Raw genomic sequence first — 69,436 nt, 5'->3', positions numbered from 1 at the left:
CCCGACCGGGCTGCTTCGGCCGCCGCGTCGCCGGCCGGCAGGACAGCGGGCGGTTTGCTTAAGGCCGCGCTGCCCGTGTTTCCCTTCTTTGGGCGGTACCGGCACTGGGGCAATTGGGGTTGTTCAGCCTGGAGAAGGGAAGGCTCCGGGGAGACCTTATAGCAGCCTTCCAGTACCTAAAGGGGGCCTACAGGAGAGCTGGGGAAGGACTTTTTACAACGGTGTGTAGTGATAGGATGAGGGGAAATGGCTTCAAACTGGAAGAAGATAAATTTAGATTAGATATTGGGAAGAAATGTTTCACTCTGAGGGTGGTGAGGCACTGGCACAGGTTGCCCAGAGAAGCTGTGGATGCCTCATCCCTGGAGGGGTTCAAGGCCAGACTGGATGGGGCTTTGAGCAACCTGGTCTAGTGGGAGGCGTCCCTGCCCATGGCAGGGCGGTTGGAAGCAGGTGATCTTTAAGGTCCCTTCCAACCTAAACCATTCTGTGATTCCATGATTCTATGGGGGGAGAAGGTTGCCTTCAGAAGGAGGACAGCTGGGTGTGCTGGAGCGTGAGGTGTCATAGCTCCTCCTACACAGGGAACATTTCATAAAGGTGGTGCCCAGAAGTGTTGTTGACCCATAGTCTTAGTATTTGCACTTCTGCTTTCCTCACGTAGCTTCACGCTAAGGCCAATAGACAGTGTCACAGAGAAACTGCTTCGTGTCCTGGTTACTTCAGGAGCTGCCCAGTTGGTTTTCAGCTGCAGATACAAAAGGTAATTGAGTTTGTGGCTGATGACCACCTTCAGGTTGAGAACAGGCCCACCAAGCACTTGGTGAAGACGGAGGCAGTGCTGCTACTGATGGTTGCAAAAATGATTCTTGTGTTCCCCTACAATATTTCGGCGTCGGTCTTGCATTGCTGTAGCCCTGGTGCGGTATCTAGTTTTCTGTCTCTCTTGATACTGAATGCTTATGAAGACTGTAAATGACAGTTATGAAAGAAACTTACTGCTGCCAAGATAATAGATTTCTTAATATGTATACCAACAGAATAGATTATGGCTGCATGTAATGAAACGTGGGTAGTGTCACAATTGAGAGAATGGTGAAATCCCTCTGGAACACTTGGACTAATTTAACATAATTTTCTATTTGCTTAGTTGCAACTTTGTGGTTTTCATCAATAGTTTCCAGGTTAGTTTCACTTTTCTTTTTGGATGGCTTGTATGAATTATTGTGATGCACTGGTAGAAGTTTATTGGTTGTCTGTGGGATGTCCTAAGAACTCTGATATCTAGTTCCCAAACTTACCATTAAGGACTTCAGTATTGTACAACTCAAAAGGTAACTGTTACACACAAAAGAGTGAAAATTAAATGTCAGTCTTCTCTATACTAAATTCTCATCTTGACGTCAAGAAAAGAAATAAAAAATCAGTGTTTCAAGTACAGACAGCAGATGTATTTCTGTGAATGGATTAAGTAGCAAAAGAGATTTAGGGCAATAATAGTTTAGTCACCTGGTCTGCCAGCTCTTGGGCACTTAAGGTTCACTGCTGTTGAAATGAAGGAGGTGTATTTGGTTCTGTGTGAGACACCTCTCCCGCCTTTTCTTCCTGTCTTGTGATGAACTAGAAGAGAACTGTAAAGAAAGCAGCAGAGTAATGCACTAAAGAGCATTACTCCGCAAGCTTTTCTTGTGGTTTCTTCAGCCCACAGGATGCATGTGCTGCTTCTAACTGATCTATCTCTTTTCCTCCTCCTGTTTCTGTTCCCTGACAAGTGATACACTGTCATGATTTCGTAGATGGGTAAATGGTGGCCATATGGAGGGGTGAAGAATACAATGGTCTGCCCAGATTCCTTCTCCATTGTTTGCTAATTTGTACTATAAGTATATATGAATGTACAGTTCTACATATAAGGAGGGAGTAACATATCTGTAGGGTTTTATTTCTCTTACTTAAAATGTAGATTTTATCAGTTTAAGTTAAACCTGATGTAAAAACATAATTGATTCCACTGTCCATGACTTATGTGTGTAGAAGCACTGGGATGCCTGTGTCAAGAAACTGACTGAAACTCAGTTACAGACTTCTGAGCTCTTTCCAGACAAAGATCTAACCAGGTCAGGCCTAGAGTTTTCAGTCTAAATCTCATTTGTTTTTTGTCCTAAGAGAAAACAAAAAAATGGTGATAAATATTTGCCTGCATTTCTAGGCACCAGTGCCCTTTTCTGGGGTAGTTCTTCCCCACGTTTAGTTAGTTGAATCACCACAGGGTCAGGTAAGCAAGGTATAGGATAGCTTACTGGGAGTCTTGTCCAATCTGCTCATTAGTCACTGTCAGATTTGTTGCGTGTCATGTCTCAGTGTAATTTTACTTCCTTCTCACGCGGTCCTTCTGCTGTACCTCTGTATCACATGTTTGTTCTGTTGTGTCCCAGACTGGCCCTTGCTCTGATACTGTCATTTTGCCAGACAGAAATCACAAAGTAGCCATACCTGCTGCAGTGGTGGGAGGTCACCACATTGCTGAGCTGTGGCCAGGATATGTGCCCCTTTGAAGAACCTATGACCTCCAGAGAGCCACACCAGAAGATATTTGCTCTATCTGCAGTATCATGCAATAGCCCCTTTTTCCTCTCGTGACTCAACTTATCTCTCACAGAGGGGGTTGTCAAGAAAGGTGAAGGGTCTTGCTGGGGAACTTCGTTAGAGAGCACTCTAAATGGAAGCAGGGATCCTGCACAGTTGCAAGAATAACTTTTTGACTAGTTGACTCAGAGTGAATTTGGAAGTGGTATTTGCACTTGAAAGCAGGGGTGAATTAAAATCAAATTAAGACTCTGTCATGATGCATTTTCAATTCTTTGTGTGGCTAGAGTTTTTTGTAGAACCGAACAGGATGAGGTACACCAAGCCTACTAATCAAATATAGATAAGTGGATTTGTTTATATGTGTTTCCCAGACCTTGGAAGTGAGCCATGCAGAAGAGATAGCATGAAAGTTATCTTGTACTGCATATAGGAAAATATGACTCTTATTGCATCATATTTTACCATTACTTCTTGCAATGGAAAAACAGTGGACTAGAAAATTACAGAATCACAGAATGGTCAGGGTTGGAAGGGACCTCTGGAGGTCATCTAGTCCAACCCCCCCGCCAGAGCAGGGTCACCTACAGCAGGTTGCACAGGACGGCGTCCAGGTGGGTTTTGAATGTCTCCAGAGTGGGAGACTCTACAACCTCTCTGGGCAGCCTGTGCCAGTGCTCTGCCACCCTCACAGTAAAGAAGTTCCTCCTCATGTTAAGATGGAACTTCCTATGTTCAAGTTTGTGCCTGTTACCTCTTGTCCTATTGCTGAGCATCACTGAAAAAAGACTGTTTCCATCCCCCTGGCACCCTCCCTTTAGGTATTTATAATCATTAATAAGATCCCCCCTCAGTCTTCTTTTCTGTAGACTAAAGAGACCCAAGTCCCTCAGCCTTTCCTCATATGAGAGATGTTCCAATCCCCTTTGCTGGACCTTCTCCAGTAGTACCCTGTCCTTCCTGAACCGGGGAGCCCAGAACTGGACACAATACTCCAGGTGTGGCCTCACCAGGGCAGAGTAGAGGGGAAGGATGACCTCCCTCGACCCACGAACCACACTTCTTGATGCACTCCAGGATGCCATTGGGTGCCTTGGCTACAAGGGCACATTGCTGGCTCATGGTCCTCCTCTTGTTCCCCAGGACTCCCATGTCCCTTTCCACAGAGCTGCTCTCCAGGAGGTCAGCGTCCAACCTGTACTGATGCATGGGGTTATTCCTCCCCAGATGCAGTACCCTACGCTTACCCTTGTTGAATTTCATCAGGTTAAATATTATTTAACCTTATTTCATAAGTTTAGATATCTCCGTGCCTCACTCACATGGTCTTGTCTCATACAAACGGTTCCGTTGACTCAGGTGAAGGTGGTTTGCAAGAGCAAGTTTATAGTTTTAGAAATTCTGAAAATTTTGTAAACAAGAATTCTTGCAAACTCAGCTGCAACCCAGGGGCCAGATAAGTAAGGAGACACTTGGAACATGCCTCTTGGGTCTTCTAGTGCAATCTGCATTTGCTTGGGTCCACTAAGGTCAGTGGCAGAGTAGACTGAAATTTTCCACTCACATTTTTTCCATTAAAAATGAATTTTTGTTTGAAGAGAATATTTAATTTGCATCTCAGAATCCTTTAATTTAGCTTATAGATGTAACATTCATTGACAAACTAGAAATAGAGAGTATATTTTAGATTTCAACCCAAATTTCTGGTGGTTTTCAGGCAGATAAAAAGGTTTTGATTTTTTTTTTTTTTTCAGAAGTTACATTTTTAGCGAGGACTTTTGGAGGAGGGAGAATATTTCAAGTTTTTTTTTTTTTTTGTGAAAATGGCATACTTTAAAGATGTTCTTGTCAACCAGATTTCACCAGCTGAAAGTAGCTCCATTTAGCAGTGAGTCATTAGGAAACCCTGAAAGATAAGACAATTAAAGCGAACATATACTGCTTTACTTAAACTTTTTCCATGCCTTTAATTCAGGAAGGGGGTCTGTTTCTGATGCAAATTTGTCCAGAACACGTTACAGGTTATATCTTTTACTAATATAATGCTGTTATTAATATAGTTATTGCATTTAATTTCAGTGTTTGGGACAATGCAACACAATAAATTATGGAGTCAGCTTGGTTTTGACTTCACCATGCTTGGAATGTGTTGCATGTCTTGTAAGGTGCTCTTTCTTAACAACAGGTTTTACTTCTCTGAACTAACATTTTATGTTTTGGAAAGAGGTCAAAATAATGGTAAAATAGTTCTATGATAGTTCTGATACAAGTTCTATAATTGCTACTGCCACTACTGTTTACATGCAGACATTTAAAAGAACTAATGCTGCAGCCACAAATGTTAGCCAGAGTTGTTGCACCAAATACCTAACTGGACAAATTGTATTTGTATGCAATAAGGGTTTATTGATGAGATAGAGACAGAATTTGTGGGGGAAACACACAGTCGGATACACATACACACTTCTACCACCATCCTGCTCAGGTGCTGAGTAGGTCAACAGTTTCTCGAAGACTCAAGGTTTTGCAACCAGCAGACAGGCAAGGAACAAGAGGGAGGGAGGACAGGACTTATTGGAGATGGTGTCCTTGAATAAGGCAGGAGGAGCAGGTGGAGAGAAAGAAGGGTCGTGCAGTTTCTTGAAGCATGCAGAGACGGCAGGCAGGCTGCTCTCACAGCTTTAATGGTCCTGTGATTATTCTGCAACAGTGATTTCCGTGATGATTGTTGCCCCTAAATTCAGTGTCCTTTTATAAGAAGTTTGCATTTCCAGACAGTCCTTAGCTTTTCATTTCTGAAGTACATTAAAAAGTAAGCATCCAAAGCAATGAAGCAAGAGGAAAAGACGCATTTCCACTAAAATCTTAACTGTTAGAGCAGCTTTACTTCTTAAGGAGCGTAGCAGCACTAAGCGGGTCCGTTTAACTTCACCCTACCTTTTCAGTGTGGATCCCTAAGAACTGCTAATATTTAGGCAATAAAAATCAGAGAAGATAGTGCTGGAAGGAAAGTGAGAGGTTTTGTGACTATTGTTGGCTGCACATTAGTTGTTTTTCATTAGTATTTCCATATTGAAGGAGGAGGATGGGGAATAAATGAATCTGCCTGCTTCCTTTGCTTATCTTTGTTACCTTTGGACATATGAATTTTAATACATGGATAGTTTGGTTTGCTACTTCAATAGGGGCCATCAAGAAGCCAAGCAGGCAACTTCCTTCCTCATCTGTGTGGGAAGCTAGCCTTTGGGAGATGCAAATTTTCTTACAAACCCGTTGAAAACTAGTTGCTTGGATGGAGATGTTAAAAAATAAAAAAGGTTAATGAGGGCATGATCACCAGAGTGGGGATCCTGCATCATTGTGCACAGAAGTGACATAGTTTGGGTTTTTTCCAATGTTTGGATTTGTGGATTCATCTAGGGACAAGTGCTGAGCACGGAGTGAGTTTTCTCTCTCCAAAATCTTCAGTAGCCTGTTTTGGATTCGTTAATGCTGTCACTTTGAGCATCTTTTCTGTTTTTCTCCTGTTTCCCAGTTATATTGTGGAATCTGTGCTTCTGATATATGACCTGCCTTTTTTCCCCCCTTATTCTTTAGTTTTAGGAACATTTTTTTCCTTAACCAGTCATCTTCTGGAAATGAGGAATTTCATTTATATGATTACAATGTATTTATAACCCACAACATCTTCTCCCAGGTCTTTTTCCTCTTTGATTTTTGTTCATCCCCCTTGCCTTGAAATAAATTGGAGGTACTTTTATGGAAATCTGAAAACTTGTTGTGGTATAAATAAAGCTTTGAGGTTATGTTGTGCAGACTATCAAAGTAGGTGATCCTAATGGTTCTGTTAACCTTTAAAACCTACAGTCAGGGCTGGTTGGGGAGTTTCTCTTAAGACTGATTGTAAACAGTATTTGGTTCTCCCACACAAATTTACTCACAGGAAACGAATTTCTGCATAATTTAAAGTTTTTCCTTTTTTAGGCCAGGGGATGCAGAATTCCTTTGTTGTCTGCCTTTGCTGCACCCCTGAAATTATTTTGATGACACATTTCTTTCAGACTATCCTGCTGTGGTCCCTCATAGGAACTCCAGCCTGCCTCAGATCTCTCCCTCCACAGTTAAACTCCCCACAGCCGCTCCATGATGTACTGTCTCCTAAGATGAAGAATCGTGAGAGATAACTTCCCTCATGATGCACGTGATCTAGTGAGTGAATTCAGGCTGTGTGGAAGAAAAGAGTCTTTGACAAATTTCAGCACCTTTCTGAAGCAAAAGCATGAGACTTGCGTGTTTCTACTTGAAAAGTCAAAACTAAAGGAGTGAAAGTCCCATTTTTTCATCTAATTCAGTCTGGGTGTTCATGTGGTTTATAATGCTTCCATGAGAGCTTAAAAGGCAATTGCCTTAGTCATAGTAGAGGAAAAAAATACAGATTTTTTTTGGGGGTGCACAACTTTGTATTTCTATTACTTGTTTTAAGCATGGGACCTGCATTTTTAACTTGAAATGTTGCAAAATCCTTAAAAAATGGCTAAAAGTGACACTAAGGCCCGCTGATCTATTCATCTTTCACAGGTTTGTGTTTGGTCTGTTCTTCCATGATGGAATTTGCACTGCCTTTGCAGTCAGTGGTTCAGTGCTCTACGTTTTTTATCATTGGATGTTTTTTTCCTGTCTAGCTTATCTGCCATGTTACAGCACAAGAGTGTTACTTCTTGTGTATCACATCATGTGCATAGGGAGCATTTTTCTCCAATGCTGTATCTAGCAAACTTCTATGTACTTGAGGATGGTTACTGTGCTCTCTTTGGGCTTAGCAGTCCCATTCCTCTATCATTCTATGTAGGTCCTGCTTTTTTGGTTCTTGCTTTTTTTCTTTGATGTGTTTCCTTGATGGGTCACTTGGCCATAATTGGGCTAAATAAACTACAACTTTCCAGATTAAATTGAAAGGATTCTACAACAGGGTTCACTGTCTAACTGGATGAACACTTGTCCAAGGGCAGGGCACAGTAACAGGGAACAGCATGACTTCTTTCAGCAGGCTTGTGCAAACTTAAAATACTTGTGGTGGTATATTTTAGCAGATTTAGCTGCTTTTCAGCACAATGCTAGAAGACAACTCTGACACTAATTTAGTTCTAAAGAGGTCCCTGTTCATGTGTCATGTGAACAACTGCAGGTTATTTTAACAATGTGTAATTTTGCTTCAAGAAATATATTTTCCTACAACTAAATTATCAATCTAATTTTTATTCTCCAATGTTTGTAAAACATACATGTTATCTCTCAAAGAGTATTTCGTATAAATCCATGGTGACCTCAATATTAAGTAAGCTTACTACATTTTTCTGCTGATGATTTGTGTTTTGAAGTGTGCTGCAGAAAGTTTGTAACTATAGACAGATGCTAAAAAAATATTTTACTGAAACCTGGAAACACAGAGACATGAGTGCAGGTAAAACAGCTCTGTAAGTTTTCATAATTACGGAGAATGGGATTGTCACAAGTAATGACTTATGAAATTTGTGGATCAGCAGTGCTCTGTACCTCTAGAGTTTGGTGATCTGTAGCACACCTGACAGGAAAATAATGATGAAGATGTCATTTGAAATGCTAACAGTGACCTGTCTTTTGCAGACCAGTCCAAAAATACCCCATGATTTATCATCTGTAAGAACTGTATAAAGCCTATGTCCTTGTTTAGTATTATTTGGAGCTATGCTTGTTTGTATCAGCTCATAATATGACATATTTTGCATAGTGAAGTGTTTGTTTGTAGTTAAAGAATAGAAATCAAAGGTCTTAATAGAATAGGATAGTCTTTTGAATTTGTAAGCCATTTGATTTCTAAAGGAGATGCATGAGTGAATGGAACTACCTACGTTACTTAAAACCGGCCTTGGAGTAATTACGTTGCTGATTCAGTAACATGGGGCAAATTGAAGTTCTAATCTTTCGTGTTATTACCAGCATTTGCAAAGTATCAGGACACTCTAGGAACTAAGATGAAAGCTGCCGTAAGGATTAAGAATTTTAGTGTACGCTCTAATTTAATTTTCTGCTGTATTCAAGACACTTGCTGTGTAGCAAGTTTTTATGGTGTGTATGAAAGGTGGGGCAACTTGTAAGAAGGTGAGGCTCCTGTGATGCACATAATTTCATTTTGTGGTATGCAAGTATTTAGAAAGCCTGGTGACATTTTCTGAATTGTATCTGTACTGTTTGCTAAATGTAAACAACTTTATCAAACTGCATATAGTGCCTTTTTGTTCCACTATTTTTAATCTGTTTTCACATTTCTATTCTTTCACATGCAATTTACTATTACTTGCACAATTTTTCTTTTTGCTTTTTCTTAAGGAAGTCTAATGAACTGTACAGAAATCACAGGGACTAGCAGCACTATCATGTTGAGTTTGGCCTGTTCCTGCAGTTGTGGCCTTTTGAGAAATCGTTGAGGTGTGGGGGGTAAAAAAAAAAAAAAAAAATTACATCCAATGCACACGGAGTCTGGGTCAGATCTTGTCAAGACTGTCTGTAGGCTGAGCTTGTCCCACTGATTTGTGGTATTTTAAAATCTGTTTTTAAGTTAGTGTTAATGCAAAATTGAAACTGATGGCCTGGTTTGGATTACCTCATACACTGGTGTCAATCAAGAATGAGCTGTATTGAAGTAAGTGAAGGTTAGGTGTGTAAAAGCAGCATGAAAGGAGAATCTTGTCCAGGCTATTATATCACTATAGTCTGAACGTGGCTTGCAGTGGCATTTCCATCTGATCACAAGTGTGTGGGTGACTACATAGAGTCAGAGCAAAGATTTATCTGGTTTTGAGACTGTCTAATATTGGAAATATCAGGAAAGGGATTAAGAAACAGGGCAGTTATGGAGTGATCTTTTCCTTCGTGTATCTTCCCAGCTGCTGGTGGTTGGTCAGACTTTCTGAGCTAGAAATTTTCATCATAAGAGGAAAGAGTACAGCTGTTCAGGCAGCTGTAATAGCCAAATGCCACTTGCTATGTCAGACCTACATTCCCCGTGACAGCCTTGTTAGTTTCCCAGGGCCTGCTTGGCTGCTGGCCGGCACAGGTGCTCTGGCAGGATTTGGTGCCTTTTGGGGTACGGAGCGCGGTGAGCCCCAGCAGAAGGCTCACCTGGCACAGCGATGAGGGGTACCCTGTGCCTGCATGCTGTGTGCAGGCGGAGGGGACACGGCTTGGTTTGAATAGCTGGTCTTGGGGTTTATAAATCACCCCTGACTGCCATATGTTTAAACTGAAGTAAGACCCATTCTGAGAAGTTTACTAAAGCGGGATGTTGTGGGTATAGCCATCCTTTCCCTTCTTTCAGCACGTGTTTTTGTTCTGCTGCTTGTAACTCTGCTTTAGGAAGGATTTTGACAGCTGAGTTCTTGGGCCATTAAGCCAGAATTATTTCAGCTTTGGGGAGTATTTGAACAACAGTCCTGGGATGATCAAAATTGCAAAAGAGAGCGAGGGAGACAAAGGAAAATGTACCTGTTTGCAGATTTTTGCCACGTGGTTTCAGAGGGGGTGGGCGATTTGCTCATCAAAGTCCCAGTTTGGTTTGAAGTCAATGTCCCGTTTACAGTGATTTTATACTTACATGCAACATGGGAAGTCTAACAGCCTGGCCCATAGATATGGGAGAAATCACTTTGTCATGGAAAGCCAAGCTGCAGGTGTGACAAACTGTACGTGTAAGAAGTTCTTGGAAGATGCTGCATTTTAAGAGGTACAATGCACTGCCAGGTTTGAACTTAAACAATGCCAAGGCCTGTACTCTGAAGACAACAGACTCAAATAATTCTCACTGGCCTGTTGGAGTTGTTCCAGGTTGTGCCAGTCATGCTGGATCAGAACCAGGCTATGTTCCTTTGTAATAGTGATAGGACGAGGGGTAATGGGCATAAACTTGAACATAGGAAGTTCCATCTTAACATGAGAAGGAACTTCTTTACCTTGAGGGTAGTGGAGCACTGGAACAGGCTGCCCAGAGAGGTGGTGGAGTCTCCCACTCTGGAGACATTCAAAACCCGCCTGGACGCTGTCCTGTGCAACCTGCTGTAGGTGACCCTGCTCTGGCAGGAGGGTTGGACTAGATGATCTCCAGAGGGCCCTTCCAACCCTAACAATTCTGTGAATTCTGTGAATAGTCAAATGCCTCTCAAAATACTTGTCTCTGTTAAAAATTATCTGACAAATTTGTGGCTACTTTAGGTGGACCTGTTTAGAAAAACAAATTCAAGATGCAGACACAAGGTCAGGTTGTTGCATGTCATCTGAGCCCTGGTAACTCCACACGTTTTGTTAGCCTGTCACAAACACATAGTACCTCAGTGAAATAGACAGTTTCTCTACTTGGTTTACCAAATGATAATCAGTTAAGATCATGCAGGAACTCTTACAAACATTAGGTGAGGCATGACAACCTGTGATTAGGCAATAGTGCCTTTGAGCTCATAGGCTTTTGGGAAAGCCGGCTCCTTTTGTATTGGTACTATGTGTTGTACAATTGAACAAGTTTGGAGAGGGAAAACTATTTACATCTGACCTCCTAGAATGAATTTAAGATAAAATTATAGCCAAACATAAATATATGCAAGTATTTTCATGCAGGGGATATGATACAAATTTTCAGAGGCTGTTCAGAATGTGATTAACTTATGAAGTCTTCCCACCAAGTTCACTAGCAATTAGTTCTCCTTCACAGGTGAAAGTCAAAGCCATAAGTAATAAGGGTGAATCTAAGGAAATGTTTCAGAATTCCATAATCCGTTACCTTTCTCTTAATTTTACTTAATTGATTTAAACATCACGATCCATAAGGTTCCATCAGTCATCATTCCCTTTCCATTCTGTAGCTATTGTATGAACTGCATTCCAATGCAAATTGTGATATGTGGTGTTAAGATCATCAGAGTCAAAAGGATACCAGTTGAATACTTGTAGTGACTCTAAATTATTTTTTCGTTTTCCTGCATTTCTTGTGTTTTCTTGTTCATGTTAATCGATTGTCTATAGTTGTTGTTACACTGGCTGATTTTGCTTTGAGATTCCTTTTCAGAGCTAGTTTGTCTTCTCCTTCCCTCAGACTCCCCCTCCTTATTCATCATCCCATTTGTGGTGTCTTTAGTGCTGCCCATCAAGGGTAGGCATTTTCAAAAAGCTTTTTCTTCTTTTAAGCTTTAGTGCCTAATTAAAGAGATGGTTGCTAAGAGATTGTGGAAAGCGTCATTAAGAGGGTCTGATTTGCTCTTTTCCTTACCTTCCATGCACAGGTTTCAGATCAGAATTTGTGAGTAAGTGGGACAGCAGCATCCCGAAATATTCCTGCACTGAGATTGTGACAATGGACAGAATACAAGGAGACTGTGCCAGTCCTGGCCCACCAGGAAATGCGGAGAGGAGCAGGACTGGAGAACAAGACTCGGGACTAACTGTGTTGGGAAAAGCACATGAGTTCTTTCAGATTTGTGATGTGGAAGGCAAAGGCTTCATCACTCGTCAAGACATGCAGGTAAACCAAAACTGACTGTGTGAAATGCACAACAAGAGAAGCTCCAAATGCCCTTCATGAGTTGAGACTGGTTAATTTAGAGTTAAAAATTGTAACACCCTTCTCATAACTTTAAAGAGATATGTAGGATTTAAAATAATCTCTTTGAAGTCTTACATAATGCTACTTTTGTTTCCACAGACGAAGCAACAAAAAAATGGAAAATCAAAGTAAGCAAAGTTTAAAAAATGCCCCAGGAATTTAATTTCATTCTTGTTGAGAAAGTTGAAACTCCAGTAAATTCATTACTTAGCAATTTGCCACAGCATCATGAATGTATTTAGTCCACCAATTTTATCCTGTTTTTTCAGCAAAATTGTGTAAAGAAAGTCTTTCACTTTGGTTTCATCTGCCAGACAATGGTGAACTTTTGGTTGGGTCACATACATTCGTAGGAAGTATAAAGGAACAGTATTTTAGCATTATTCAGTGTTCACAACAATCTTACCAAAATGTTCTTAAATGGTTTGAAGGGCCAAAATCATATTCGCTGAAAATGCAAGCGAAACACTTTTAACTACCTATGTTGGAAAAGCAAAAACCTCATAGTAAATTGTTTGGATAACTAGCTCTCAAGAGCTTTCTGTGCAGTTGGGTGTTGCCGAGTTTTGTGATGACCAGTGCTAATTCTGCAAAGTTGAAAAAAGACAGGAGTACAGATGCTTGCTGTGCTGTAGGCTTCACCAATATACATTATCTCACTGAAGTAAGTGAATGCAAACAAACAAATATGTTGTTACTGTTAATTTTGGTAAATTCAGACCCATAAAGAAGTTAATGGATTATAATTATATTATCTTTCCAAAACCTGAATGGTATATTTTTATCTAGTGAAAGACCTATATATATATATATGTAGGTGTATATAAAAACTGTTAATATTTGTTTTTACAAGGAACTTAAAAACATTTGTTTCTGTTTTATTCTAAGTTTTATGCTTAGAGTGCTGATAAACTTATACTTCAGGTTCTAAAGCAGACGTTGCAAAAGATGCAGTAGAAAAAGGGTTGCAAAGAACAGATAAAGTACATTTTTCTGTTTCACCACGAGTCTTTGTTTACCATATCTGACAACTTCAGTACGTATGTAAGTGTCTGGTTCATCTAAATACAGAAATAAGGGTGCTCAGAACATTTGAGAAGATGTTTCTTTTTATTTGCTTTTATTTCCTGCTGGTCCAATTAAAGATAATACTACAAATACAGACCTTTTGAAGATACTGGATTATCCTTATTCCACTCAACACTTAAGTAAATCAAGAGTAACTCAGCTGAAATCAATGCAGGTCCATTGACAAAAAAACTGGGGTGAGACCCATTTTCTCCATTTGACTTTATGGTAATCTAGTGACAGTGAATAAAAATTTTAAACAAAGTTCTTCTACATTAATTCCAGCAATTCAGAAACCCTGATTGTTTGAAGCCAGTGATAGCTTTCTCATTTTCCTATCTTTCTTGGAATTCGGTAGTGGATTAATAGAGACCTATTTGGATACCAGTGACAGTAATCTAGAATGTTTTCACATGGATTTGGTACCGTTATTGTATTAACATACAAAATAATGATGTTTTATAACAAACAACGGTACATTAGGCATGTACTGTTATAGGTATTCATTATGCTTGATTAGAATGTCTAGTTATCTACAATCTCTGTATAGCAAACATGAGTCTGAAATCAGTATAGTTGATTTTGATTGCACTTTTCATGACATTCACTCCCTATAGCAAAGACATAACTCAATGAAGTAAGTAATTGTTTTCCTTAAAAAGCACCAAGCGTTGATCACCTTTGCACTGTCTGAAAGCAAATTCTGTGTGAGACTTGAAACCACAGCTTTGCATTGTGGGCCTTCAGGTTATCATGAATAATAAGAATTAGTGTTGCAAAATGTTTTGTTTTAATGCATGTAGCAGAAATGGGTTCAGATCTTGCTCTTAGCTATTTGACCTGTCCTTTTATTTAGCAGAGTAAAAGATAGGTGTTTTCAAATAAATAAGCATAGAGGTCACGAAAGCACAAAGCACTTTGGGTGGCAATGCAGATAATTTCTCTTAAAGCTCCAGTGGTATCTTTTGGATATGTTTTATTTCTTTTCTTTTCTTTTTTTTTTTCGTAGCTTTTAAGAGCATCGTGTTGAAAGGATCTATGTATTTTTACATTAAGCCCAAAGTGAGCAAATAAACAAAACCATGCCTATGAGACCAACAATAACATTTTTTTTCCTAACAAAAAAACCTCTACCTTAAATTTTTTTTTGAAGAATAAAAACAAGAGATTGGGAAAACTTTGACTTCAGATTAGTAACAATGGTAAGCATGGTCCCAGTTCATCAAAGTCAGTAAACTATCATCAGGGAGTTTAATGGAGCAAAATGTTGGTACATTCTTCAAAATCTCCTATTTTCAATGCAAGTAAATGTGGTGTTTTCTACTGCAAAATTAGTATAAATCAGTTCAGAATTTGAACTCTGCAATAGAACACTCCAGCTGTAGTTGGAGAAGCGTGTATTTATCAGTCAGGTTTGCAACAAGACCCACAAGCAGCTGTACTGGAGTAGCAGGTGGGTCTGTATTGTATCACTGATGAAATAACTTGTTTAGACTGGATGTACATGAAGTTTTCTCAGTTTTTTTTCGAAGCAAGCAGCAATGGACAATTAATACTGCTCAGAAATCCCTTTGGGACTATTCCAGATAGTTCTTGTGCTTTAGAAGCTCAGTTACTTTTCCTTCTCGAGACCACCTTGGAATTCCTTCCATTATTCTTCTCTTCAACTCATATAGGTTTATACCCTAAACCCTTTGTTCCAGGCAGGGAAGTTCTGATTAGTGCACTCAGCCGATTCTTACCTTGGTTATATGGCCTGGTATATTGAATAGTGGTTTCTATTGTTCTTGGTTTGCAGAAGAGACTTTCTTTGGTGCTAAATCCCTTCCCCACAGTGGAACAGATGAGCACTTTTGTTCTGATGGACTTTATCAACCTATTAGCTTGCAATTTTAGTATGTTATATATACAATAGGACTTCAGGGAAGATATTAAAATATTAACTAATAAAGCAGAAGACTTCAGTAGTGTATATTTGTATTGCTTCCCAAGTTGAGGAAAGGTTTTACTCTTCCTAGTGCTGTCTCCCGGTAGAAATCATGCTATTGTAGTAGTTTGCCACTCCAGTTTCCTCCTGTTTCTGGGAATCTGTCTACACTGTTAAAAGAATTACAGTAAGACCATTAGGCCTAGATTTAAAGAAAACATTTTTTTCTTTTGTGCCTGTCTTTAGATTCTTGGAAAAAAACCCACCTGATTTTGTGGAGCAGATTTAATGAAATTTTGTCGCTTTTGGCGTGAGCATGCTGCATTTCAGAAGTAGACAGTCAGAAACTATATTTAACTCATTGTAGGAGCCTCAAGTTTGCTCCTTGGACCATGCAGCTTTCTTAGCTTGATTTATTTATTTATTTACACATTTTAAAGCACCTTTAATTAGGACAGTATACCCCCTATAATGTTCTTGTTTAGAGAGTCTCTTGCTTGACCTCATGACAAGGCAGGAACTAGACGTACAGTTCTGCTGGCAAGTTTGTCCAGCTCCATGGTAATGAAGGCGTTTCACTAAGATAATCAAGCCACTTCACCAGGATGCTGAGACTCCACCTCAAGTTCTAACTCTTCCCTGTGTGATTGGAATCTGTGTCATAAGGAGATTGTTCTCACTGATTTGTCATAAAGGATTCATAAAGGCAAATAATGAAGTCATAAAGACAAATAATGAAGTCATAAAAGCAATCTCCCTCAGTTGATGCTGTTTTATTCTGTGACATATTTGAATTTTCACTCTGGGAAACAAAAGGGCCAATCCTTTCATATTATGGATGTTCTACAGAATCTAGTTGTCCTCTCATCCTGTAGTACTGGGTAAAGTTGCTGCATGTTTTGTCATTCCAGAGGCTGCACGCTGAGTTACCTCTTAGCCTGGAAGAGCTTGAAAAAGTTTTTGTTACATTGGATGCTGATGGCAATGGCTCGCTTACCCCAAACGAGTTCACCACAGGACTCAGTGAGTTTGGAATGCATGTCTCCTGTATAGAGCTTTATTCATATTCTGTACTCTCCACATCAATAAAGAAGCATTTTATCTTAATAGTACACTTGATGCACACAGGGAGACAGACTAGTTCCTAGATATAGCAGATAGATGTAGCAGATAAAGAAGTGTTCAAATTATGTCTATAAATAGACAAAGGTCTCCAGGGTCTTTGTCTCCTGTGTAAGATGGCAAGCCATGGCACAATGTGAAACATATGATGTAACCATCTGAATTACACCTGTTTTAAGCCATGGAGTAGATCTATGAACAAATGTTGGAAAAGTTGCTTTAGGGGAAAAAAAATCTTGTGGTTTATTTCATATCAGGTCATAAGACCTGAGAGATAATTAGTATTATCTCCAAGATTAATGTAAGACAATGTTGAAAATGTGTTAATACCACTGTCCTTACAGCTGTGGGAATACTTTCTACAAGAAATTAATTCAAGTCATGTTACTTTATTTCAAAACAAAACAGGATAAGGCAATTATTATTATTACGGCGTGACTGGGGCTGATATGTTCTTTGTAAGTCCCTGATTTGCAACAGCACTCTTACTGTCATGTTCTGCCTGTGAAAGGGTTGTTTTCTCCCCAGCTGCGACGTTCCAGATAAGATGACAATGTTAGACTGGCTGTTAACGCGGAATCATTTTTGTACTTAAATTTTAGCTCTGCTGCCTATAAGTGTTAGGCTTAAGCATTTTTCTCAAGAAAACTGAATCTCTTCTATGTGTGAATTGTAACATTAAATCTCCATTTAAATACTATGTATAGGGCCAGCAAATAGGACCTTCATTTTTGTTTGCAAATCATCAATCATTTGAAATTTTAATTCTCTCATGTCACACCCCTCCCATTTTAGAGCTAGATCAAGTATCTTAATAAAGAGTATGCTTTAATCTGCAAATTGCCATTATTTTAAAATGAAATAATGTATTACTGCTTTACTTTTCATAAGTAAATTATACTATTTCTTAGTTAAATGAACACTATTTCCATAAGTAGTCCCTGCAAAATCAAAATTTGCTGTTAAGGGAGTTTGTAAGTGGCTTTCATGTCCAGCAGCTACAGAGCCTGGGGATTCCTCCTGCCCAGCTGGTGGACACTGGTCCAGAGACCCAGATGGATGTGGCCACTGCTTTCCCGTTTGCAGGTTCAACTGACAGTGAAGTTAAAGTTGTATCGTGGAGACACCCACACACGCACACACACATACATACAAAGGACATGGACACACATTGCCACAGACAAGGTGCTGCCTTCAACAGCACCTCCGTGTAGAATTCATGTAAAACATAAGGATGGACAGTGTAAAGCATGCTACATTTTAAGCTGCTACACAGGACTGACAGGTATTTTTCAGGGATCCAGGCTAGATAGTCATACCTCTGGCTAGGTGATGATGTTGGCATTCCTAGTAGAAGCAGAAGCTGTACTAGATAAAAGCTGCTTTAGAAAACTAGAGGATGGACAAAGCAGAGAAGTGTCTGAATAAAACTTGTACTGCATCAATTAGTATAGGAGAATCGTGTTCGTATTTCTAAATGGTGGCAAATCTGAAATTTACTGTAACCTCTCTTTACAACATATTGTGTTGTCTCTGTGGTCAACATGCTCTGCTGGGTGCTAGGAGAAAAAAAAAAAAGTGCGATAGAGTTGATAAAACCATAAAACCACACCAGTATTTCTGTTGTGGCTATGGTGTCTTCTGTACTAGAATTTAGAATATAAGATCCTCTGCATAAAATCTGACTAGATTCCTCAAAAATTCTGACTTGCAGATATTCAAATAAAATAGCTGGCCCATTTAGAATTTGATGGAATGTGTCTGGTCTTCCTGAACTAAGCACAAGTGCATTGATTATTCATGTGGCAATTTCACTTCTGCATCCTCACTGTACAACTACTGTACTTCTTTCTTCTTTTGTTTTTATGGATGTAGCTAAAAAGCCTGTAGCTGTTTGTTTTAGTTTTCTTTGCAGGTATCAGTATTTTTGGCTCTCTTGTCTGTATATATACCCTTTTTATCTCCAATTCTAAGACAGTTTCAAGCTTCACCTGTTTGTTAATTTACTTGAACCATTCAGACCGGTTGGTTTCAGTAATATCTATTCTTGCTTAGCCTCATGTGTAATTTAAACTGAATCAACTCATATGTCAATCCATGGTTATTTCTTATAATCAATTCTTCTGTAGTGTTCTCAACACTTACTAGAGCAAATACAGGGTAACATGTTTTGTTTGTTCATGAAAAATTGTTGAGAACATCTCATAACTTTCATGAAAGTCTCTCATGACTATGATGTGGTGTCAATAGCCAGGAATATCTGAATCACGGATTCACAGAGTGGTTGAGGTTGGAAGCGACCTCTGGAAATCATCTGGTCCAAGATCTCTGCTCAAGCCAGTTGTCTAGGGATATATCCAGACAGCTTTTGAATATCTTCAAGGAGGGAGTCTCCACAACCTCCCTGGGCCACCTGTGGCAGGTGCGTGGTTACCCTCACAGTAGAAAAGTGTTTCCTGTTATTCAAATGGAACATCCTGCGTTTCAGCTTGTGCCTGTTGCCTCTTGTCCTGTCACTAGGCACCACTGAAAGAAGCCTGGCTCTGTCTTCTGTGCACTCTCCCTTTGTGTATTTATATAGATTGATTATATCCCTGAGCCTTCTCTTCCCTAGGCTAAACAGTCCCAGCCCTCAACTTTTCCTTGCATGAGAGATGCTCCAGTCCGTTAGTGATCTTCATGGCTGTTTGTCAGACTCTCTCCAGTATGTCTCTCTCCAGTATGTTCTTATGAGCCCAGAACTGGACACAGAACTCCAGGTGTGGCCTCCCCAGGACTGAATAAAGGGGAAGGCACACTTTCCTTAACCTGCTGTCAATATTCTGCCTAATGCAGCCGAGGATACCATTAGCCTTCTTTGCAGCAAGGGCACATTCCTGGGTTCTGTTCAATCTGGTGTTCACCAGGATTCCCAAGTCCTTTTCCGCCAAGCTGCCTTCCATCAGGGTGGCACCCAGCATATACTGGCGCACGGGGTTGTTTCTCCCCAGGCACAGGAATTTGCACTTCCTTTTGTTGAACTTCATGACGTTTCTGTCAGCCCATTTCTCCAGACTGTAGAGGTCCCTCTGGATGGCCGCACAACCCTCTGGTATATCAGCCACTCCTCCCAGTTTGGTGTCATCTGCAAACTTGCTGAGGGTGCACTCTGCCCCATCATCCTGATGATGAATGAAGATGTTAAACCGGACTGGACCCAATATCAATCCCTGGGGTACATGATAGTCACTGGCCTCCAACTAGACTTTGTACCAGTGATCAGCACGCTCTGGGCCCAGCTATTCAGCCACTTTTCAGTTCACCTCCCTGAATGCTCATCTAGCTTCTCGTCAACAGCTTCTCTCTTAAGGATCTTGTTGGAGGCCTTACGGAAGTCCAGGTAGACAGTATCCACCACTCTCCCCTCATCTACCAGGCCAGTCACTTCATCATAGAAGTTTATCAAGTTGGTCAAGCATTACTTCCCCTTGGTGAACCCGTGCTGACTGCTCCTAATTGTTTTCTCATCCTTAATGTATCTGGAAATAGTTTCCAGGATTAGGTGCTCCATCACCTTCCCATGCATCAAGTTTAAGCTGACTAGCCTGTGTTTCCCTGGGTCCTATTTCTTGCCCTTCTTGAAGACTGGGGTGACATTTGCTTTCCTCCAGTCTTCTGGCACTTCTCCTAGTCACCATGATCAATCTAAGATTATCAAGACTGGCCTCACAGTGACATCTGCCAGCTCCCTCGTCACTCCTGGGTGCATACCATCAGAGCCCACAGACATACATGTCCAGTTTACTTAAGTATTCCCTGGCCTGACTGATCCTCTTCTACCAACTGTACATCTTCCTTGCTTCAACCTTTCTCTCTGATCTTGGGGTCCTGTGATTCCTGAAGGCCAGCCTTGCTAGTAAAGATTGAGGCAAAGAAGGCAGTCAGTACCTCCACCTTTTACATGTCCTGTATAACCGAGTCCCTCATCTTGTTGAGGGACACATTTTCCCTAGTCTTCCTTTTGTCTCCTGTGCACTTTTTTGTTTGTTTGTTTCGTTGGAGGCTCTCCACCTGCCTGTTGTTAACTTATGTACTTGAGCAAAACTAAACCACTACCAACATCTAGAGACTTGTATTCTGCATCACTTTTTTTTTTTTTTTTTTGTCCTCCCTGTCCAGATGCAATTCTGTTTGGTCTTTAGCTTTCCCAACTTCATCCCTGCAAGCCTGGACAATGTTTCTGTATTCCTCCCAGGTTACCCATCTTTGCTTCCACCCTCTGTGTGCTTTCTTTTTGTGTTTGAGTTTGGCCACGAGCTCCTTGTTCATCCACGCGGGCCTCTTGGCATTTTTGCCTGGCTTATTCTTTGTGATGGAGCTCTCTTGAGCTTGGAGGAGGTGATCCTTGAATATTAACCAGTTTTCTTGGGCCCTTCTTCCCTCTTGGTCCTTATCCCAAAGGACTCTTCCAAGCAGATATTTGAAGAGCCCAGAGTCTGCTCTCCTGAAGTCCAGGGCTATGAGCTTCTTTTTCACCCTTCTCCCTGCCCTCTGGATCCTGCACTCCACCATCTCATGATTACTGCATCCAAGACTTTCTTTTGACTTTCGCATCCCCAACAAGAACCTCCTTGTTGGTGGATACAAGGTCCAGCAGAGCACCTCTCCTCATTGGCTCCTCTGTCACTTGGAGGAGGAAGTTATCATCAGCGTATTCCAGGAACCTCCTGGTTTGCTTAGGTCCTACTGCATTGTCTTTCCAACGGATATCAGGGTGACTGAAGTTCCCCATGAGGACCAGGGCCTCTGAACGTGAGGCTGTTCCTATCTGTCTGTAGAAGACTTCATCCACTTGTTCTTCCTGGTTGGGTGGCCTATAGCAGTAACAGGCCTATACCCCTTTGCCTGTCCTTTCTTCAGTCCTAACCTACAAGCTCTCCATCAGCTCTTCCTCCGTCCCCACACAGAGCTCCATGCATTCCAGCTTCTCTCTCACATAAAGGGCAACTCCCTCTCCTCATCTTCTGTTCTTGCGCTTCCTAAAGAGCCTGTATCAATCCATGGCAACACTCCAGTCATGCGAGCAATCCCACCACATCTCCATGATCCAATCTTTCCGTTATTAATAGAAATATCCCAATAGATGGAAAAACCTACAGTAGGGGTCAAGTTCAGAGGAATTCAAGTGCATGTGAGTCAAATGGAGGGAAATAAGTGTTTCTAAAATGTAGCTTTCTATATGCTGTTTGTACAGGAATTTGAGGTGTGCCTTTGGTCATGCACTAAAAAGAATGTTAAAATAGGAGGTACATTTCATTAGTAGCAATGTTGTGGTTATTTTAGATTCTTAACTTCTATTTAAGCATATCAAGAAATAAGGCCACAACATTTTTAAAGTGCTTGTTGCTGTGATTTTTATCTTTTGTTTATGGAGGTCTGAATTTTTTCAGTATATTTGTGAATTTTGAGGTGAGTGATTTACTGAACATTAGACATTAAACTGGGCACAAAGTCAGACATAGAACTCGGAGATCATCATGCTGTGCCTCATCCTTTTGTTGTTTCATTATACTCCCTTTTCGTGTAAACGAGTGTAGGTGTTTCCCTCACAAATTATATTTACTGTAAAATTTCATCTTTAGTATGTTGCTCTTCAATGACATTGCTTCTTGTAATAAGTTCTGAAGATGCTAACATGTGTAATTTCTAATTCTTAGGCCAGTTTCTTTTGGGGCAGATTGCTTTGAATAATGAGATGATGCAGCAATCAGAAGGTGAAACAGCCTGTCCACTTAAATGCAAAGAGACCATGAGTGATGATGAGGATGAAGAATTCCAGTTCTCAAATCTGATGGATCGGCTTGGAGCTAAAAAGGTTTTGGATGAGTGAGTCTTCGCAGCAATAGTAATAGATTGTATGATCTTTTATGATTCAGTTCTGGGTTTGATTTTAATGGAATCCAAGATGAGTGATGAGAACCACGGCTGGTCAGTAGCACAGTGATTCTTTAAAAATTGATTTTCTTGGTTGTCAGAGTTGATAAAATGCCATTCAACCAAAATTTCCAAGAGCAAAACCATTGTACTCCAGGCATATGAAACGTATGTTTGTGCCATATGAAAGCTATACTGTTAACCCACTGTTGTACCATGGGTTTTGAACATAGATAATTAGAAGCATGTAATCCACAGATGCTACTGATTTTCAATCAAACAATGCATGATGAGTGCTTTTTTGGCAAGGGCTGTGTTTGCAGTGCAACAGTTAACTGTAAGAAAGAATGTTTTCTCCCCTTTTTCTGCTTTTTCTCCCCTCCATGCATAATTGCATGCTATGATTATTCTGATAACATTACCTCTTCCAGGACCAGGATGACTTACTCTGAAACACAGAACACAAAAACTATTCTAAGAGCTTCTTGTGGGTTGGCCTGACACTCATTGGTCAATCACAATGAATGTTCTAGATCAAAAAAAGAATGGGGCAAAAATGGGAGAGAGTCTAGACAGATAGTAGGAATAGTTAGGAAATGCATCAGTCATCCTTACCATGAAGTAGAAGTCCTCATCAGTACTTCTCTTCACCTGACTGCCTGTTACAGAAAGAGTTGATTGTAAGTCACCCTGAAAGGCTTTCATTGTGAAAATATTTTTGTCACCTACTTTTTCTAGCCTTATCCTCATTTTGTCCTGTAAATGTAGCACTCTTTGCTGGCTAAGTTCAAGCTTATAATGTGCATGGAAGAGAATGAGTCAGGAAGAAACAAACAAAGTAAGTTGTTCAGGAAAATTTTAGCAAAGTATTTAAAAAATCATTATCATTCACAGTTGAACATCTTTTTTTCCAGTATCCACTGAACATATTTGGAAACAAAACGTTCTCTTGGTAAATTTTTAAATCAAAATTTTCAAGGTGTCACGTTCTAATTTTTGTAGCAGTCCCACTGTGGAATTAAAATGGGTTGAAAATTAAAGAAGACAGTACAAATGCAATTTGTTAACTTGCCTAAGTAACTTAGGAGACTGAGACTCATTAATCTCTCATGAGGAATTGTTTTTGATTAGCTTTCCCACTGCCTTCTCCCCACTAGATTTGTGGGAGCTTCTTTACTTCTAATAGAAATGACAGGATGGTACAGTGTATCTCGTCTGTCTCCTTTCTTATCCGTTCCTTTTTAGATGAAGTGTCTGGCAAGGCACCCGCTAAACAAGTAGTTCCTGTGATTCTCTGCATGCATGACCAAACTTTATGATGCATTTTTTTGAATAAATGCGATTTCTGTCATTTCCCAACCACCTCATCGTTTTCAAATCTGGCACTGCTTAAGTAGCCCTTGTTTTTAATAAGACTTGTGTTCTGACTAGTGATACTCTGAAGCCTCCATCCACGAGGATGCTGTGAACATTTATTGCAGCTCAAGAAATGTTCTCTCTTAATGAATCCTTTATGATCTCTTCTTTCAGTGAGAGTGATGTGAAGCAACTTTGGTTGCAGCTGAGAAAAGACGAACCTCATTTGCTTTCCAATTTTGAAGAGTTCCTGGTCAGAATTTTTTCCCAGCTTCAAGAAGCAGATAATGAAAAGAATGAGTTGGAATACGCTCTAAAAAAGTTAGTACTTCTCTTTTTTGGACTGGTGGGATAGTTTTACAACTATCTTACCTACTATTTGAACCTTTGAAGTAAACAAGGTATTTCAGTGAAGAACTGAGGACTATAATCACAAGAGTTCCTGTAACATAACATGAAAAGTACCAGTAAAATTATTTATACTGCAGAACTGGCTGAAATTAGGTTTTCTCTTCCAGTTAACAGATTTTGTTGTTTGAAATTCTTTTGCAGATGTCTATTATTGCATTGCAGTTTTAAGACAACATTAAGCAATTCACTTCTAGTTAAATCGGTTTGATTCCAGAGGACAGTCAGATTTACCAGTAAATCTGGTAAATTGTCTGTGTGCTTTGCAAACATTGCGTGCAGATAAGCTGTAAATCTGGATTAACTGGCCAGAGAAATGAGAGGTTTAAGATATTAAAGCAGCACAAAGCCCTGATACCAGTAAAAATGTAAGCTAACAAATATATATAAAACAAATATATGAAATAGAATAAAGAATATATATTGGGTTTATATATAAAAACATATATAATGTGTATATATAAACAAATCTATAAAACATATATAAAAACAAATATATAAGAACTAAAAATTATTAGGTCATCCTTTAATATGCTGCTATCTAGAGGGGAAAAAAATTGTGATGCTATATCTAAACAGAATGCAAAATGATGCTTATAGTTGAAGTTCCCCTGTATTTTTATTATAAAGTGTCACTTCTGAATTTCACATTCTTACAGATTGATTAATAAAGACAAATATACTGTTGAACATTTACTTCATTTGTTCAGTATTGTCCTGGCTATTTTGAGAATGTGACAAGGCTTCTGAAGAAAGAAAAAACTAAAAACATATGGTAATTAAAGATAATTGGTTTATATCGATAGCAACATTTTTATCTAAGTCTACAAATGTGGTGTTAGCCTTCAGACAGCTAAAAATTTGGAAACAGCATAAAGACTAGAGATTATTAACAGCCATGTGTAGTGAGGGGTTTGTTTTGTGGTTTTGGTTTTTTTTGTCAGTGTTTTGTGGGAAATGTCAGTGTTTTTTTTTGTCAGTGTTTTTTGGGAAATGAATGAATAAATTTGTCTGTTTAATACCTGTGATCAGAACAGGGGTATATGGAGAATACATTAGCCTTACCTGACTTTTCTGGCTGACACAAAATCTCTACCTTGAAAATGCATTGGGTTTTTATGCCTTTGTATTAAAAACAGGTTTTAGCTAATTTCTTGGTTTTGTTGCTCCTGATAACACCTCTAATTTCAGTACATAGATCATTGTTTTGTTTGTAATCAATATCTGGAAGGAGTCAGAACTATCAGAGGAGTGATACTGTCTTTGGCGACAGTGGGGATGAATGACCTCTTTTATTTTAAATTATGTACAAATAACAGCAAAGCTCGAGACAAGACTATATAGAGGGGGGAAAACTTTATTTTTTATACCCGCATACTTATTCTTAGCACTAAGATGCATGTGCTCACATACACTGGCCAGGATTTACTGTGGGGTCACAGAAGATAAGAGATGCTGCATATTGAGGTCTTATAATGTCTCCCAGGTTCTTCTTGATTGGTGACAATAGTACCCTTTGGAAGTGGAGAATGAATGCGATCTTCCATCTTTCCTTCCTGACTCACCTCTGTGAGTCTGTTCTCAGCCTTTTGTCTCCTATAGGCTGTGCTTTTGTCTTAAGTTGTTCCCTTTTATTTTTAAAACTGGATGCCTGAGAAGTTGTCTTTCCTCTTTTCCTCTGGAGCTTTCACACATGCATATTTTCATTCATGAAGCTGAATCCTGTAGTCCCAGGGTTTTCCTCCTGTCCTGGTTCAATAGATACAGTATGCTGCTGCTGTTACTATTTGTAGGTTCAGCTAGTAGTGAGGCTGAACATATATTTTTTTCAATACACACACATGCAGATTCACCACACGTGAGGGACTGCAGACTAATACTGATTAGAAAGCATTGACTCTATTGGCAACCACCTAAACACAAGCAGCATTCACACCAACATGAAGGGTGATAGCCCAATCCTGTTTCTACCATCCAGTTTATCAGGAGTTAATTTTATTAGTGAAAACATACACACACTTACTTTATTCAGAAGCAAACCTACATTTGCAGATCCTTTGAATATTAGCATGGACTTAGTCTATCTCATGTCCCTGCCTGCACCCTGGGCCCCTTACCCATTCTTTGACTCAGACCTTGGGTCTTTCCAGATGTGGGTCTCCTTGTACTTGCTGACTGGTTCAGCTGGATTGAAGTTTGCTACCAGAATTTATTCATTTGCTCACTCATTAACAATCACAGATCCTTCAGATAGTAGCATGAGGCTTTTTAAGTCCATGCTGAGACCCTCATGCCTTTACTTCCCGTTGTCAGCTCAGACCTTGAGTTTTTCCAGATGGAGATCTCCAGCCTTGCTGGCTAGTTCAGCTTGAAGTGTGCTAATGAATAACACCCACACAGGATAGTCATTGAGTTCACGCAGTTAGAAATAGAATGTAATAAGAAGATAGCATAGTCTGTGATAATTAGACAAAGGACTTGACCAGACAAATATACTAACCATCAGATTGCTTACACTTGACTAAGCCACTTATCCCCCCTTAACATCCACCTTGGTCCCTTTCTCTATTGTTGTCTCCTCATAATTAAAAAACTTGTCCCTAAATAATTTTTTTGACATTGGTCCCAGTTTTTCTACATCTGTATGCAAATTTCATATTTCTGATAGTGGTACCTAAGTAATCTTGCCATTATATGGTGTTACTGAAGTGGTTATCTAGATGCAGTTTTCGTTGGCAAAATTCTTCTCCCCAAAAGTTGCCAAATACTCTCCTTCAGATAGCTATAAGGTTGGCTGCTTACTGCATAACTCCTCCTAGAACACCTGTGAAAGCCATCCATCAAGGTGCTATCTGTGAGCGTTGTCAGTTTCTCACTGTTATTTGCCATGTCCAGCAGTTTGTCATATAATGTCTAGTAGTTTCTCATGCTCTGTTCAGTTAGTTAATCCTCAGGCTAAGGCCTAGTCATCTCAACACTTTAACACTTAATCTATACAAGTGTTAATATGTCTCTTACAAACCTGTTTTCATACAGCTCAGTAAACTTATAAGTTTACAACGCGTATGTATAACATGTAGCATGATCGTGCACAGAGGAAATTTGTGGTACTTTTTTGAATGTTACTCAAAGGCATATCTCCCTGTGATTATTTATTTATTTTTATATATATATATTTGTGTGTATATAAATATCAGTGCAAACATTTAAAGAAACCTTCTATATACCAAGTAATTTTTTTCCTAGGAAAAGATGTTGGTAACTTCTAAATAGTCTTGAAGAAGAGATTTGCATATTGTACAGTCTGCTGCTGACTCTCTTACAGATACTAGTATTTCTGTCCTCTGAACATGTAAATTATGGCACTGTACACACTTAGTGTGTGACTATTTTTATTGCTTAATAACAGGCCATAATTTTTTCAGGTATTAAAGGTCTGCTTTAGTATTTCAGGTAAACTGACCCACTCCGATTTTGTCAGATATTAACCTCACCTCAGTTTTTATATTTTATTTTAAGCAGTTAAGATGATTGTTGGAGAAGAAAGTTAAAACCTACCACTGTAATCGCTCAGTTAAAGAGTTACAACAAAGATTCCTAACAAGGTATCAAATGTATTCCTGTTATACTCTCAGAAGAGGTCTATCAGTGCATTAGACATATTCTGTGCCAGTGTAGCCATGGGCGTGTTTCTCCTTTTAGGTGATCTGTAATTGTGGTTCAGTAGAACAACAGCCAAAATACTGCTGATGAGTTTTTACATAGAACTGAATACACTTTAACGAAGAAAAAAGCAAAAGGTCACATTTTTATCTCAGAATTGGTGTTCTTCTCCTCACTGGTGTTTGTCATCATAAAGAAATTGATGATGAGCAGTTTCCTGTATTTGTAGATTTCAAGGCAAAATGAAAATATGAGATTTAAACCCTCTCCTTTTAAAAATACTACTTTTCTTCTTTGTTTCTTTTAAGGGGAAGGAATCATAGAATCATAGAATGGTTTAGGTTGGAAGGGACCTTAAAGATACTCTAGTTCCAGCCACCTGCCATGGGCAGGGACACTTCCCACTACACCAGGTTGCTTCAGCCTGGTCTTGAACACTTCCAGGGACGAGGCCTCAACAACTTCTCTGGGCAACCTGTTCCAGTGTCTCAACACCCTCAGAGTGAAAAATTTCTTCCTGATATCTATTCCAAATCTACCCTCTTACAGTTTGAAGCCATTACTGCTCATCCTATCGCTACATGCTCTTATAAAAAGTCCCTCTCCAGCTTTCTTGTAGGCTCCCTTCACATACTGGAAGGCTGCAATAAGGTGTTCCCAGAGCCTACTTTTCTTCACTCTAAACAACCCCAACTCTTTCACCCTGTCTTCACAGGAGAGGTGCTCCAGCTCCCTCATGATCTTCATGGCCCTCCTCTGGCCTCACTCTAATGGGCTCACATGCTTTTCGTGCTGAGGACTCCAAAGCTTGACACAGTACTCCAGGTGGAGGGTTGGGTGGAGGGGAACCGTATGAAGTTCAACAAGGGCAAGTGTAGGGTCCTGCATCCGGGGAGGAATAACCTCATGCATCAGTGCAGGTTGGACGCTGACCTACTGGAGAGCAGCTCTGTGGAAAGGGACCTGGGAGTCCTGGGGAACAACAGGATGACCATGAGCCAGCAATGTGCCCTGGTGGCCAAGGCACCCAATGGCATCCTGGGGTGCATCAAGAAGAGTGTGGCCAGTGGGTCGAGGGAGGTCATCCTTCCCCTCTACTCTGCCCTGGTGAGACCGCATCTGGAGTACTGTGTTCAGTTCTGGGCTCCCCAGTTCAGGAAGGACAGGGAACTGCTGGAGAAGGTCCAGCAAAGGGCTATGAAGATGACTAGGGGATTGGAACATCTGTCATATGAGGAACGGCTGAGGGACTTGGGTCTTTTTAGTCTAGAGAAGAGAAGACTGAGGGGGAATCTTATTAATGCTTATGAATACTTAAAGGGAGGGTGCCAGGGGGATGGGAACAGTCTTTTTTCAGCAGTGCCCAGTGATAGGACAAGAGGTAACGGGCACAAACTTGAACATAGGAAGTTCTATCTTAACATGAGGAGGAACTTCTTTACTTTGAGGGTGGCAGAGCACAGGCACAGGCTGCCCAGAGAGGCTGTGGAGTCTCCCACTCTGGAGACATTCAAAACCCGCCTGGACACCATACTGTGCAGCATGCTGTAGGTGACCCTGCTCGGGCAGGGGGGTTGGACTAGATGATCTCCAGAGGTCCCTTCCAACCCTGACTGTTCTGTGATTTCTGGGGTCTCACCAGGGCATAGTAGATGGGCAGGATCACCTCCCTCGACCTGCTGGCCACACTTCTGATGCAGCCCAGGATACGTTTGGCCTTCTGGGGCTGCAAGCATGAATTACGACCATTACAGCAAAATGCATGTATAACAGTTGTGAAACACAAACAGTTCACATTGCAGCTACATGAATGGGCAGAAATTAAATCCTTTTGAGTGTGTTGATCCCAAACTCATCATCTGTATTTAGTGAACTCATGTTACATTCCATTTTGGTTAGTCTGCTCAACAACAGCACTGTCTCCATCTCTGTTTATTCCAGATCATTACTGGAAAGAGAAAGATCACATTATCAAATATTGCTGAAATTATACAATTATGCCTTGAGTAAAACTGGATGGTATGATCCCAGGGAATAGACATTTTAATCAAAACATTTAGTATTTTTCACATAACAATGATGTGCCCTTATGGCTTTAATTATTTTCCCCTGACTGCATGTGGGGAATATTTGCCAGCTAATGTGTTGGATTATTTTTTCTGATGCTTGTTAGTTACGTTACTTATAGTTGTTACACTTTTGATTATAACAGGATATTATTTTATCTTTCTGTTTAATTTGATCAGAGTTAAGAATGGTAAGCCATGAATGAAACGCTTGGGGTGTATTCAGCCTGTGAAAATGGCATGTGCTTATGTGCCAGACCAACTGAAAAGATTCCTCCATCCAGAGGTACCTCCTGGATGTAGTCTCGATGGTGCTACCATATCCTTTGGTTCCAAACACAAAAGAGGAAAGAAACGTCTAAATCAGCAGCTTAATAATACAGGACTAAAGTTATTCTCCCTGCCACACAGAAGCAAAGAAAATCTTTATGATTCCCATGGAAACACTGACTTCTGCGCAATCTGTTCTGCCTGTGGAAAGTTACAAGGTTTTTCAATACATAGTCAATCTAGCCCTGATCAAAATGACATTATACTGCATGAATGCAGTATTTTTAAATATGGTCTAAGCATCTCTGCCATACCTTTCTAAATAATTAATACTTTATGAATTTGTGTAATTTTATTCCATTGATAAGTGCTAATTTCTTATGAAGCATTTTCTTAGTTTTAAGAAAGTAAAATTTGAGATCAAAACATGACCTGACTTTGCACTATAAGGGGAATAAAGCAGCAGAAAGAGCTTCTGGATTTTCTGGCGCTCTCTTTTGGAAGCATTGCAGTCACATGAAGAAGCTCTTGTCTGGGCTACTTTTCTCACCTAATCAGAGTTTACAAAAATCTAGGTGACAGCAGTCATTTTCCTAAAATTAGTGTAGCTTGATATTTGGTTATTGCTGCTGTAAATCCTGAGAAAATTCCTTCCCCTTCGTTTTTTACCTATGACTAAAAATGCAAGCTGGCAATGTCAAGCATTCTGATGTTTGAAAGGGGGAAAGAAAGTCTTGTTTCTGGTGTTTCTTGCTTCTCTTACGTTAGGTAATTTTTTTGAAATTTCTTTCCAGTTTGCTTGGCTTTAACTGAGAAGATAATCAGGCCTTTAATAAGTGAAAACATAGAATATGTAGAGCATTAGGTACTGAAAAAATAGTAGATACCCAGGTTACAAAATTAATGTGTCTTTTTTTTTTTTTTCTACTGTGTATTCCCTGGCTTGTTCTTATTGATGTGAACGCCTTAGGAGATTATGTACTTTATTTGTAACATGCTTTCTGCAGATTGCTCAAGGAACAGCTCTAGCAAGAGGAATGTGGGGGAATATACAGTAGTGTCACATAATGGCCCTATTTATCTCTATGAAAAATCTTTCTAGGATGTCCTCTGAGTTTGATGCAAAGTGCTTTTTGCTTTTCAGTTTCTAGATTAATGGAAATAGAATAGAACAGAAGCAGAACAAAGCAACTGTCTTGTTCCCTATCAAAAGTTAAATATTTTCTGTCCAAACTAAAGCATCTGCTCAGTGTAATCCTTCATGTATCAAACTGCAATGATATTAATTGTAATATTCTATTGGAAAAAGTGAGCTTTATAAGTCCTTCTCTTTTCCTACAGTCAGATACACTTGTGCACAGCATATTTATTTCTGTTCTTCAGCTGGACTTTTCAAATTTGTTTCGGGAAAGCTGTTAGAGAGGCAGTAAGGCAGCTTTCGAGAAGGACTTTCAAGAAGTCCGTTCTAACTAAAATGTCTTAGGTGTGATAGAAGTATCTCATTCAATGCTCTTGAATGGTGAGCAATGCAGTTCCAGAGTTAAAAAAATACAGTTGTAGTGAAAATACTTCTAACTGGCAAACTTAGGCTCTGGTATTTTTAGGATTGTCACTAGGAAGCTCTGTTCCTTAAACCTAAGATTTAGTAGTCATTAAAACTGCTTAATGAACAGTTGCTTTATACAGAAATATCAGATGTGTAACTTTGTTAGCCTTTGAGCTGCTGAAGCTTTCCTTCCATGAGAAAAAATAAAAATTTAATCTGTGACCTTTGCTGCACAAAAATTCCTATTTTCTTAACACTAGAACATTCTCCGGAGTCTTGTGTTAAGTCAGAAATGTGGGGCTTAATGTAAGCCATGACTTGAAGTAATGCTACAAAGACCCACTCAGTATACTTTTATCTCTAATAGGAAAATTGCTGCTTATGATGAAGAAATTCAACATCTCTATGAGGAAATGGAACAGCAAATCAAAAAGGAGAAAGAGCAGTTTCTCTTGAAAGTGAGTGTCTCTTTGTTATTGTAGCCATGGATTCTGCTGCCACTTCCGGTGATTTTATACTCATTCTGAGAGTGAAATGAAAGCCTATAAAATGTGTTTCACAATAGAATAAGAAAAAAACATCATTTGCCTCCCTGCTACTTTTGTACTGATCCAGGCTGTGTAGCTTCAAACTAAGTGACTTGGTGGATGCAGGGAGCATCGATGTCCTGTCCTCAGTCGTTGGCATGTAGTAGCAGCGGGAATTCTTTTGAAAGTGTGCTGAACTACAGCCTCATTGTATACTGCTATAGGTCCAACCTCTGGCCACAATTAGGAAGAATGATCTTTGAGGTTGTGAAGAGCAGCACTAATCCTGTTGAGTTCTGCAGTCTCTGCTTTTGAGGAGGGGATAAGTTCTCACTGAAGAGCAACAACAGATAAATCAAGTGATGGTAATTTCTGAAAACACCACAGCTACTTGCAAAATAAGCATAGGTCAGATTCTTTTGTCACTGCCATAATGCTTCCAGAACACCTGATAATGATTTTCCTTCTCTTATGAAGTCTCCTTTAACTCTCCTTTACTGCTTTTATAGTCTGTTCTTTGGATTTTTCTGCCCTGTTTTTTTTCTTTTTTTTTTTTTTTCCTCCTAAAACAAGAGAACTAACAAGAACTCCCAGTATGTTCCAGGAAAGAGTCAGCTTAGAATCATACAGGTGGGAAGGCACCTATGCTGCTTTTAACTTTCAAACTAGATCAGGTTGCTCAAGGACTTGTCCAATTGAGTTTTGAGTATTTTGGTGGAGATTCCACAGCTTCTTTGGGTGGCTGAGACAACCAATCATGAGCTACTGGCTCATGCCTCTTTGCTGTCTTGAAAGCAATCATATGAATCAAACCAATATATGGTTTGATTATATATAAACTAGGGGATATCCATCAATTACTGCCTCCATTCTCAATAAAATATGATATCTAAAAAATCCTTTTGTGTTCCAAATCATAGAATGGTTAGAGTTGAAAGGGACCTTGAAGATCACCGAGTTCCAACCGCCCTGCCCTGGACAGGGACCCCTTCCACTAGACCAGGTTGCTCAAAGCCCCATCCAACCTGGCCTTGAACACCTCCAGGGATGAGGCATCCTCAGCTTCCCTGGGCAACCTGTTCCAGTGTCTCACCACCCTCAGAGTAAAGAATTTTTTCCTAGTATCTATTCTAAATCTACCCTCTTTCAGTTTAAAACTATTAGTCCAGACAGAGTAGACTAACACCCCCAAGTCCTTCTCCTCAGGGCTGCTCTCAATCCATTCTCCATCCAGCCTGTATTTGTACTTGGGTTTGCCCCAACCCATGTGCAGGACCTTGCAGTTGACCTTGTTGAACTTCATGAGGTTTGCATGGGCCCACCTCCAGCATGTCGACTGCACCACACAGCTTGGTGCAAGCTTGCTGAAGGTGCACTCAATCCCACTGTCCCTGTCACTGACAAAGATGTTAAACAGCGCTGGTCCCAGTACCAACCCGTGAGGAATGCCATTCATCACTGCTTGCCACTTGGACATCGAGCCATTGACAGCAATTCTTTGAGTGTGGCCATCCAGCCAATTACTTATCCACCGAGTGGTCCATCTGTCAAATCCATGTCTCTCCAATTTAAAGAAAGGATGTCGTGTGGGACAGTGTCAAATGCTTTGTGCAAGTCCAGGTGGATGATGTCAGTTACTCTCCCCTTATCCACCAGTGCTGTAACCCTGTTGTAGAAGGATGCCAAATCTGTCAGGCATGATTTGCGCTTAGTGAAGTACAACTTCATTGCAAGCTGAGAGCAGTGTTTAGTGGTGGATGAGATGTAGCCTTTATATAAAGTTTGTATACCAGCTGAAGGATAAAAATTATTTGCAACTTTGCCTGACAGCAGTTGTTGTGGAAGAAACGGTTTCTATGCTCTTAATAGCCCACAACTGAAATTGTATTGAAAATCCTAAAACAACAAAGACTTTTCCATAAGCAATGATTGTTGGATCTCCTAATTAGTTTTATATTTGAGGTAAAGCCATTTCTTTCAACCATTTTCATTAAAGCTTCCCACTGAAGCTTTTTACAGTTTAGTCAGCATTCACACTAATGGTTGTCAGACACTCAAGAAGTATTGTTTCTTGGCATGACTAATTTGGGATCTGGGGAGATCTGACTGTTAAATTCTTTCACTAATGCAAAGTCTCACAAAGACTTTACAGCCTGGAGAGATGCATTGATGCCATGTAAAAGGGGAATTATTATGGCTTGAATGAAGAGCAGCTCATGAAGAATACATTTAAAGAAATTCGTAAGATGCAAATAAGTACAAATTGTAGCTATTTACGATACTTAATACCCTGCTGACTGAAGGTTGTACAAAAGGGGCAGTTAGTCTGTCGTTTTTGCTTGGATGTATTTTCTTCCACATAAGAAGCCAGTTAACATGCATTTGATTATCCCATTATGTGTTCTGGTGAAGGGGAAAAGCATGTAGGAACCACTGCTGTCTTGAGGGAATTAGTATTTTTGTTTAGAGGCATTTTCTTAGGGACCTTAGAGAGTAGAAGCCTGTTGTGGAGGAATAGGACAGATTCTCAACTGATACAAACTGCTGGAACCCGATTTTACTCAGGGAAGGTCTGACAATTTGTCTTAGCTGAGGAGTGTCTGAAGGAGTAATCCCAAGTAGGGGTGGGAATTCACAGTGATTGCGGGATACTTAGGTAGTGGACAGATTGATGTAATTGCTAAGTGAATGTCAGAGCCTGAAGCCCAGTTCACTTTCTTACACCGGTGGAACATCTGCGACAAATTGTTGTTAGTGAAGGAATTTAAAGGTAGCAGGTATTGTTTCTTTTACTGCATCCTGAGTTGCTGGGCTGTGTGTCAGTAGCCTGTATCTCCCACGTCAATCCTGCTATCTTGTATATGAGTTGCAATATGACTCCATAGTAATTTACTTTTGTCCAGCTGGTTTCCACCAGTGCATTCTCATCAGTTCTGCGTGTCAGCGGTTGGCTGGTTCAGGAAACCAAATATACAGAAAGCTATTCACTTATTTCCTGTGTTTACTCTGCTTGTTTAGCTCTCTGAAACAGCTCACTGCTGCAACAGATGAGCATGAATGCTAGTGCATAAGAGGATGAACATATGTGAAGCTGGAAATGGGAGAACGCATTCTAGCTTCATTGATTTAGGTTGGCTAAGCTGCTAAGGCTCGTGCCTAAGAAGACTTCTGCCTCCACTTTGTAGAGTTGATGGCTACTCATACGCAATCAGCACATCCTGTAGCAATTGCAGTCATTGAAGTTGCTGGACTACACCAATTTACAGAAGCTTAGAGTCTAGATTAATGAGTGATACAATCCCTAAATTGAGTTCTATTGGTAGCTTGTTATGTTCACTGTGAAAAGCCTATTATTTTCATGCCTGACTCCTTGTGTCTCATCCTGCTGATGAAAATTAATCCATTTCCTCTTTGAATTTTGCAGGACACGGAGAGGTTTCAGTCCTACAGTCAAGAGCTGGAGTGCAAGCTCCTGTCAAAAGAACAAGAACTGGAACAATTGGTTCAGAAACAGAAAAGGGTATTAACCAATATCCTTCAGAGTTAAAAAACAGATCATTTTTATTTGTTCATATGATTTTCTTTACGTACTATTTTAGGTCCCAAAAATCCAGTTTGGTGTGATGTGGTTCTGCCAAATGGTGACCCTCTGTTGCTTTTGTGTCATTCAGATACCTGAATGCATTTAAAAGTGGAGTTATGACTGCTAGACTTCTACGCGTGTGCTTAGGAAAAATGTTACCATCTATTTCTGAAGCAGTTTTCCTTTTCTATGATAAAATGAACAAAAAACCCCAAAACCAAAACCACTCCAGGTATTCTCCCCAGGTATTGGGTTAACTTTATGAAAATGTAGCAGAATTCCACTGCCTTCAGTGTGCTAGGGACTGGCCTAATGCCCAGACAGCTCAAAAGCAGAGAACAATGATTTGGGTCTTACAGCGTACTCCTTTGCTCAAAGCTTGTACCAACTACTCATTTACTTGTTTTGGACAATTCAGCACTATGAACTTGAAATGCTCCCTCCTGAACATCCTGCTCCTGATACATCTCTGTGATAACAGTTTTATAGCAGTGCGTGGTTCTTTTGAATGGTAACAGCTTGTCAGGTTCCCATATTAAAGCCTGATGTGTTTTACTTCTTAAAATGCATGGTGTTCTTGCGGAAGCAGAGTATTTCTGCGCGTGTAAACTTGCTGTAAAGTGTCTCCAAGGTCACTGCATGAAAGACTAGATATAGGAAAAGGGGTAGTGCTGGAATTTAAAGGGCTAAAATGGAATGCTGTGAAACCAACTCCCTCTGGAGAATATGCATATGAAATACATGCAAATTTTCTTTTCCTGGCAGCATTGCTTGGGAGAGCCAGTCCTGGGAGGTAGGAGAGAAGTAAGAGGGGAAGGGAAGGAAGAGGAAAAAGAAGTTTGAGGGCAGTTTCCTAGTTGTGTGTAGTTTTTAGATCCTCTTCTGAGGAATGAATCCAGGTGCTGCTGAAGCTGATGGGAACTGTGGGATTGTACTTGAGTAAGAGGGGAAGCAAACCTCTAGCTTACTATAATTATGCAAGCTGAGCTGATAAGGATACAGGACTGAACTAAAAGGCCATTACATAATTGAAATCAATGGAATGATGTTAATTACCTTTCTTCAGTTCCACTCTGAATCAGAATGGGTGTTGTTTTAGGCAGGCTGTTTGCCACTATTGCAGCACTATAGTGAAATAATCTATACTTTGAAGATATCTGTGGGAGCACACAAATCAGGCATTTTTAGTCTGAAGCTAACTGCAAAAATATAAGACATCATTTGTCATATATTTGTAATGATTGTATTTTAATATTTTTTTTTGGTTGGGCATTTTTATTTGGTTTTATTTTTGCTTTAAAGCTATGTTTAAAACTTAGTTATCAACCAGTTGTTCTGTAAAACCCCTTTCCTGTGGTTCTCTAAAATGTATGTGTTCTAAATTGGGTATAAAACCCACAGAAGATATTCTGTTCTATTAGTGTAAGCTAATTGGCTTACACTCAATTTTTAGCTTGGTCTAATCAAGTAATACAGGCTGCAGTACCAGGAAGTTTTATCTTATGATTATGGTCTACATTTCCTATTGTCTATTATTTCCTATCTTGGAGAACATAAAACAATTATCTGTGTTATTTTTATTAGTGTTATTTTTTACCTAACTCTATGTTTTCATTTTCTATTCATTGCATTGTTTATTATTAATAGTATTACTGTGTTTTCTGTTTTATTTGTAATTTCTATTATTTAACATTTCACCTGTCCCTTATGAATTTGCATGAGTCTCAACAAGGGTGCTTTTGAAGGACAGGATCTCCATACTACCATAAAAATTAAACTATCCCAGTTTATTTTTATAGAAAGGAAGCTGTGTTAGACAAATGGAATTCACTACTTCTAATGAAATGATGAGTGAGATAATTTTATTCAGATGATTGACAGCATTTGAATCTTTCATCATTGTTGCGTTAAGGGGCAAAGTAGTTTTGGCAGAAAATAAACCCCCTTGCGTTCTAACGCTCCTCACAGAGGTGGGAGGCCAGGTGCGGCTAGGTTTACTTCAACTAAGTACTGTTAATGTGCTCTGTAAACACCTTTTTTTGTGGTTTGTCCTGGTGCATTTTTGAACTGGAGGAAATTCAGTTGTTGAGTGGAATAGATCTGGTTTTCTATAACATAATGATGTCTGTACACAGAGCAGTGTAAGAGCACCATATGTGTTTTATTCATATATTGGCTTTGATAGAAAGGGCTTCCCTATTCAACTAACCTCTAGGACTTGAATTGAAAACCTTCAAAACCAAGAGGCCTCATACTTTCTGTTCTGTTTTCTTCCCTCCCAGTTGGAGCAGCAATGTACAGAACTTCTCAGTGGCAAAGAAGAAACCAAAGTAGAGAACACCAAGCTGAAGCTGACTAACCAGGAGCTGCTGAGAGACCTGGAGAGAACGTCTCATGAACTAAACCTGGCTCAACAACAGTTACAGGTGCTTCAGCTACATGAGGAGAAGGAAATGTAAGTCTCCAGCTGCAGTGGTTCTAGTGCATTTGCTTAGCGTGCCAGTGAGCCTCCTTCTCATGTATTCAGTGCTGTGGTTTAAGTTTGTGTTATAAGCAGAAACCACCAGCACCGAGTGCAGGTCTACTCATTTTTTCCCCAAGTAATTCAGCATGTTTTCTGTACTGTATCTGACTTCTACAGAATCATTTGCTACTTCTTCAAAATGTCAGTGTTCTCCCACCCACCATTTGTTAAAGGTGTTTGGAATTAAAAATCAGTTTAATTGCTTAAAAAGTATGTCTTAGTTTTGAAATACCGGTGGGATTCCTTACAGAAATTACAGTTGTGGCACATGAGGCTCCATCCTCCTCAAAGCTAAGCATCTCAGAATGCACTCTGGCTATGAGATGGCTAGGACGTGCTTCTTTTATTCATCAAAAACAAGTCTAATACATAATTTCTGACCAAGAAGCCTGGCTCACAAGATAAAATGTAGCTTATGCAGATAAATATCAATTCACACACGGCCTTATGGCAATCCAGAACCATTATTTTGGGGTTTCTTGTTCAAATATTTTGAATTTCAGGTTCTGACTCTGAATTAAAAAGTATTTTTCAAGAAGGAATATTTACAATTCATATTTTGAGGGATGGAAGTGGCCTTTAAGTGATGGATCAATCTACCTGTCTTGCTCCAGCCTTCTGCACAAAGCAAGTTACATTAGCCTGAAGCTGTAATTGGCAGAAATGTTCACTGAAGTCCATTTAATGGAAGATAGTTTTAAAAAAATGCTGAGGGATCTGTAAAACCCTCTTGTTGCTGATGGAGGGCACATGGTTTCCAGACTGTGGTTCATATCTTGCCAGACTCTTATGTATTTCAGCAATGAACTACGTAACTCAGAGCTGTGGTTGTTTGGCTTATTTCGTTATAGAGCAGAATATCAGATCAAATGTCATATTCTTTTTCTGTTAAACTTTGTGCCAAACTCTACTTAGTTTTAAAGATTTAATTTTTCTTGAGGGTATAAATAATGAACTTTGTTGATAAATGGTTGTTAAAGAACGGCCACTGTGCTTAAGAACACTATTTTTAGATTTGCATGTTTGATGTGTGTTTTGGAAGTAGACAGTAGAAATATTCCTCCTCAAGGTGGTTTGTTTCCTCTTTGAGGCCTCTCTTTTCAGATCCAGAGCAAAGACTGTGGAATGATCTGGTTTTAAAGCTACAGAGGAAATCTGCCCAGTGGTCAGACTGCTGAATAATACTACTACTGCATTTACAAAGCACTTTGGATTCAATAGTGTTTTATGGAATTAGAGCTCAGCCCTACTCAACTGCACCTGCAGTGTTGCTTTAAACATCTGTATCAGTCTGGTAAGACCTGAGCTGTTGAAGCAGGTGTAATGTTCAGACTGTGCATAGGGAGAACTTGAGGCTTCACTGAAAGGCAAAAAACATTTAAGGCCAGACACTGAATTGCATTAAGTCAAAGTAATTGGTGTAAATCTAGTGTAAAAATCTGAGACGCTATGCCCAGTGATTGGGGCAGAATAACTGTTAAAGTCAGGAACTGAAAAGAAATTGTAGGGAATGTAGATACGTGAGCCTTACATACGGTTCCAGCATCAAGACAAACTCTAGTTCTAGATAAAATGTTTCATGGTCTTTAGTGGCCATGAGTGAGAAGGATTTCAGCAATATGTGTTCTCTGAATGATGCAAGTGCTGGTATCAGCTCTCTGGATGAAGTCATTTTAAAGCCATAGTTGTTTTTAAAAGGAACCTCTACTTTTTCTTCAAACTGCTGTGGTACTGTGGGCCTTATACAGAATAAACTTTTTTTAAATTAGTAACCATTCATGCAGAATAAAGTCTACAGGTTTGGAGAAGATGAAATCTCAAATGTGGATACTCCTAGGGGGAAGCATTTTAGCAGTGCTGTTACCATGATTAGAACAATTTTATTTATTTCTTTTCATTACAGGGAGGTGTACCAAGTGACAGAAACCTTACAGAGAGAGAAGTCGGGACTTCTGAAGCAGCTGGATTTTTTAAGGTAATGCAGACCTTACATTCAAGAATTTTTTGCGTCATTCTAAAGAGGTATGTTAAAGGATGAAGTTATGTTGGGATATGTACTGGGTGTAGGTGTCCAGGTGTTGTCAGTGGGGTGCTGCAGGGGAGGCCTCCATGCTAAAAAGGAGCGGCCAGGGCCTGCCCCATGCCAGACACAGACAATTCTGACCGGCTGAAATGGATCCACCACAGCGCACAGCTGAGCCCCTCAGCAAAGATGGTAGCACCTCTGGGAAAGCGTGTGTAAGAAAGAGCAGAAAATGCTGCGCCACAGTTGAGAGGAGTAAGAAAAAAATTGCATGAGAAAAAAGCCCTGCAGACCGCAAGGTCAGTCCAGGTGTTGGAGCAGATTCCCCTGCAGCCTGCACAGAGCCCATGTAGGAGCATGGAGAGAAGCCCATGCAGGAGCAGGTTTTCTGGCAGGAACTGCAGCCCGTGGGGGACCAACACTGGAGCAGTCTGTTCCTGAAGGGCTGTGCCCCATGGAAAGGATCCGTGCTGGAGCAGATCGTGAAGGACTGTAACCTGTGAGAGGGAACCCACACTGGAAAAGTGGGAGGAGGAAGGATTAGCAGAGAGGAGGCATTATGGACTGACCACAGCGCCTCCCTTTCCCCATCTCCCTGTGTCACTCGGGGTTGGGAAGGAGGTAGAAGAGTCAAGAGTGCAGGAGTGAAGGTGAGCCTGGGAAGAAGCAGGGGTGGGGAGAAGGGGATTTGAATTTTGTCTTTGTTTCTCATCATCCCACAATTGTCTTGTCTGTGATGGTAGTTGGTAAGAAATTTTCCTGTCTTTATCTTGACCCACAAGCTTTTCCATCTGTCGTGGTTTAACCCCAGCTGGCAAGTAGGACCATGTAGCCGCTTGCTCACCCCTCCTCCTGCCCCCCCCCAAGAAGGGTAGGGAGAAGAGGGAGGAAAGGAGGGGAAGAAACCCCAAACACAATGAAACAACCAAACCCCCCAAAAACAACACCTTTGGACTGAGATAAAGGCAGTTTAATAGAACAATAACAGAAAAGGAAAATAACAATAATAACAATAACAATAATGACAAGTCACTCACCCCCTGGTGAACTGGTGAAATTGGCACCTTTCCAAGCAGTGATCGTGAGTACCCCCGCCACCTAACCCCATTTATATACTGAGCATGATGTCTATGGTACAGAATATTCTGTTGGCTATTCTATTGTTCTGTTTATGCTCCTTCTCAGCATCTATGGGAAGCTGAAAAAAGTCCTTGAAAAATATAAACATCATCTGACAACAACTAATACAATATGCATTATTGACATGCTTTTCATACCAAATCTGAAACATAGCGACCACTAGAAAGAAAACTTACTCTATTGCAGCTGAAGCCAGGACACCGTCTTATTTTCTTCCCCTGTCCTATTGAGGAGGGGGAGTCAGAGAACAGCTGGGTGCACATCTGGCAGCCAGCCCAGGTCAACCTGCCACAGGATAATGACCCAAAAGATAGCAAAAATGGTTACAAAAGACAATATGTCTTTTCTAAGCCTCATTCTGGCACACAGTAGAAGGCAGTACACCTGAAAGATTTGCTTTATTTTGGCTATTTGGTATTGTAGGTCAATCTCCATTCCAAAAGTCAAATATAAAACAAAACAATGTTGACCTGTTCTAAGCTGGTTCTGTGGTAGAAGCCTGGACACAGGAGACTTGAAGCTTAGTGAAAGGCTCTGTTATTTTTAAAGTGATGTGAGTACAGCCAAAAGAAAGATTCTTTCACCAAAATAGTTATTTGTAAAATAATATAAAAATATAGTTGGCTAATTTTCTCTGTAACATTTCTGTGTTGGTAGACTTTAAAGTTTGGAGTTCTGTTCAGACAACCGTAACCCTCTTTTTAATGTGCAGCAATATTAGTTTTTGTTTGCTCAATGGTAAGTTTGCATGGGCTATAGAATGTACTTACCTGTAGGCCTTCATTCACTGCATTTCCTTCAGGAGGCCTCATTTTAAAGTTACCTAAAAAGCTCCTATGCTTGAGGAAAGGATCTTACTTTGCCGTGTGTTTCCCATAGGCCACTCCTTGTGGTGTGCTCTTGGCTGCTGCTGGTAATGGAGCCATAGATAGAAACATCTAACAGCAGAGGTTGTTTCTCTTCACCAAGGCTGTAATGGCTGCTCAGTCTCTTTTGTGGCCAGGCCAGCAATAGATGGGGACAATGAATGATGTACGAAGCAGGTGCATTGTTAGATCTGATCAGAGCTGGCTGATTGCCTGGAGTCTCTACTTCTTGACATTTTAATCTCTTCTGCATAATGAATGGAAGATGGATGTTTACCTAGTGGGACTTTTCCATGGCAGCTACACCTGTAGCTCTCAGAGGGACATAACTGGCCTTCACAGCTGTCACCAGTTGAATAGAGATGGTGTTTATTACACTCTCTCCACACTGAGAAGTCATCTTTACTGTGAAAAGCTTTAAACATTCTAATTTAGAATCACAGAATCATAGAATGGTTTAGGTTGGAAGGGACCTTAAAGATCACCTAGTTCCAACCCCCCTGCCATGGGCAGGGACACCTCCCACTAGACCAGGTTGCTCAAAGCCCCATCCAGCCTGGCCTTGAACACCTCCAGGGATGGGGTCTCCACAAGCTCCCTGGGCAATTCGTTCCAGTGCCTCACTACCTTCATAGTGTGAAAATTTTCTTCCTTATATCAATTCTAAATCTACCCTCTTCCAGTTTGGAGCCATTACCCCTCATCCTATCACTACATGCCCTTACAAAAAGTCCCTCTTCAGCTTTCTTGTAGGTGCCCTTCAGATAGTGGAAAGCTGCTATAAGGTCTCCCAGGAGTCTTCTCTTCTCCAGGCTGAACAACCCCAGCTCTCTCTCAGCCTGTGTTCCTAGGAGAGGTGCTTCAATCTTCTGATCATCAATTTAAAGTAAGAGAAGGCATATTGACCAGAACTGATTTCTCTGTGTTAAGGGGTTTGTTTTGATGAACTACAGAATGAAGGCGAGATGCCAGCTGGCTTTAATCAGCATAGCCCTACTGGAGATTCAATGGCCCAGACAGGCAACTGGCTGTGGTGAGAATATAAATAAAGCATGATCAAGGGTGGAGATATGCCAAATTAAAGTGCATTTGTCTTTCCTTTTGTACTGCTGGTCTGTGTGTTAGTGCTGCGTGGAAAAGTCAGCAGTTCTAAGTACTTGGCCTCAGAGGTTTTTTATTTGTGTTCTCTTTGCAGGGAGAGGAACAAACATCTGAAAGATGAACGTGACATATTCTTACAGGTAAACAACTATTATTTTCAAACCTAGTGTTGAACGAACACATATCAGAACAGCCTCAAAAGAAGGGGAACAGAAGGCTGTTCAGAAGACAAACTCCTGTGCTACTTAAATCTTGCCTCATTCCTAATATGTATCATCTTTTTTCTCACTTGAAAATAAGATTTTTAAATTTGCTGAACAATTTTAAGAGCTACATTTTTAGAATTATAAAGTTGGAGCTATCTTGAAAGAGATAAATATATTTTATAAGAAGTTAAGGATGCAATCATGAGAGGATGAAAAACCGTAAAAATTGAACAATCTATTCAGTCAAGAGTAGCTAATATCCTGAAATGTTTATGCAACAGTACAATATCTGAGTACCTGAATACCTGTTGGTACTGGGTAAGAGCAGATCACATTAACTTTTTATCCAGCAGCAGAGAATGGGCTGCTAAGAAGTTTCAGAAGTACCCTGGCTTAAGGAGACTAAGGCCACTTAGTTTACCCTTGTTTGTGTTCTAGTTCCTACAAGAAGCTGCTAGAGTAAATTACCATGTATCTATTGACTCCTTTTCCAGCATATGATCCATAAACAGCATATGATATTATGCTGTTTTATTGTGGTCCACTTAGTTTACTAAGAAGATGAATTCTTGCAGGATCTGGAGTTTCCATGTTCTGATTATTTATCAATCAGGACTTTGACGCATTTATACCTCTAGGATTTTTTTCTGCATTTTTTCTTTCGTATTCATTACATTATTTAAGCATTAAGAGTGAAGGCAGTTAACCATAATGAACGACAGGAGTAAATCAGTAAGAAGTATTATGTATTTCTGCAGAAATGCAAAACAAGTGTTCCAAAAGCCAGCTGGAAGCAACGATCAGGGTCTGTCATTGGGAAATACATAGAGGGCAAGATGCTGCCTAACAGGTAAGAACTTTTTTTCATGTGCTTCCTGTTTGAGTACAATGATGCTTATAGGAAGATGATGTGGATTGTTTTCTTTCTGATACCTTTAGACTTTTCAAAGCATGTATTTCTTAAGTGTCTGTCACTATAAGATTGCTGTGCTTTTTAAGATATTTGGAACTAAAGAGGCAAATTTTCACATAAAACAAGTGTACTGTCTGCAAAGGCAAGAGACTTCCCCCCTGTGGATGAGCATATGCTGGGAGGCACAAAAGCTTGCTCATTACCCCATGTTGATGTGGTACAATGTCCTTGGTAACTCCCTGAAAGAATGTACCTCCTCCTCTCCCATTGTAGAGGACAGCAGTCCTGTTGTAAAGTATGGGATGTGGAACTAGTAAAACATGGAAAATTTAATTCCCAACTGTGTGGTTGTCAACTTGAAATCAACAGAAGCAAGATGGTGATCTCAGTGAAACTCTAGCATGTTTCCTTTAAGACAAGAGAAGCTGGAAAGAAGACTAGTATTTCATTTTGAAATAGCAACTAAGACAATGTTCCTGCAGGCACAGGGTCATGAAGTGTAAGGAGGGAAAGCTTTCAGGGACACAGATTAGTAAGTTAAGTACTGAGAAGTGGAGCATAATTGGCAAAAACAATTATGGCACAAAAATCATAGAAAAATTTATGTGGGAAGGACCTCTGTCTCTAGTCCAATCTCCTGCTTAAATATGGACAACTCCAAAATTGGATAAGGTTGCTCAGGGCCTTGTTCAGTTGAGTTTTTGAACTTCTGGATGGAGGTCCCACAGCCTCTTCGGGCACGTGTTCCCTTGCTGCACCAGTCTCATGAAGAAATTCTGTTGCCTGTATCAAGTCAGCATTTCTCTTATTGTAACTTGCATCTGTGGTCATTGCGCACATCTGAGAAAACTCTGGATCTGTTTTATCTACACTCTCCCTTCTCTTGAACCCCCACTTAGCCTTTTTTGACATCCATATGAAACAAACCCATCTCCCTCCTCCCTGCTAAAAAGAGAGTTAGATTACACATAGAAAGGGTTGGAGGGCTGTTTTATTCTTCCAGAAAAGAGGGGGGAAGGGAGTAGGAAATCACAGTAGGAAACTTACTTTAGATATTCCGTGAGGTTAGAAATTAGGCTAATCTTATATTTTGTATTCTGGTTCAGGTTTTCCTTATAAGTTACTAGCTTTCCCCATGATGCTTATAATTATGGAGCACATTATATATATATATACATGCATTGTATGATGAGCTGACTTTTCAGTAGATGTTGGACTGAATCTACTCTGCTTGCTGTAAGTAATAAAAATCATGGGAGATTAAATTCAGTTACACTAGAATAAAACAATAGGAATAAAACCGGGTCCAATATATTTTTGTGATGTACTTACTTATTTCTCTGTCTAGCCATTCATTTGAAGAAGATGATGTTTTCAATAACTCAAAGAGAAGGAATTCTGCTGGACTGAATGGAATTCTCTCTGTAGAGCCTGATGCTGGAGCCACTGGAGGAATGTCTGAAGCATCACGTCTCCAAAGAATAATATCAATTGAGGAAGATCACCTACCCCAGCTTCTTGACAGGCTGGTTGACAGGCAGCTGGATAGATGGACTGGAGAAGATGAGAATACTACTTCTGAGACAGAAGTGGATAAGAAAAACACAGAACAATCAATGGAACACTCACCATCATCTTCTAGAGAGCAGCATGTGGGGAAGGAAACACTGTCAAATGTAAGGGGGCAAAAGGGACCTCACCTTGAGTATTGTGTGCAGTTCTGGGCCCCACAATTTAAGAAGGATGCAAAGGTCCTTGAATGCTTCCAGAGGAGGGCGACGAAGGTGGTGAAAGGGCTGGAAGGAATGTCCTATGAGGAACAGCTGAGAACTCTGTGTTTGTCTAGATTGGAGAGAAGGAGGCTGAGGGGTGATCTACAGCTTCCAGAGGAGAGGAAGTGGAGAGAGAGGTGCTGAACTCTTCTCCCTGAGATCCAGTGGTAGGACGCATGGGAATGGTTCAAAGCTGTGTCAGTGGACGTTCAGACTTGACGTTAGGAAACATTTCTTTACCGAGAGGGTGGTCAAACACTGGAACAGGCTGCCTAGAGAGGTGGTCGATGCCCCATGGCCGTCAGTGTTTAAGAGACATTTGGAGAATGCCCTTAGTAACAAGCTTTAACTTTTGATCAGCCTTGAAGTGGTCAGGCAGTTGGACTAGATGATCATTGTAGGTCCCTTCCAGCTGGAACTATTCTATGCTATTCTATTCTATTCTACCTTGGAAAATGTGAAGTGGCGTTGAAGGGTAATGCATTATTCTTAGAATCTAAAATGATTTAGTTTTCTGGTTTTAAGTTAAAGCATGATACATTAAGTCATTGCATTAAAAGGGAGATGGAAATATACTGCAGATAAATGTTGAAGGTGCAAAGAAGGGAAACGCAACCTAAAGGAGTGGTAATTTCAGACAATGTATGTATATACCTACATCTTAAGGACTGTTTAGGAAAAGTGAAGTTAAGCCTAATAATAGATGACACAAGAAGATCCACTGAAAGGTAGCAACTGTCTAAAAAAAGAAGCAACTCTTATTTTGAAAAGTTGGTGGGGTTTCTTTGTCAAAAAGTGACATTTCTCATGTTCTGATACTTTTGAGTCTGCTTTGGTAGCTGTTACACTATCTGAGAAAGAATGAGAGCAAATATCATTACTTTTTAATTATTTTTGAGAAGATTCTTAATTAGTAAATTGAAATCCAGATTTTTTTTTTCTGCTCTAGCTTGTATGAGCATGTTAACAATGAATTCACCATGCAGTAATAATCCTTAAAACACTATGCTGGAAGGTACGTTTCTTTGGAGCCTAAAATCTTTCTTGCACCGCTATTGCTTCAGAGCTAGCTGTGCTTGTTTTCTAATTTTAGTGCCATTGTTAAGTATTACTCATTTTTAGATTCTTGAAGCACATATTAAAAAGATTAAAGTATAGGAAAAATAGATATACTTGGTCATAATTATATAGTTCTTTTAGAAGAAGCAAGCTTATATTGAAAATTATGATAGGATTATGCCATGGTTACATAATAAATTCTAAGTGGTACATTTTAATAAAAAGTCTAGGGCACAGAACAGAGCTTCATCCTTTATCATGATTTATACAATGCATACTTCTTGCTTGCTATATGATATTTTGTATCATGTTTTCGAAGTATGGCATCATTGGACTTCAGGAGAGCAAAAGCCGGGTAGGTCATCAGGTTCAGCTAGGACAAACCTGTCCTGCCTGCTCTCTTTCAGCAGTCATGCCCCTTGAAAGTGCATCCTCTCAGCTGGGTAGGAACTGGGCATGCTCTCAGATGTTGTTTCTTATAATTTGTTGGGGTTTTTTCTCAAAACCAATTGAAAGCAAGAAGGGAGGGCAGAGAAGAAATCCTAAAATATCTTCTGCCTGGTTGTTGAAAATATTTTCTTTCAGTTTCTAAAGAAACATCATGAGGGTAAACAAGAAGTTAATTTCCAAAGGTCACTGAGAACTGGGAATTCCTTTTTTTTTTTTTTTTTCCAAGAAATGTCAGTGCCTTAGCCCAGCCCTTCATTTGCACTGGGTTTTTGCTTGTTTTTTAAAAATCAGTTTAAAAAAACATGCAGCAGAATACTCATTTCTGGTAAACTGTCCATGTGGCAACCAAAATGTGTGTGTGGTCATGCATGGGCCTCTTGGCCTGCTGACTAGGCCTGCCAACGACTATTTAGTTGATGGCTTTCCATTGCTTAGGGCAGTCTTTGGGCTGTGTAAGTGTCTGACCACTGCCACTTTGTGTGAGTAGTGCATCTCCTTCAATACACCAGCTGTCGTCTGATGAGTTTCTCATACAACTTCGCATTGCCTAAATGATAGCTCTTGGGACCACCACTTTTTGACCATGAGATTTAGATGTCAGAAGTGATCTTGTTCCATACAGTGCTCGCACACTGACAGCATGCCTGGGCTAGGAGGAGTAGTATTCAATTAGCAAGTGTTTTCTGGGCAGCTCTGCATATAATGCTCAGCTGGAGCTGAAGGCGACTTCAGAAAAAGATAACTCCCTGCTTACTGCATCATGAGTTGTGAGGTGTGAGTCTCGGGGCCATATGTCAACAAGACTGTCTTCTGCGGCCAGTCCTTCCCTCCCCTCATGTTTTGCTGCTCAAAGGATCTGCAGTGGGAAGGAGTGTAGGATCTAGAAATACTTGTGCAAAGGAGGCAGGATGATTCCATGCAGTTTGTACATATGTAGCTCACTCAGGTACGAAGTCTTGTCATTCTCTGTATTGCACTCGGAAGATGAAGGGTCTGAGACAACCTGTATTTTTCAATTCATTGCTATTTGTGTTCCTGTAGTCTACATGGCTTTCTATTACTGCATTATACGATCTCATTGCTTACTATACTGAACTCGGACTCCTAGCTGCTGGCATTAAGCCTTCCTATTCACCATACATTCACAGTCATTTAGCCTCTCATCCTTTATGCCCTACCGCATGTTTTAGGCGAGTAGAACCAATGTAAATTTTTTCGCCTTTTAGAAATGAACAAGTCCATTTCCATCCTATGGAAGGTGACTGCTGAAAGCATCTAAGAATTTGGAGCAGTACATGAGGCCAGCAACTGCTCTCTTGTTAACAGTCAGGTAGAACATTTTTCTGAGTGGCTATGAAAATGAAGCTGCAGTTAGCATAAGCAGAAATGTGATTGGGAAAACACCTTAAGGAACCATAATGGAAATCAAAGCAAGATTTTCTGTCCAAAACCTCTGCCTGAGATGCAATTCCTCTCCCCTCTGTTCTTTCACTCTGCTTATACCTGCTATCTTCCACATTTGTGTTAAATTGCACAAAAAGTAGGTATATTGCTTGACCTGGCTACTGTTTATATGAGGACCACTCAAAAGACACATCTAGGGAAGACTTTTTCAGGCTGCATTGTAAGCTAAAGTAAATTTCCATCCTGCTGCTATTCTGTTATTCCATCAGCACTTTGTTGAAGCAGACTGTGAAGTAGCTCTTCCCTTAGTATACTGTTGAGATGCAGTTTTAGAATCAAGTTTGATTAGTAAGGTTATTTTTATCAGTGGACTTGATACATCTCCATGAAAAATGACTGCCTATTATGTTGGGAGTTGAGCTGAAGGCCGCTGGTGGTTTTGAGTGCTACTGAGGTGTATATGACCACCAGGGACAAGGTATTTCAGGTCATATAGTCCATATATTTTGTTAGTGTTCTCAGAAGCACTGTGAAAATGGTGCCAAGCTGATAATTGTATGTTAACTTGTTTTATTTCCTAGAGCGTACAGACTAATAAGCTGGGAAAGTTTTTCAGCGGAACTGAAAATGTGCTTTATATAGATGTATGCGTATTGCTAGCAGCCTATAGTTGCAGTGGGGTTTGGGATTTTAATAGAAAAGGAAAAGTGAACAATGAGATGAGAAATCTCTGTCTAGTTGTAATGGGCTGTTAGCCCAGTTTATGAAAGAGATATGTATTTTTGTACCCAAAATCTACAGCAGTGAATGAATCTTTTTCATACTAAGGAAGACAGCAGCTCAAGTTTGTTTGGTTTTTTTTCCCCCATCAAGTGCAGCTCTGTATTGTTTCTACTTCTTTCTGCAAGGCTTCAGTACATTTGTAGAAAACATTTGCAAGGCCAGACTTCAATGTCCCATTCAAAGGACTTGGGCAGTCAGTTCAGTTCTGATGTCTTGAAGTCAGCAGTCTCAGCGATTTTATACCTCAAATGCCTGACAGAGGGCTTTTCCCTCCCTCCCTCCCCTTCTCTCCTCTCTCTCCTCACAACCCCTGGCACAACAAACTCACGCCAGGAGCATCCGTGATCTTGCTCCCTTTCTTGCAGCATTAAGAACAAACTCACTGTCTCCCTCTTCCTCCCCCACCTTTGCACAAAACAGAAGAGGCCAGCTGGGTCACCCCCTGCAAACCAGATGGTGCTACAGTGTTCTTCCCTAAGCAACTCCTGAGCTACATACAGAGGTCTTGGGAATGATGACCTACTTGACAGAGGATATAAATATTCTCTCCAGCATGCACTTAGCTTAGCCTGCAGTAAACAGGACATGAACAAATTGTTCTTCTTTCTGCTTAAAAAACTAAATGACGGAAACACAGCTGAATGTTTACAGCCTGATTAACTAGGTCTAATTCTCTGTCTGTCTCTTTCCCCCGTGCTTCTGCCTGTAATGTTAAACAGATGTAGAAATGCAGTAATTCCGTGGAAGCTCTTAGCTCCTCAGTAGTAGCAGAGAGAAGAATCTTGTGATATATGGCATAAGCCAAACAATTGTGACTTTGCTTCTCTTATCTATGTGAAGATGTGCTGTTTCCTTTGTGTCGTTGGTATGGGATGAAACAACTGAGGAGAGCTGTTGTAAGCTTTATGGGTTTTGATTTGCAGGGATGGACATAAACAATGTTCTTTTGGGAATTTCCTGCATTTTTCACTGCAGTCTCATGTCAAGGTTCATATTCAATGTACTTCCAGAGCTCAATCCAAATCACTGCACTTCAAATGATCTGGAATGATGCATGGCAAACATTTGAAATGCTGAGTTATTTTAAGAAACAGAATACTGCTTTATGAGTAATGGTGAACATGATAGGATAAAATCTCTTGTTTTTCCCATCTCAGTTAGCCTTCAAGACAAGGCAAATTGGAGAGACAGCAGGATTTATAGCGCAGTTGGAGACTAATGTTTGCTTTTACTTGAAGGAGGAAAGAATAAACTCTGTCCCAGACCGCTTGTTCAAGATTATTTTTGTGGGCAATTCGAGTGTTGGAAAGACTTCATTCTTAAGGCGATTTTGTGAAGATTGTTTTTTCCCAGGCACAGCTGCTACTGTAGGTAAGTTTAAGAAACATTATTACTATTACTATTTTTGTTCCAACAGTACTTAGCAGCTTCTACTGAGATCAGGCCCTGTTATAAAGCAGAAACATACAGATGTTGTAAAAGTCATTATCCAGAAGGAGAGTAGGACATGCAAAGTGTGTTCTCCTAAACTGGGAAGCAGATAATTGATGGAGACATTTCAGAGTAGATTCCATACTGAAATCCTGGCAGCACTGAAATAAAACAGAAAAAAATCCTATTGATTTCAGTGAAGCTAGAATTTTCTTATAGATCTCACCATTCTGAAACTGATATCCTGTCCCTTGGACCTCACTGTACTAACCGTCCCACCACCATACCCGATCTCTATCCCTCTAAGTAATCCGATTTTGTTTTAAGATTAGCATTGTACTAAGCACCAAAGAAATATGTTGGACTAGTGTTTTCAAAGCCAAATATTTCAAAGCCTATGTTGTACTTATATTGACTGAAGTTGTAAAATAAACTTTCAAAAGTCAGACACATAATCAAGGTACAAAACCTGAAGTATAGGTTATTGCAATGCAGCTGAGTTACTGTAAATGACTAGATTCATTACACTTGGTCTGTATTTAGGTCTTACTTATTCTGCAGCATATGTGTAACAAAACTTCACAATAAAAGGTATTTAGATTAATGGATTTGTCTTGCATTTGTGACAATCTAAGAACATCCAGGTGAGCAGTTGCTGTAGCTCCCTTGACTTATGGGGTAGATAAAGACACACAAGTTTAAATTCCTACTGGTATGTTGAGTGTCTATGTTCACATTAGGGTCAGGGAAGACCTAAGATACAGGGATTTAAATTATTTTTTGCACCATGAGGTATTTCACCTGGCCTTCAGCTACTATTTTGGAAGAGAACAGGTCTCCTGGGTGGCCTGCCAGATTGAAACAGATGTTTGAATACCAGATATCATCTCAGACAGCACTAGGTGCCTGTGAGCAAACGGCTGAATTCTACCCCACCATCCTCTCCTAATCAGTCCAGTCAGGGAGGCATAGCGACCAATTAATCTGACCCTTGATGCCTACTGCAGGGCGAGGTTAGTCATTTCCTAGACTCCTAGCTCTTCATTGACTAGATCTTCATTAACTGTAATGGCAGCATGGACACTTATATGCAGTTGTCTACATTTAAGAGTCTGGCGCTATGTCCTATCCATGATGTCTTGTAAATATGCTTCTCTAGACTCTGGGATCTTACACAGTGTGTGCAATTGCCTGGAGCTTCCAGTGGAAGCACTGGAACGCATCTGACCTTTTCATCTTTTGGCTGGTGGTCCAGTGTTCTTGCAAATGCAATGGCAAGAAAGTATTTGTCACAGCTTTCATTTAGTCTTCACATCAATGAGTTTCACAGGTGTGGACTATGGCTGTCAAGGTACAGACAGTTGAAAAGTCAAGTGAACAAGCTGGAGAAGAATGTTACTGAATTTCTACAGAATAGCTCAAATTTCTTCCCTTGAGATATAAACAATGGATATATCCTCCATTCAGATTTCTTAACTGCCCATTGAAGGAATGTGGGCTTGGGTGCTTCTTCATTAATGCCAGTGGTAAAAATCTGGTTGATACGGAAAAAATTGTTGATGACCTGCTGAGGTCCCTTCCAACCTGAATTATTCTATGATTCTGTATGATACAGTACAATGTGATACAAGAAAATGCAGGTTGTCATTAGGAGGAGGCAGTGACTAATTAATATTTAAGACTAATTATTGTTATAAATATCCAGAAGATACTTATCACAGGTTAGGGGAATTGTGAGAGGATTAATTTAAAAGTTTAGATAAATTAATTTTTGTCTCACTTCCATTTAGCCACATAAAAATTAGGGGACTAACCTAACAGTAGTCAGCTCAACTTTTGTGTTCTGAAAGAGGGGAGGAAGTTCTCCACATATTCAATCCATTTATCATCAGCATTTATCTTAGGTTCCGCTGTCCCCTTAGTGTGGTGCTTGTGTTTTTCCACTAGCTGTAGAAGGTGCCTATGTGGCTAGCTCAGACTAAAACACTGAAATTTCAAACAACTGAAGTTATACAGCGTGAATTCCAGGCTAAATGGCTTAGACTGCTGTGGACTGTCAAATGGACCCTTGACACATGTATCGTGATTTGGAAAGTTACTCATTTTACAGCTTTTACAGAATTCAACTGCTCTGTTAACATTCAGTATTTTATTACTGAAGAACTTCTGGCAAATAAAAGCTCTTGTTTTTCTGTGATAGTTAGAGACTATGGCCATAATTTTTAATGAAGTATCTATCTTGTTTGCTTTCTGGAATTGTTGCTGTTTGCTGGATCAGGGTTTCAAAGATCAAACTGAGCTTAAAAAGAGACAACCTTCCTTGTATTTCTGTTACAGGTGTGGATTACAATGTGAAAACCGTCACAGTAGATAATACCCGGGTAGTCCTGCAACTCTGGGACACTGCTGGCCAGGAACGGTGAGAAACATTCTGTTGTGGCTTAACCCTAGTAGTCAGCTAAGCGCTACACAGCTGCTTGCTCACTCCCCCATTCAGTGGGATTGGGGAGAGAATCAGAAAGGTGAAAGGTAGAAAACACTCATTGAGATACAGTTTAATAATTAAAAAAAAAAAACAAACCACAACCAAAAAACCAAACGCAAAACCAAACACCAAACCCACCACCACCAAAAAAACCCCCAACCAACAATAAAGAGGAAAAGAAACAAAACCAAGAAAAAACAAGTCATGCAAAAAAACCCCAGTTGCTCACCACCAACCAATTGATGCTCAGCCAGTCCCTGAGCAACTGCAGCCTCAGCCAGCCTCTCTTCCCCCTGCAGTTTTATTGCTGAGCACAACGTCATATGGTATGGAATATCCATTTGGTCAGTCAGGGTCAGCTCTACCAGCTGTGTCCCCCTCCCAACTTCTTGTGCACACCTGCCTACTCACTGGGAGGGCAGTCCAAGAAGAAGAAAATGTCTTGATGCTGTGTAAACACTGTTGAACAGTAACTAAAATGGTGTGTTACCAACACTGTTTTCATCACAAGTCCAAAACATAGCCCCTGTACAAGCTAGTACAATGAAATTTAACTCCATCCCAGTCAAAACTGGTACACATTCTAAGGTTTTGTTCCTTGAATCATCTGTTTGAAGATTAGTAAGCATGGACTTAATCATGCTTTTAAGGAGAGGAACAAATATAGCAGTATTCCTAATACAGCCAGTGAATTCACAGTTTAGATCATCCACTAGCAGCAATAATGTGCTGATTTGGTGCTAACTGTCCATTGAAAAACTGCAAATCGGTAAAAGAGATTCTTATTAAAGGTCTTGAAAGTGTAGTACCACGCAATTTCTTTAGGAAGAAGGCTGATTTTAAAATGTACCTAGAATTATTTCTGTAGCAGAAAATGCCTTAATAGTTCAGAAAAGAAGGGGTTTTTTTCACCAAAACAGTCCTGTTGTAGTTGAAGATCTCCAAGTTTTTTTAAGTTTTTAGTGGTAATTTCCTTCCCCATCGCCTCACCTTACGCCTATTGTGTAATTTTCTATTACTGGAAGCAAGGGCGGTAATAATGATCTGTTTTCTACAAGAAGCTTGGGAAAAAAAGCCCCAAACAGAAATCTAGGTAGCTTTAGGCAGAGCACTTTGTCATGGGGAAATTTCTGCTCCAAGCTTAAAATGAAAGAGGATGGAGAAGGTGAGATACACAGCTGATTACCCAGATTAACCTAGAATCAATTAAAGAAGGTGGAGGGAACTTTTCCAAACACTTTCTTTCAAAAAACATTTTTTTTGCAAAGAATTTATTTGCTGTTGCAGTAATTTCTGGTAGCAGTGTCTTGTGTGAATGTGCTGAATGGAAGAGGGGTCTGATGATTCAGGAAGAATGGGATTGCTTATTGCAATTCATAATAAGCCTTACCTTTCAAACAGGATCTGCAGTGAAGACCAGTATTGCAGCTTCTTCCTTGTCTAGTTTATGGAATTTTAGAATACATATATAAACCAAATTAACAAGGGTTTAACCCTTACTAAGACTCGATAATTAGAAGAAACTGTATGGCAACCTCTTCCTTTGGGGGGGTGGCAGGGGTAAATTACTATGTTTTTTTTTTTTTTATATTGTCAGATTGCTGCTTCTGTTGAAGAGAGCTATAAACAGGTTCTTACTTGTAGGTACCGAAGCATTACCAAGCAGTTTTTCAGGAAAGCTGATGGTGTCATTGTGATGTATGATATAACAGCAAAAGACACATTCACAGCTGTCAAGCAGTGGCTGATAAGCATCGAGGTAACATGACATAACTTTAACTAAACTAACTCTGGTGTCATTATTCTCTACCTTTTTCTGGACAGGGAGCGTTAGCAGGGCAAAGCACAGACAGCAGCGTGTTTCTTGTGCTGTCACAATTACATTTTTGTTAGTAATTTTGGTCTGCAGTTACCAGTAAAGCTGTTTTTGGTATCTCTGTGTCTATGAAAATAATCACAATTCCAGGGTTTTAAGGACTTCAGATGAGTTCTGGAGAAAGCCCAGCATGGAGTTCTTTTATTTCTCATAAAGGTTGTCTAGCTGATGACTCCCGTTGGATCACCACTGGCACTGGGATGTGCTTTGGATCAGTGATGATGGTCTGATGATCACTGATTGTCACTAGTAGTTTAACAACCAAATATGTAGCTCACAGGATATTGACTGTGTTGTGAAGCTAAGCCATAAACTTAAAGCTATAGTATCTATATTAGACATAAAACTGTCTTATGATACACAGTTCAGTTTCCTTGTGGCCAAAAGAAAAAAAAAAAACACAACTGAGGCATCTGCCATAAAGGACTGAGTTGCTAGAGAGAACAAAGTGTGACTTCCTATTTCCTCACTATTTCAGATTATTGCTGCTAACAAAGTAGGGACAAATTGGTATGCAAAGATCATTTAGTCTGTTTTCTGTTTTTATTGGACATGTGTTCTAGTATAATACACTGTTTTCTGTAATGGCCAATAGGTGACTTTGCAAGTTGAAGTTAGGACTCATTCATCCAAATATTTCCAAACAGGCATAGTTATTCCTCATCTGAGTAGCTCTACTGAAGTAATAGAAGCGTGCATTTTGTAAGAACGGGACTTTATTAAGTATATGATCTTAACAAATCAGTGATTGTTTTATAATTCAGTATGGTAAAAGCTAGAGGAGAATTCCAGGTTTTGATCCAGAAAAATCAAATACTGTGGTCAAAGCCTTTTTCCAAACTGTAATAGTTCACTCATCTTTACTGACTAATTTTGTTTACTACAAACTATTGCTAAATTGAAGACAGCAGGCCAAGGCCATTTACTGCTGCAGCTTTCAACCCACTTTATGAATGTACTCATTTTGATAATTCTAACCATTTTTAGAATGAATTTTGATTTATGCCTATTCTGTGTATTTTGGGGGCCTATTCTGTGTATCTCTTCATTACTTTATGTAATTTATTTGGCATAATTGTAGCCAGGTGTTGTCATTATTTTCCTGTCCACATAATTAGAAAAGCAGTGGCTATAAACACGCAATATCAGAGCCTGTGTAGCATGCTAGTTTTCTCTCTTCCATTTTGATATAGAGTCTGGTGAGCTTCTGTGCTGTCATTAAAAAATGCCAAACTAGTGCAGTCTCTAGCATTCTGTCTTTCTTGCCTTTTATCCAGCTTTAATCCCTGACATGTTTGTAAGTAAAGCAGCAGGTACCTGGCTCATATGTGATGTCTTAAATGTCTTGTTGCAGTGTGACATTTGTTAGTTTTTATGCTCTTGATCTGTGATTTTTTAAATACAATGCCTCAGATGATATTTATTCTTTGTTCTGCAGGAGACAACTGGGGAGAATGTACCTGTGCTTTTGCTGGGTAATAAAACTGATAATGAAAAGGAACGTGAGGTCCCTATGGGAATGGGAGAGCATCTTGCTAAGGTACTATACTTAGCGTGGAACCCCTTACAAAACTTGAAGGTGAAGGTTTTAAAATGGAGTCTGAAAATGTCTAAATTCATAGAAAGACAGATTGATTTTAATCAGACAAGTATTTTTAAGGATTAGGAACGCCACCAGACTCGTCAATTCAGCTCTCAGTGATGTAAGTGCTGATAATTATAGTAGTTATAAAACTGTCTAGATGAAGAAAAACCAAAAAGTGAGTGGTGTGAAAAATATTTGAAAATTCACTCAGTCTCTTCTCTCTCTCTCCCCTCTCTTTCTTTCTTCTCTCTTTCTTTCTGTTTTTTTTCCTCCCTTCTCTTCTTCTCTCTCTTTTTTCTCTCTTATCTCTGTGGATGGATTCTTTACAGAGAGATAATTTGGGGATATTTTCTCCCTCCTACCTCCTGTAAAACCACAGAAGACCATCTGTTACTCCTATGGTAGGAGTAGAAAACATGTTTACTTTTAGTAACTTTCCATCAAGGAGATAAAATAAGTAGAGTTAACAGTCTGCGTCTACCAGAGCACTGGTGATCCATGGGCCATAATTTAAGCATTAAGGGACTGCAAATAGCAGGCGCTTCTTGTCTTGTATTCCTGTGTACCCATGCTCATCAATTTTTCTTTTGAATCTCTCTATACAATGCCTCCAGAATATTCATTTATTTAAAAATAAGTAATCCCAATGTTCCTGAGAAATTAAGTGAGTTGGTAGGAATTTACCTAAATTAAACAATGTGCTGGATTTCACATATGTAGTTGTTTCTCCTTTGAAAATAGATTTACAGCTCTGCTTGCTGGTAACAAAAAAGGATATTTTCAAAATTTGAAATGCATCTGAATTGTTCTTGGCTTATAGGAAAGATTGCTGCTGGGCACGTCTTTGTAACTGAAAAATTTAGGGCCAGATCTCTTTTTATCTTATTTTGATTATTCATACAGCCTTTTACAAGCATACCTCTGTATTCAGGTTTGTGTCCATTATTTTATTTTCATAGGGGAGCAATATCAGTCTTGAACTTCATCCCTCAAAGGTTCTCCCTTTAGGAAATCCACTTTATTTTCTTGTATGCATGGAAATGTAGATAGTTTTGAGACCCTGGAGGCTAGGAGGGACTCCAGGCTGTAACACTGAACCCTTCTGTGAAAAAACAAATGATGCATGAATGCTAAATGGACAGAGTAGGTGTCTTACATGTCATTTAGCTCTCTTAAAAAATTGTACTAGTAAAACAAAGATGAATCATTCTAATATATAGAACTCACAGCCCACCAGGCCATTAATCTTAACGTGTCGTGCAAGAAAATAAAACGTTTTGCATAAGTAAAACAAAGAAAGTTGTCAAATTAAAGATGGTTATAATCAAATGAATGGATCCGAATGACTCATTTGAATGTTTGAATGTGCTGCCTGAGGTAGCTAAGGGAAGGAATGATTAATGACAATGGATTAGTTGAAAAGCAGCGTAGATATAATTGAATTATAACAATTTGCTTGTTGAGCTAATAATAACCATGAATTTTAATGAAATTTTAATTCTTGCTAAATAGCCATGTAATTCCTATGAAACCACATACCACTGTCTCTATTAGTGAATGCAATTGAATTACTTATTTTGTGAATAATCCCATTAATTACTCACAGATGACCCAAAATACATGGGACTAGGTGCTGAGCTGATACAAATATATATAGCCATATTTGGTGAAAAAAACCCTGAACCTGTTCTCATGCAGACAACAAACTAGATGATCCTTTTGACCCTGAAGTCCAACAGTTTTTATGGACTGTTTCAAGGTCTCACAGGATGGAATCATTTATACCTAGTTTATTTCTATAGTCAGAGTGGAATGTGTACTTTCAGAGGGCATTCCAGCCCAGCCATATTAACTCTTGCTTTGTGTCAGTCCCACATCTTACAAGTCAGTGTACTACAAATTTGGTCAGAAACCCAAGGGCTGCCATTATAATGCACAGATAGAATCATAGAATTGTTGAGATTATAACCTTTTAAGATCATCAAGTCCAACCATTAACCTACCCTGACAAAACCACTTCTAAACTGTATCCCCAAGTACCACATCTACCCTTTTTTTAAATACCTCCGGGGATGTTGAATCCACCACCTCCCTGGGCAGCCTATTCCAATGTTTAATAACCCTTTCAGTGAAAAAATGTTTCCTAATATCCAATCTAAACCTCCCCTGACATAACTTGAACCCATTTGCTCTCATCCTATCACTTTTCACCAGGGAGAAGAGGTCAGCCCCCACCTCTCTACAACCTCCTTTCAGGTAGTTGTAGAGAGTGATAAGGTTTCCCCTCAGCCTCCTCTTCTCCAGGCTAAACAACCCCAGTTCCCTCAGTCGTTCCTCATAAGACTTGTCCTCCAGACCCCTCACCAGCTTCGTTGACCTTTTCTGGACACGTTCCAACACCTCAGTGTCCTTCTTGTAGTGAGAGGCCCAAAACTGAACACAGTACTTGAGGTGGGGTCTCACCAGTGCTGAGAGTGCTCCGTGAGGGAGCAATTCTTCTCAGAGTGATACTACCTTACAGGACAGAAATTGCCCAGCTCCTTCTGGTAATAATTCATTTTCCTCCCTGTTCTTTAGATGTCTGCTGACTTGTATGTAATTTTTTAAAATGAAATAATTGTCAGTGGTCTTCAGGTTCAATAGTTAATTGCTGGATGGAGATGGCAGGCATTTCCTGGCTTATTAATTATATGTGTCCTGCCTTCTGCTACTTTGTTCTTGTTGTGTATTCTATCAGTTAAAGCTTCCTACCTGATTCAAAGGAATGACACTTTGTATTTGCAGGCTAACTCACCCTGCAGAGAGGGACCTGTTTGTCCCACTGAAAGAAATAAGCAATTAATATCAATTGAGTTTAAATTACTACCTTTTGTCAATAAGAATTTGCCCTACTCCTGGAATTTGTTGAAAAATCCATTCAGATTCATGCCAGCATAAATGATGTCATCACTGAGAGTTCCCCTCTAGTAAAATTCTGTTGTATGTGGGGAGGATGTAGTAGTATCACTCTCTGCTTGACTGACATAAAGTGCCTCGATATTGACCACAGTAGGTTTTCTCTTAGAGTTCTGATCAGGTTAACAGAAAAAAAAGAGTCTAAATTTTGTTTCAAACTTCTGTTTGCATAGCTAGCAAGAAATTTGAGCTGGTCAAAATTTATCTTAAAACTTTTCTAAGGAAAGCAAGAGAATCATAGGGTTATTTAATTGTAAATATCAGACAGAACACTGTTCAAAATTAAAAAAAAAACCACAATAAAATATCCATCCAACACTAACATTGATGGATTTCTTCCCTTCTCTGCTCTTCTGTGCTTATCTGGCCACCCAGAAATTACTACAAGTGGTTCAATCCTGATGCTCACTAGAACAAACCATATAACCATTTACAACATATTTGAAACTGGCATTTGATAATGTTGAACCATTTTTTAGAGCTGCTAAAATAAACTACCGTATTTATGAAACTTCTTTACTCCACTTTTTGTCTTTGACATTTCATGAAGATGGTAAAAATTTCGAAAAGCTGTGCAAATTTGAAAGCATAGTTTACCTTGTCATTTTAATGGGAACTTTTGAAAACTGCATTGTAAGTATCTTATGAAGGGTGGTTAAATAAGTACAAATGCAGTAACCACAGTTAATAGCAAACAAATGGAAATATGCAGCCATGTGATTGTAATTTCCTAAGCTACTAACTTATTTATTTAAATGTTAAGCTACTGTCATAAATAGCAATAAGATACATAGAAAAGTGAAAAGAAAGTTGAAATTGGGATGACTAAAAGGGCAGGTAGTAATACCGTAGAGGCAACGTAGGTGAGCTTCAACGTAATATCTTGTGAAAGTAGTCAGATGTCTATTGTGGAGAGAATAATCTGTCATTCCCTCTCAAACTTCTCTTGCTGTCACAGCTGCTAGGTCAGGCTTTTCTGCAGATGATATCTTGCATTTATTGTGGTAAGGCTTCGGCTGAACTGCTGAGAATGTCTCTGGGGCTTGATCATTTATCCATTGTTCTTACTTGCAAATCTCCCAGGGGCTATAAAACCAAAGGTGCAGGCTGACTGCAAAAGAAGATGCAGAAAATTTTCACAAGTACAAAAAATGAAATAGAATTAATTTGTTCTTGTATTTTGCTGACATTTTTGACTGGTCATTTGCTGGAAAACATTGGTCTCAAACTGTTGAGTAGAGAACCACTGCTGCTGAAGCTCTCCAAGATTTTTTTTTAAAAAAAAATCACTGGAATTATTTTCACCCACTTTGTCAAGCACTCAGTGATGTACTAATTGCCTCATCATCACAAGGAAAGTTCAGAAGCCTTCAGTACCTTATAAGGCATGTTTGTGTTTAAGCCCTTGAGAGATCAAGCTCTTCCAGCAAAAGCCACTGTGTAGAACAAATGCCTGTTAAAAAAGGCATATAGTTGTTATTTTGGTAGTATGCTTGGACTTCTTTTCTTTTGTTGCTATTTACTGTTAGCTCTAGAATGAAATCCTAATTTTTCCTAAGACGATCTGTTTCTTTATTTGCATATTTCAGTATATCTGTGTTGCTTTTTTAAAGCTGGGGTGAGATATTGTGCAAAATTACTTGAAATGGTATTTCTGTTTCTAGGATTACAATTTAATTTTCTATGAATGCAGTGCATATTCTGGGTATAATACGAAAAAGTCTGTGCTTCACTTAGCTAGGTAAGTCGAAAACATAATCTATGAGTTCTATATGTGTCTGACTTCCCTGTCACCGATTACAGAGTGAATTCTGATTGTTAAATTAGTTTGATAGGAACTTACTGTGATGAAATACTTGTTCCTTTTAAACTGGTCTGTAGCTTGACCCTGTTGCTCCAAATGAGCAGTTGCTCGGGTTCAGAGAGTCCTGTGTAAGCTAGTAAAGCTCTGTGTAGACCCAGAAACACCTGAGTTGTTGCTCGGAAAGCTGAGGGCCTGGGATGTTGTGATGGTTCTGGCTGGAAGTTCTTGGAGGTTTGGAGAAATATGCTTAGAAATGGATGCTGCTGAGCATCCTGTGCAGCAAAACACTGGATGTGCTTCTTTCTTTCCTCTGCTCATTACAGCTCAAATCCTGCTGTCTGCCTGGGGGCTGGGGAAGAGGGAGAGGTGGATTTTTTAACTTATATGAAGGCTAGGAGTAAAACCACGGGTAAATCTACCCACTCTGAACAATTTAGAGGTGGAAACACTAGCAATGAATTGGCAGATCTTGTTGCTATAGTTAGTGAAATTTTGTGAATGTGTCAGGTAATTGATAAATGTCTAGGTAGCCAGATGTAGTTTTGTTTTGCTCCAGCGTCAAAAATAACAGATGAAAGTCACTGTTTTGAGTCTCTATAATATACAATAAATGCTAACAATCAGCACCAACTACATTTTTCTAACTAAATGAATAAAGGCGGTTTTGTTATGGAGCTGCCATAATTGTACTTTTTTTGTTTGTTTATTAGTTCATAAAATTGTGTCATTTTCTGTTAATCTCTGGACAATTTTATAGGCTTTGGGGAATTTTTTTTTTGTTTTGATCTCTTGTGGGTATTGTTGACTTTTTTTCTCAAAAGTATTATTTCTTTTCCTCAGGATTTTAAAGGAACATGAAGATAAAGTGAAAGAAAAAACCATTGAACTTCAGTCTGATATGAATAAAAAATCTTGCTGTATCAGGACATAAAATGCTGGGGCGCATTTAGACAAATATCATACATTTATATGACACTACATGGCACCATCAGATTTGCTTTATCTTCCAGATATTTCTTCTTCTGTTCTGGGTATAGGTGTAAGTGAACCTTAAAATCCTTGTATGCTCTGATCTTCACTTTTACAAATATTGTCTTAGTTAATGGACAATGTATTTGGGGCAGTAACAGTATTTTATTCTGTTTGATGACTAACAGCGCTGAATCCTGCTTTGTGATCAGTCTTGTAGAAGCTGCCACGTTACTAGTAATGAGAAATAATTTTATAGGAAGAAAACTACTTGGAATATGAAGTAAATTCTAACTGGTGTGGATGACCTATCTTCTGAATACTTTTGTTTATTTCAGTGGTCTTTAGATCTGATTTTGTACTGAACTTTGTGACAGTTTTTTAAAACTTGAAATAGGTATCTGGTTGGTTGTTTAAAAGCAACAGGCCAGCAATCGCAAAGCATAAGGTGATATTTTAAAGCTTAGTGTGAAATATACATGAACAAAGGATTGAAGAACTATTAAATATTTCCATAAATAGCATTAACTCAGTTATACTACACACTGTTGCATATAGATCTTTGATAAGAAATCCTTTCTCCCACTTAGATGTGATGAATTAGGTATAATTAGGCAAGTCACTGAGATATCATACAGGCTTGCTGAGCTGTTGCCAAATAAGCTGGCATGTTGCCATGGTGAGGTGGTACTATGCAAATATCAGCACGGAATTGGCTGGATGGCCTCACTCAAAGAGTTGCAGTCAGCAGCTCAATGTCCAAGTGATGATCAGTGATAACTGGCATTCCTCAGGGGTCGGTGCTGTTTAACATCTTTGTTGGTGACATGGACAATGGGATTGCGTACACCCTCAGCAAGTTTGCACCAAGCTGTGTGGTGCAGTCGACACGCTGGAGGGAACGGATGCCATCCACAGGGACCTGGACAGGCTTGAGAGGTGGACCCATGCAAACCTCATGAAGTTCAACAAGGTCAAGTGCAAGGTCCTGCACATGGGTTGGGGCAAACCCATGCACACATACAGGCTGGATGGAGAATGGATTGAGAGCAGCCCTGAGGAGAAGGACTTGGGGGTGTTGGTGGATGAAAAGCTCAACATGAGCTGGCAATGTGGCTCACAGCCCACAAAACCAACTGTAGCCTGGGCTGCATCAAAAGAAGCATTACCAGCTGGTTGAGGGAGGTGATTCTGCCTGTCTGCTCTGCTCTCGTGAGACCCCACCTGGAGTACTGCGTCCAGCTCTGGGACCTCCAAGATAAGAAGGACATGGACCTGTTGGAGTGAGTCCAGAGGAGGGCCACAAAGATGATCAGAGGGCTGCAGCTCTTCTCCTGTGAAGACAGGCTGAGAGAGTTGGGGTTGTTGAGCCTGGAGAAGAGAAGGCTCTGGGGAGACCTCAGAGCAGCCTTCCAGTATCTGAAGGAGGCCTACAGGAAAGATGGAGAGGAACTCTTTATCAAGGAGTATAGTGATAGGATGACGGGTAACAGTTTTAACCTGAAAGAGGGCAGTTTTAAATTAGATATTAGGAAGAAATTCTTTACTCTGAGGGTGGTGAGGCACTGGAACAGGTTGCCCAGGGAAGTTGTGGATGCCCCATCCCTGGAAGTGTTCAAGGCCAGGTTGGATGGGACTTTGAGCAACCTGGTCTAGCGGGAGGTGTTCCTGCCCGTGGCAGGGGGTTTGGAACTCAATGATCTTCAAGGTCCCTTGCAACTCTAACCATTCTATGGTCTAGTCTAGTTTTCAGAAACAGTAGAGTCATGGTAGTGCAGTACTTTACTCTGGCTCGGTAGTGTTGCACTCAGAGCAAATCAGCCTGTGCTCTTCACCATATTTGACATCGCTGTATTGCTTTCTGTTGCAGAGCATACTTTGAACCTCTGTTTTGCTACGGTGTCCTATAGGAGTCCCAAAGCAATCCGTGGCCAACTTGAACATTCAAATCAATTTGCTGTCATTAGTGCTGGTTGAAAGTACCTACCTACATAAGAAGCTGATTTCACTGATGTAGCTGGTTGTACTACAAAGCATATTATGGCCAACTGAACAGCTCTTTATCTTCAGAAGTCTGTCACAGGAGGTTTCATGCCAAATGTTGGAGGCAGAAACAGTAGATCTTTTGAGGAAAATTTTGAGAAACTTTCCAACACTTAAGGAGTCAAAAATCTCACCAAAATCCAGTGAGATGTTGCTCTCTTTAGGAATATTAAGAAAAAAATCTTCCTCATGTACCTAAATATGTGACTGATTTTTCAAAAGCATCTGCCACACAACATTTCCCTTTGGTTTATCCAGGGCCTGATAGCGCTGAGGTAGTGTTTGAGAAATCAGACCCACAGGGACATGTTTTAGAAAACTGTGGCTTACCCTGGATCATAAGAAACTCAAATGTCATAATTACTTTTGGAAGCCTTTGTAGAATATAAATGAAAATGAGAAGCTTGAGAGTGGGTCACCCAGCCAGCACATGATCAGCAGTTACTTCTGTTGGTATTTGTCTTCACTGCATCCAGCTACGGTGATAAGCATTCAAGAATGATTATTCATGATAGTGGACTTGTTGGGAAAATGGAATGCATAGTATAATTTATTTCATTAAAATATCAAGCAAAACTGTAGATTTTATTACATGAGACTGTCATGTTTTTGATCCTTTTTCTAAATGTTTTCAAAAAGTTATTTTTCATTTGAATAATGAATCAATTTGAAACTAAAGATGAAAGGTAAGCACTAGCTTTATAAGTAACTCTATTTTGGGATAAAAACTTCATCAGTAATTAACTGTGCTCTTGGGATTTCAGTCTGATCAAAGGTATTCATCTAGTGCCAAGAACTGTATGATAGAGGTTTGCAAAACTTCCTCTATAGCAATTCCTATATCCATACCAGCACTCAAATATCCTTTCCTATGAGTTGGGATCCAAACATGACCCCTTCTCCTATCAAGTGGAATAACCAGGATTTTCCTTCTATAAGGAATGGTGGATGGACTAAGTAGCCCCGGATGAGCTGATGCTTAAGGGTTTTTCCTTTGTTGATTCCTGAGAGTCTGCTCATGCAAATGAAAAAAACCTTCCCCTTATGAGATGCTTAAGAACCCCTAAAACCCAAAAGGAGCAAAATGAGCCTCCATTAATGAGAATCAGTAGGCTTTCTATTCTCTTCCCAGGGTTGCTTCTTGAAGTCCGTTACGGGTTGTAGAGGGATGAGTCACCTATTCAACTGTTACATTTTACCCATCATGGAAATCTTCTCAGAAATTAATCCCGTGTTCAGTCCTGGCTGGAGTTGAACTAGTGCAAACCCCTAATTTAAACCTCAGCAAAAACAACTGTTTATCCCAATTTCAATTAGGGAAGAAGTGCCATCGGTTTAAATACTGGCTTTGCTAATTGACTCCGAATGATCTGTTCCCCTGCTGTAGGGTGCTTCCTATCTCATCAATACCAGAACTGGCAATATTTCTTCCAACCCCTGTCAGCCTCAGGAAGGCAGGTTGAAGGCTTAATTTCAGCTTTACTGCCAGTGATTCTAGCCCCACTAAACTCCAAATTCAGAACCTTTATTTTTCATTCCCTGAAGTTCATCTTGATTTTGGAGGAAAGTGACATGTGAGATGGATCTTCTTTACGTGACTTCTACAGGGTCATTTTTATTTGAGCATCTTTTAGCACGCACTGAGATCCTGCTAGCAGAATATACACAACATGAGGGCAGACAATGCTAAGGAGCAGCTGAATCCTGGTGTGAAGGGGATTTCTTTTTTCTTCATCTACTAGGGCCGAATCTGGTGTGGTCTACGACCCAGGAGGTGTCTCCTGTCTCAGACTGATAGCTGTGGCTACTGTTATTCCTTTTTGCAAGTCCAGCCAAAACCCTAGCTGAGTATATACGGCAAAGATGCAGATACACACACCATGACTTTAACATCATCAGCCACACAGACAACACAGAGAGCAGTGTCTTCACTGCTTGTCACCCACATACACACAAACAGCATTCCCATAAATATGGACACAGGTACCCCAATCCTTCTCTGCCTTTCCAACTGATCAAGATTGAAGTTTGCTGATGAAAATGTACATGTACAAAACTCATATGACTTGCAGTGCTCTCTCTCTACCTCTGCCCTCCCTGTCTCCCCAGGATCATGCAGCAATTTGGTAGAAATAAGATTAAATAAAAAAGACTGGATAGTCTGCAGTTATGGGGTGCAGGACTCAGTCAGATATACTCTGACCAGCAGCTTGCTTGCTTGCTGGCCCCCTTTATTCTGCCTTCTCTTGATTTTTTTCCCATGCTTGTTCTTCCTTCATCCACCTTGATCGCTCCATTATGCTGCCCTTCATATCCCAAAGAAACAACTTGCCCCTAGTTGCTTTTTCCCCAGTAATCCCAGTTTTGCTACATCTATACCTACACATATTTTATATTTCTTTTACTATTACCTAGTTCACTTTGGCTTTATGTGATATTATTGATATAGTTACTTAGGTGCTGCTGGCCTTGTGAGTTTCCACTCCCCAAGAAGTTCCGACTATTCCCTGCCAATTATCTCTGAAGTTAGTCTTGAAATTATCATATAACAACCCCTTAACCACCTGTGAAGTCCAGCCTTTGCTCACAGTGCTATCTCTAACTATTATCAGCTGCTCACTCTGTTATTTGTTATGTTCAGAGTTTCTCATGGTCTGTTTGGTTAGCTAAACCCCAGGCCAGGTCCCAGTCATCTGCACACCTTAACTAACAGCAATTATTTGTTGAGTAATGCTCACAGAAGAGAGGTATGACTAACACACTACAAGGCTCTACTTCTGGACAAATTCTACTGGCCAGGTGGTCATCAAAGTGTTGTGGGAATTGTCAGATTCCAGCATTCCGTGATGCTTACTGATCCTTTGTGTTGCTGGGTTGCTATCTTTTGACTCTCCACCAGGGTTGTATACCTCCTGTCAGTATTTTTCTCAGATCCATCAGAAAGCTAATACTGACTTAATAGCTCTGAAGCTTTCCTTTTCCCTTTTCCCCCTTTTCCCTTCTTTTTTTTCCTTTTTCCTTTTTTTTTCTTCCCCCCCCCCCCCGCTTTGAATTAGCTTTAGCTTGCTCACAGCTCCCCTCCTCTCTCTCAAAAGGCCCCCTCCTCTTCTCCCCCCAACAGCTTTTTAGGTAAAGACAAGCCAAAATCATGTTGCAGCTGTGCATTGTGAACCTGGACTCTGGGTCATGCAATCTTGTCTTGTGGGTTATACAGAGATTTTTGGAGATACAGATGATGTCTTTATACTGAAAGAGAAATTAATCTAAAGGTAGTAGACAGGGGAACACCGAGCCAAAGTGTATTTCGCCTATTCCTATTATGCTCTGAGAGCACAAAACCATCTTCATTTAGAAGTGACTAAAATGCTGATACAGAAATCTTTGAATGCAACTATCTGCAATGCTACAGAATGTTTTAGCTACAGAGTGTTGTTTTGTTTCTTCTGTCAGACTCTTCCTGTCTGAAATTCAACATTCATATCTGGTGTAAGTTTGGTGACTGTAGTATCTTCTTTTAGGGATGTATATTACTCTTGTAAATTTCCCGTACTAGAATGAAAAGTACTAAAAATAGTGAATAAGAAATGCTGCTGAAAAATTGCTTCTTACACTCAGCAGGCTTCATCCTTCTCTCAGGTTCACTGATAAAAATCCTCGTCCTGGTTTGAGGTAAAACATAACCAATTTTCTGTTCAGTAACTTTACTTCTCAGTTAAGTCTCTTCTAACTAACTGAACTCTCTGAAATTAGCGGCATATTTTTCAGACTGCATCTGCTTCTAGCAGAGATAAGGCCTGATATTTGTAGTTAATACTGAGGAATGATATGCAGAGAGGCTCCTGCTTATACTTACTACTGTAACAACCAAGGTCAGCTCACTTTGTTATGCACCAACTTGGAGGGTCAGAAGCAGAAGAGCATAGAGGGGTTGCATCTCTGGGGAGGAGCGGACAGGACAGGTGACCCAAAACTGACCAAGAGGGTATTCCATCCCATCTGCCTCATGCTCAGTATAAAAGCTGAGGGATCAAAGGGTCAGCCCTCTTTCTTCAATGGCCCGTATCCGAGGAGGACTCTGTCTGCCTTTGATCCTGATCTTTGCATTCCTGGATCTAGTTCCTGAGTTCAGCTCCTGTCTGTCACTGACTCCAGGCTGGGACTTTCCCAGTGCTTGTTGGTGACGTGATTGTCATCCTGGGAGTTTGATAGGTTTGTATATATTGCATATATTTCATTATTTTCATATTAATGTTATCTTTCTCTTATTTTATTATAAATATTTCATTAAATTAGTTTAGTTTCTTTTCAGCTCATAAGTCTCTTTCTCATTCTTCTCACCCTGAAGGGAAAGGTTGGGGAGAGCATCTGTCATTTGTCTTAGTGGTCA

At 39.9% G+C, this 69,436-nt stretch overlaps 1 protein-coding gene across 1 annotated transcript; it reads left to right on the top strand.

Annotated features, from left to right (window-relative positions):
* The first annotated feature begins 11,962 nt into the window (after positions 1-11,962).
* On the top strand, positions 11,963-62,968 carry CRACR2A (calcium release activated channel regulator 2A). The gene is made up of 17 exons (XM_009894130.1): positions 11,963-12,130; positions 16,118-16,229; positions 22,025-22,193; positions 23,772-23,918; positions 31,918-32,008; positions 35,502-35,597; positions 37,943-38,115; positions 40,088-40,159; positions 43,409-43,454; positions 44,279-44,370; positions 45,782-46,109; positions 51,140-51,272; positions 53,670-53,751; positions 55,462-55,576; positions 57,132-57,233; positions 61,898-61,974; positions 62,878-62,968. The coding sequence occupies exons 1-17, from the start codon at positions 11,963-11,965 to the stop codon at positions 62,966-62,968; spliced, it is 2,094 nt and encodes a 697-aa protein (XP_009892432.1).
* The last annotated feature ends 6,468 nt before the right edge of the window (positions 62,969-69,436 follow it).

The sequence above is a fragment of the Charadrius vociferus genome, unplaced genomic scaffold (assembly GCF_000708025.1).
Source record: "Charadrius vociferus isolate BGI_N301 unplaced genomic scaffold, ASM70802v2 scaffold561, whole genome shotgun sequence".
Lineage (NCBI taxonomy): Eukaryota > Metazoa > Chordata > Aves > Charadriiformes > Charadriidae > Charadrius > Charadrius vociferus.
Note: the sequence above shows the minus strand (reverse complement) of the source record. Positions and strands in the feature narration are given on the sequence as shown.

Coding starts and splice junctions, on each gene's coding strand:
- CRACR2A (XM_009894130.1), top strand. CDS start 11,963: ATGGACAGAATACAAGGAGACTGTGCCAGTCCTGGCCCACCAGGAAAT. Junction 32,009..35,501: donor AAGAGCAGTTTCTCTTGAAA/GTGAGTGTCTCT, acceptor TGAATTTTGCAG/GACACGGAGAGGTTTCAGTC. Junction 43,455..44,278: donor AACGTGACATATTCTTACAG/GTAAACAACTAT, acceptor GTATTTCTGCAG/AAATGCAAAACAAGTGTTCC.